Here is a 69,360-nt window from a genome sequence, read left to right as displayed (position 1 = left end):
CATTAGCATACAAATAATTCCAGCTGCATTCCAGAACTTTTACTGTAAGTAACCAAGTTCCTATGGACTGGTAGTTCGTCTGGGCTGGACAGTACAATTTCTGAATCGAGACGGAAAGATTTAACTCTTCAGTGAAAGACTGACACCAATACAAAGCCAGTTGGGGGAAAAAAGCAGTTTTGAAAAGAGGGAGAGTCCGGCAGATGGTTTAATGCATCAAACAAACAGATGTGAGAAGACACTAAACCAGTGAAAAAGTTCCCTTTATGTTAGGCTACAGCCTCAGTTTATACAGCTTCAAGTGGAACATGTCTGTGTATGCCTAGAATGAGAAAAAGGTGACATTGCCTTGGATTTCACTGAACAGCCCTTTTCCTTTCCTTTCTTCCCTGTTGCAGAGCTACCCTGAGAGATGGCAGAGAAGTGTGCCTGGAGCCCAGTGCTCCCTGGGTGAAGCTGATCATCAAAACAATTCTGGACAAGTGAGTCATTTCTCCTCAATAAGCAGTTTATTGAAAACCGGTATTTTAATTGAACTACCAAACACAGACAGGTGTGAAGCACTCCAAAATTCTGTCTCCTCGGGGAGTTATTACCTTTTGTGTTCACTAATTGTGACAAACACTGTGATTGCTTTGAGCCTTAATTATAGCATTAGCTACTGAAGCCTTACTGTGCCACGCATCTCTGGGAAGGTTACCTTACTCTCCCCTAAGGCACAAGCATTTTGAAAACTTGCAGCACAGCTGCTCAGAAAATCCAAGCATTAACTGGCTGGTTTTCTCATGCTTGCAGTGGCAGAAAGCAGCAATCAGTTTTTCAAACTACTGGCACATAGATAAGTGGGGGGAAAATCAGGCTCCATTTGTCAAGTGAAGCATCAAATGATAGAAATTCACTGCTGTTGAATCGTTTTGGGAATATTATGATGTACCAGTGTCCATTGGGTTCTGTCACAGCTTTTCAGGGTCTTGGGCACAGAAGCACGAAGTGGTGGATATCAGCTGACACCAGCAAGTCTTACCTGTTGAATGGATTTTTAATAGCTTCCTTTTCCATCTTCTTTCTTTCTAGGGCCAACACCAAACCTGAGACAGTGTCCTAAAACAAAGAAGAAAAATGTCCTAACTGCTCCAGCAAGGCAAAAATAGGGAAGACACTCACTGAGTTCCTGACAGGTCACCTCCTCCTGCCTCCTACATTCACAATGTCACAGCATTTAGAATATGCATTCCCTGGTGTGTAGTTAGTCGACAACAATACTTTTAGTCTTTTAAACTGGTCTCATTATATAGGAAAGAAACCACTACCACCTCAACAAGAAGGCAGGAAAAATGGCTTGTGAAGGAAGATGGAGATGATTGTGGAATAATTTTTGCTAAACACAGCTGGAACAGTGCAGTGCATGCCCAGTAGAGTTTTCACTAAATGACTCATTCCCTTTTTGCTAACAGTTTAGGAAAAGACCAGTAACAGCTTCTCCCCAACAAAGCATAGACAGGTAACTTCAACTGTATCTGGATCACTGCCACTCACAGTGGGCTACTGGCTGAAGAGGGGAGCTTCTAGAAAGAACACATCAAAATTCTGATACATCAGGTTTTGTGTCATCATTTTCAAGATATTATTTATTGTGAATGGGTGTTGTGAAGGTATAAACATATATTTTAACACCATCTTTTGGCTAGAAAAAAACCCACTTTATTTATTTATATAATAATATTTATTTATTTATTTATTTATTTATTTAAGATTTTTGTGTTTACCTACCTAATAAATGCTTGTTGAAATATTTTCACTTCAATATTATTTGTTATTAACTTCCTTGTTGGAACAGAGAACTGAAAAAAAAGAGGAAGCATTTTCTTTCAGGTTATATCACATAAGGGGTTCCAAGAAGGGCAAGGGGGGGGTGGGTCTGAGTTGTGGGGGCCAGCAAATTGAAACAGCATATTGCTGCCTCTGTAAAATGCAGATAATTAGAGGAATTATGAAAGTTAACCACTTTCTTCCTCTTTCATGTGAGAGACAGTGTTTTCAGAAGTCTGGATGATAAAATTCCCAGATAGTAATGAACAAATACTGGTTAGTCACAGAAATCACAAGGTAATAGCAGTTTGCTGCTCTGACAGCACAGCACCTGAGAACATGACAATGAACAAGGGTTTTCATCAGCTTAAAGAAACAGGGAAATCTGATAAACAGTAGGGAAGTCACTGAGCATCCTCCCTAATTCCAGTTAGGAGGAAGGACTATATCAGGGGAAATCCTAAGAAACAGAGCTCCAATTATATGGCCTTACATCTACCTGTAGTAGAGCAATTTACAGAGGAATGTTGAAATTCAAGCAGCTCACACTTGGGAAAGTTGAATAAATATTTTGCTATTTGTTTAGGTTTGATCTTTTCCAACAAGGAGCCACTCCATATTCTGCACAATCAGCTCATGTTTGGTCATGGTGCAAGACGTAAAGGGAGGTTTTGGCAGTGTTTGAGCAAGTTCTTGTGCAAGAGGACAACTATTCTGACCACACTTTCCTCCCTCTCCCCATATTTGCCTCTATCCCACTGCACAGCATTGTACAGCCTGCTAGACCTCAGAATGGGAAGGAGTCAAGGTTTCTCAAGAAGAGAGGTTTTGTTCAGACTTGTCTTACAAGTCTAAGTCTTCCTGTTAATAATCCTGAGGGATTTGTATAAGATATCTTCTTTCAGAGATGTAATTTGGAGATAAGGATGTCGCAAGTATCAGCCAAGAATGGGGAGAGGTTGGGAAAAACCATTTGATCTGCACAGCCATAAAAATCTGGGTGTATCTTAAAGGACTGGCATCAGTTTTAGTGTAATACAGGTACACATAACCTTTGCCACTAGCAATATCCCAGTCAAGTTACTGGGAGCTGAACCACAGCTGAGAAAGGGCTTTTCTCATCAGTTCTTCTGTCCAAAATGTCAGCAATGGCTGCACTTCTAAGACCCTGGGCGGGGCATCTGCACCTTCCTACATAGGCTCATTGGTGGGATGCAATTCCAAGGGTAGAAATGACAACATATCACATCTCTGTTCTGTGTGCAGTCACAGAATACCTTCCTTAGAAGCACAACAACCACTCTCATGCTTCCAAAAATGTGTTGTGGTGCTCTTGGAGACTGCTAAGTGAAGCATTGTGGCTCTTCTGACTTGGTGTCTACCTTCACCAGACTGGGCTGCTCTTCCTTGTAAGAAGAAGCCACTTATGACATGTGTTTATCTGCTGTCTTAAACACCTATGATTATTCTAAATGCAGGAGGTTAGAAAGACAAACAAGCAACTTCCTAAGTGTTTATTTTAACCAGGTATCATTAAAGCCCTTACTGCTAGATACTTTCTCCTTTCATATTTTGATCGGATGAAAGTTTCAGAAGAGCTTAAGTGACTTTGGTGACAATGCCTCAGTCATTTTAAGCTCATAATTTCCTGCTTAATGACTAGGGAGACTTCTCAGTACAGAATAAATCATCTAAATCCCTTTAGCCAAATCGAAAAAGACAAAATCCTTTCAGAGAACAAGAGAAACTAGTTGTGACTTGTCTTCATAAAACACTGACTAAATAACTTCATTGGATTCATACCAAAATATAGTGTGTAAGATTGAGATGAAAAATTCTTGTAATTATGCTGGGTGAATGTTTTTGCACAAGGCACTTAAGCATGATGCAAAGAGCTGAACAGAAGTTCTATATTCACAGAGGGGGAAAAAAGTCTCTTTATTTTGGCTTGGAGAGATGTCTGGTAATGTTGTATTGATTTCCAAGTGCAAGCTCAGTGTTGCTGGCTAAAGCAAATATCCCATGAAGAAGTGCAAACAGAAAGTGATGGATAACAATAACCATTTAAAGAATAATTGAAAATATACAGCAGCAAAAGCTAGGGAAGTTTGAAGTGCCACTGAATGGAAGTGCATAGAGGTTTGGGTTTCTTATGCAACACTCTCATGTGTTAGGAAACCTGCATGTGCAGAACCCACCTCTCAGCACTCAGGCTGCTGGGAGCACACCTTTCAGGTATAAAACCTGATGGGAAACACCGCCAGAGCAGTACCGCTGCCAAGAAGAAAACGTGCACAGCAATGGATGGCAAATCTGTTGCTGTCACTTTGGTTCTCTACTTGGTCTCAATGGCAGGGTCAGAAGGTAAGAAAATTGTTTCTTAAAAATCACGTAAGCAATTAATAAGTATGCGCATGCAAATGCAAGTGGGCTTACGCTATGTCCATGATGACTTTTTGCAAGGGAAGTGCATCCTCAGTAAAGTGTCATTCAAAAGTAAAAACAATCATTTGTACCTGTTAGGATGCTGTGGATGGTTCCAGGAGTAAAATATGCTTCTGTCTGCAAATGAATTTATTCCTATGCCACAATATATACTTGTCTCTAGATTTTAATTAGTGCTTGAATTAAAACAGGACCTTTTTCCCTAAATATGTCCATATAGATCTTCTTTTACAAATAATAATTTTATCTTTTTTTGTGATTTTATTCTTGGTAGGCAGGTTGATGACAGAGCAAGAATTATCCTGTTTGTAAGCACGAATAAGGAATATGAGCAGATGATCATAGCAGAAACATAGCAATCCAAGTTTAAATTCAAATGCACCTGCACGCCAACAGCTCTGAAAATGCAGCTGCTGTCTTGTCCAGATGCAGTTACTTTTATCTCAGCATCCAGCAAATCAGAGTGTCCGAGGAACACTAATGAGGTTACAGGAAGGAATACAGTTTGCTTCAGGGAGTGAATAAAGACACTGTTCATGTACCTAGAGATAACAGAATTTTGTTCCACAGGTAAGGCCCTGGAGAAGATAGATGAAAGAGGCTCCCAATGCCAGTGTATAAGCACTCATTCCAAGTTCATCCCTCCCAAGACTATTCAGGATGTTAGATTAAGCCGAAGAGGACCTCACTGCAAAAATGTGGAAATCATGTGAGCACATTTCCTAAATAGCACCTTGCTGCCTACAGGAGGAACCGACCCAGCATTTCTCATCCTATTTACCCATGTACTTTGAGTGGCAGGATGTTTCCCTAGCAAAGCCTCAGAGACATCAAGTATCAGGAATGAGGCCTTAGGTCCAAAGGAATAAGCTAATTCCTAGCTAGTGCTACAAGCAGCTTCCAGACAGTATTTTAAATCTCTTTCTGCTATTATCTTACTTAGGAACAACATCAGAGGGGAGAATCAGATTCCCACAACACAGAGCACAATTAATAACTTAGACATTGAAGAATCAATCAAAGATAGAAATTTGATCCTCCTGACATGAATTAAAACAATTTCCTCTGACTTTGCCTGCATGTGGCAAAGTTTGAAAGGCCCCAAGTTATTTCCTGCATCAGAATTTCACATGGAGCATTTCCCTGTTTGAGGAGTGGGGAATTTGGATTATAGTCCATATGGGTACGAAACAAAAGATCCAATAATCTTCATTTAAAACCACTCCTGGAACTAGTCACAGGAACCAGGGCAGTGCAGTCAGTAAACAGAAGGGCACTATCAGGCTTTTATTCTTTCACTATGGTTTCTTAAGCAAATAATGGTTTGTGCAGCACTGCATGGTATGCCATTCCACCTCACTAGGAATTGGTAATTTAAGCCAGGCTTGGTTAAAAAAACACTTTTCAAGATAATTAAGTTCCTGAAAGATCTGCTAAAATAAAGCCAGATAAAGAACTGAAACCAAATAGAAAATTCATTAGGCTTATTATAAGCATAAACACCTGTACTGAAATCATGCATAAAAACCCCATAACACATAAACCAAAACCAAACAGGTCCTTTATCTACTGGCTAAGAGAAATTTCCGGCCATTAGGAGAAGTGTGAGTGACACACCTGGCCTTAACTTCTCTGCTCCTTTCTCGGCAGAGCTACGCTGAGAGATGGCAGGGAAGTGTGCGTGGAGCCCACTGCGCCCTGGATCCAGCTGACTGTAAAGGCTCTGCTGGCCAGGTGAGCTGTTCTCTTTCCTAGAACACCTGCACTTAAAAGCTCATTTTAGAAGGCTACTTAAATTCTTGGCATGCAAATGTTCACCCTCTTCAGGCATAGATAATGCTTTCCATCAGCTCTCTCTAAAGCAATATTTCTACATGCCTGAGGAGTGAAATAGTTTCCTTTGATATCTTTCTGGTGTGTTAAACCACCCAAAAAACCTCTGCTGAGAGACAGCACATTTTGTGTGTTTGACATTTCCAAAACTCAAGGTCTCAAAAACTCACTTCCTCTTTATGGGTATAATTCAGACATGCAGCTGGCATTTCCAAGAGCTTTCACTGCTGTAGACAGGGACAATCAAATCCCTACTTTGCACACAGGCAGATGGAAGTTCTTTCTGTTGGACCAGTTCATGCAGGAACAGTTTTGGTTTAGTTTTTTTTTTCTTTGCACAAATGTCAATTGGTTGGTACAGTAAAAATAAGTAATTAATGATTGGTGAGCACTTACTGCTCTCCCTTAGCTTGTATTAATAGTAATTGTTTCTTTAATTTCTGAATTTACTTTATACTTAATCTAATTACAGGGCCAGGGACAATGTTGAGTCACCAGTCAAAGAAAAGTCAAGGAAGAATAAACCTTGGATTTCTGCAAGGATATGAAATAAGATAAAACATTGCTGCTGAGAATGCCATAATTTCTGATGAGAATGCCCCCCCTGCTATATTACTACCGTTGATTATTTTTCTTTCCCTGAGATGGTTGCTGATTCATCTTATTTTCTTTGCTGTCACTCTCTCTAAACTTCTGTCTGTGATAGATCAAGGAGTTCAAAGTTAATCAAAGTGTTTAAGTGTTGTAAGGATGAGAATAAACAAGATGAAATTAGTTACCCCTAAATGGCCTTACTTAAAGCAGAAACAGAATGGATACAATTAGCAAACACATGAATAAACATAATAAGGAAGCATCTGTGTAGCTTTGAAGGAAGTCATCTCTCATGCCCTTGTTGCAGCTGTTTGAAGGTGAAAACAAGACATGGATGTGGCAGGTCTCACAGGTAGAGTCAAACTGCCTTTCTGAAATCCTTTCACAGCCCTCGCTAAACATTGGAAATAATGAGGCTAAGAAACATGTCTTGGAAATGGATAAGCAACAGGTGAATACGCAGAGATGAAGGGCAGAATGAAAAGATCAATTTTCATTGATAAAGGGACATCACCCATGGATTCTTACACCACCTTGTGTGGGGTCCTGTCAGGTTTGGCTGTCCCACACGGGATCTGGGAAGGTCATTTGCCATGAGCTGAAGTACTCTGGTGATGCTAAATGATGATGTGAAAACAAGGCTCATCTACAAAGAACTGCAGAAGGACCTTGGGAGAGTCACTGATTAGGCAACAAGCTACCAGGTGAAATTCCCTGCAGGAAGTAGCCAAAGTGATTGACATAGGAAAAAAATTACAAAGCTCCTATAGAAGTAAAACATTCTAGGCTGACCATCAGCACACAGGAGAGAGATCTCGGGGTGATGCTGGGTGTATGATAAGAATATCAGATCAGGAATGAGGAGTGTTTATAAGTTCCCGTTTATAAGTTCCTCAGCTAAACGGGATTTGACTGGGTGTAAGGAAGGTGCAAGCAAGCACCGGCTGATACCTAAAATACCTCCTGTCTCATCAACAGTTCCAAGTCACTGTAAGCCTCAGGGTAAAGACTGGGCGCTCAGGGCTTTCAGAAGGGAGCAGCTAAAAATAGAGAGACTACATCACCCTTCTTACTTCTATTTGTTGTGCTGCAGTTTCCACTCACAGACAGGAAGATGCAGACAGAGAGACACATACACACATAGAAGAGAAGTTTAGAGTCATATTTCCAAAGAAAATAACACATTATTTATGTCAATATAACAGAAAATATTAGGTCAATTTTTTTCTCTCATGTTAGTTCACAGATTAGTCTGAGTTGGAAGGGATCCAGAAAGTCCAACTCTTAATGAAAGGCCAATATGGAGATTGAGCCTGTGACCTTGGCATTATGAACACCATGTTCTATCTGACACCCTAATAAACCACATCTTTGTTTAAATAAAAGGATTTTGCAGCTTACGTATTTATTACGTGTTGTTTTTCCAGGGTCATGCTTATATGGCTAAAAATTAATGTGTAAATCCCATTGATTTATTGTTAATTTCTTTCTATAGTCAAAAAGATGCTTTGTCTTAGTGATTTGCTTCACACTGTTTATGGCTGGCCATATAAATCTAATTTCTGAGGTAGAAGGCGCTGAAGTGCAGATTCTAGCAGCAGTCATCAGACTAGACACACATGGTGAGAGTGATGGGGGACTCAAAAATGCCATGAGTGCCCTGTGGGGTTCAGTCTTGTGAGCCCCAGGGTGGGAGATGGGGTTTGAAGCTGGACCCCCAGCAGCCCACTCACCAAAGCAGCTTTGGACTCAGACCTGAATCCATGAGCTGACTCAATATATCCAGTGTTCCTTCTTGCTGCTGCACCATCAGGTTTTGGTGAGCAGCAAGGTTTGACCTGTCCATCAGTTTGAGATCCACTGGATCATCAAATTTACATATTACAGCTGTTACACCAAACAGATCTCACTTATGAGAGTCAGAGATGAAGGTGGTCTGTATCTTATGGCCACTGACGACTTCTAATTTAATCAAAAGTTCCTGGCATAAACTTCTTAAACTTACCATGTGCTTCCTCCTGACACTTCCAGGTCTTACTTGCGTAGTCAGAAAATGCCTCTGGCCGAGCTGATGAGAGGAAAATGCAAGTAAGCAATAAATGTAGCATTATAGGGCAGATAAAGCCCAGGTGCTGGTGCCTAACAATTCTCTAGGTGGACTTAGTATCTCTTTTGTTCATACCAGGTAGATAAATTTTATTTGTAATATGTATTTTATTTGTTAATATTTTCTAGTATTTTATGCTAACACTACGGGTGATATTAATGCATCCATTTCTTATATTAATTTATACCTTATATTAATATTTTCAATACATTTTCATGCTGAGTTAGAGCAAATTAAACATTTCATTTAATCCACAACCATTTTTAAGTGGAAGTACAATACAGAATTGAGTCTTTTCAAGCAGAGCTGAAATACATATCTAAAATAAAGATGCAGTAACATACTACTGTTTTTATAAATACGTGTATTAAAAGGCAAATCAACCTAAAAACTGTACTGCTACTTGTGATTCCAGAGGGATTCAGGAAATTCCAGCATTTACTGTGATCTGACTAAGGCTATATAACCATCTATATTTAAACACTGAAGTTTGAAAAAACCCCACAAGCTGACTAAGCCTTTCTCCTTTCCTTGCTATCACTTCCTCCTATAGCAATTCTGATGTCTAGCAGATATTTTGCTTTTTACGTGTCTGTTCCCTAACCTTTGCCTAATTGCAGACTTCCACAAGTGTTTGCACAACATTGGGCACAGCTTCTGAGCAGCAGAAGCGATTATTTCCCAGCTTCTGTATTTGTTCCTTCAGTCTTCTGCAGCTCAAGTAGAATGGCAGCTGAATGCCAAGGCCCTTGTGAGGAAAAGGAGGTGGTTTCAGAAGGCAGAGTGAGATTTTCCCTGAGTACAAGAGTAGCTGGAACAGAGGACACACAGGAGGCAGGAGTTGACAGACAGGCTGAGCCCTCATTCCAGCAAAGGCTTTGCCTCCTGGGCCTCTGGGTCTTGTGTGCACAAGTTCTCAAGGGAGAGGATGGAATTTGTCTCAAACAAGACAGATTGTTAATTTTGTCAGAGTAACTTTATCAGCCCAGGAGCTGGAGCATTCCTCTGGACCTGGAACGACTCAAACCAGTAATGGACTGAAGCTCAGCCTCAGTACACCTGAATCCCCCTTAGTGTGTCCCTTATGCAGGGGCATCCTTTGCTACATGCAAAGATTAACGGATCCAAGTCAAGATCCTAAAAGATGCCCTTTTGACTTTTGTGCTTATTAGACAAGCTGATGAGTCATTACAAACCACTAGTTTCCATCCTGCAACATGGGGAGCACAAGCTATATCCTGCCTTAGAACACAGGCACGGGCGGTATTTGCTTCCTTTTCAGCAGTCTTTCTGTAGTCAGACTGTTGCGTAAGCGTTGTTTTGTTCACTGCCAGCGTGGTTTTTACAGGGTTTAGCATGGAAGGTCTCTGCTCGCGGCAGTATCAGCTCACTCAGTGATGCGATCCTTCCAAAGGAGCAGCAATTCCATTTGCACAAGTCATCTCTGATGGCTGGCAGGGAAACAAGCTGCCAGAATTCCATAATGGATTTGCAGTTCCCATGACAAAAGCCTGGACGAGATCCTGGGCACAGTGCTGAAGGGATGTAGGGAGAACTTGGGCAAAACATGGCACTCCCAGAAACACAGCTTAGGAGTGCCTGTCCTTTGGGCTTGATCTCATGCCTCGACATTTTCACGCCTCAATTTGTCTCTCTTACTCCCCCTTCACACAGTCCCAATGAAACTGTAAGTTTGGTGAAAAAGTGCAGGGGTTTATATTCCATTACAAACATCCTGCTCATTTGGACAGATACTCACTCTTAGTTCAGGTCAGGGCTCATCATAGGTTGAGCAGGCTCTTAGCTTCACTTCTGCCCTGGGGATTTCTGCAGATCCGTTACTGCCACACGCAGGAAATAGCTGAGCCTGGTGGTCACGAGCACAAGCATTCACTGATTTCACTTGGGGATTTGAAGGGGAATTCTCTTTTATTTCCTCTGATATTAATAACATTTCAGCACACACCAAAATGATATAATAAGGCTGCAAATATTAACTAAGAAAAGTGTGATCTCTAATCAAATGTTAATTTAACCTCTGTGTGTGTGCATGCATATGTGGAGACACAGAGAGAAATAAAAAAAAAAAAAAAACCCAGCAAAACCTTCCAAGTAAACTGGTTAAAACTCCAACATCTACAACCTGGCACCAGTGACACCACACATTAATATAACACAACATATACATCATAATAGAATATAAGCAATAAAACATAACTCTGAGTTCCTAGCAAAACACTCTCCTGGTTCACACCTTCAGAGAAGTAAATGCGTTTTTCATTAAAGTTCTCTAAGAGACACAGCTAAGGAGCAGCACCATCAGGAGTCAGAATCAGTATCTTTAGTCAGCTTAATACTAATGAAGAGGTAGGAGAGACAAAGCTGCTGGATCTTTTCCTGGGACAGCCTACACAGCGATAGGAAACAAATTAATTTTTATCACAAAGTTCCTTTTATCAAGTTAATGACAATAAAGTTTATCAAGTTAACTACAATAAATTATGGGCAAACTATTCCATTCTTACTGTAAATAAATTGCAATGCTTTACATGCTAAAGATGATCGAGTTTTTATTAAATCCCCAGATTTGGGGAGAAGTACCTCATTCAATCCACAGATCCCAAAACCACAAATCTTTGAGTTTGAAGATAACAAGCAGCAAAATTCATCATGTCAAAACTATGATGTTTTTACTGCACTGAAAAAGAAGGCTTTCTCCTAATCACACATATTCTATCTGGATTTGAAAATACAGATCTTAAATAAAGCAAAAGTTTAGCATTTGAGCCTGTCTTCCCTTGGAATTGTCTCCCTTGCAAGGTATTATCCACAGCCACAGCAAATGAAAGCTCAGCATTCATACAGCAAGGTTCTCTAACAGAAAAGTCTGTACACAGCCATAACTGTCACTCTTGTGTCCTTTTTCTAGGACCTAGGGTTGCTGTCACTGAAAAAGATTTCAGAAAATACTTATTAAAAATGTCTGGACTTACAGAGAAAACAAAATCAGTTGTGTTCAGCAGGTCATGCTGTTTAGTTTGCATATAAAGCTTCCTCTGTTTATCATTCATTAACATGTGTAACATGAAAAGTACAGGCATGATTTTCAAATCCATTCAGAATTCAGTACCTGCTTCCCGCAAAAAGCTTGCAGCCTCTATTCCTTGTTAGCCACAAAGAATTAGTGATGAATTTACTTTGTATCATTCCCCTTGAACAGAGGAAAAAAATAACTAAAATGAAAATATTTTACATCAAAATAATGCCGAGGTAAAATCCTGACCCAGTAAAGAGCTTCTCAGTAATTTCAGCACTGCCTGAATTCCACTCTGGTGGCTTGTATCGGGTAAGCAGAAGCTGTCACCGTAAGTGGGAATAAGAAATTCAGTATCTCAAGTATAGACCTGATACATCTACAAAGAACAGTTATAACCCTGAAGAAAATAATAATAAGTGACATCATAAATGTAACTGAAACCATTCTAAAGTTGTATTATTAAATAAGGATATGCTTTAGAAAAAGCACAAAATTTACAAATCTGCCAAAATAATTGGAATGTGTGACTATTATAGACATATTTTAATAAATTAATGCATTGTATCATTATCTGCAAAATAATTCCTCGTCATCTAGGAAGAAGTTTCACAACAGTCATGTGACTCATTTTTACTGCATCTGGGAAATTCCTCTAACGCAATCTCCATGCCAGCAGAGTACAGAGGCTGGGCACAAAACAGTATATAAGCAGGAGTCAACAATCCTCACACACAGCAGGAATCAACAATCCTTTGGGACTCCAGCTCGCAGAACTAGACCTAAACAAGCCAGCAAAAAACTCCTGTCCAACCATGAACGGCAAACTCGTAGCTATCCTGGCTCTTTTCCTGATCTCAGCAGCTGTGTCTCAAGGTAAGCAAAGCCTCCCTAAGTCCCCTTGGCTGCAGTTTTACCGAGGCATCAACTGAGATGCTTGTCCTTGCAGAGTAGCTTTCTATTTGTCTCACTGAATTAGTCTCTTTTGAGAGATTTTCAGCACCTCTCTTCAGTCATAAATCTACTATGTAGACCTTGGGCTGAAGAGTTACTGACATCTTGTGGGAAAGATTTTAAGGATGCAACTTGCATTTACTTTGTTTCTGTTTCTATTGAGGTGTATGTGTCTAGAGACAGATTTTTGTTCTGGGGTGTTTTAATGTTTCTCTCTCTTCCCACACAAATAACAGTTTATCATCTTGTATTTGTTGCTTAGTGGCCATGCCGCCTCAAGCAAGTAATACACAGTTGGAAAGGGAGAGCAAACAATTTGAACACAGAAACATGGGCAAACCTCCAATTAATGAACAAATCTAGAGCTCTGTCTTCTGCAGAGCAGCCAAGTTTTTTGATCCAGATATTAAAACAATGCAGTTAAACATACTGTGTAGTCAGTATGGTTACCAACCGCAAAATACGTGGTTCATTTTTAAAAGATTTATTAATTTGGTTTCCAACATACTTGGGCATCAGTTCCCCTGAAACCTAAGTAACCCTCCCTTATAACATGAGGATTTAGATAGCTTGGACAAATGCAATGTTTTAAATGAGAATGCTGTTACAATAGAGCAGCTGTGCTTTGTGTCTGGTACATGGCCCATAAGAGCACCTTTCAAACCACAATCTGCCTTTTCTGCTCACAGGTAGGACCCTGGCAAGGATGGGAACCGAGCTCCGGTGCCAGTGCATAGCCACTCATTCCAGGTTAATTCCCCCGAAGTCCATTCAAGATGTGAAGCTGACACAGAGCGGCCCCCACTGCAAGAATGTTGAAGTCATGTAAGTAGCTCTGCAAGAGGTTCCTTCCTCTTCCCCTGCACTGCTGACACTGCTGCTGGGCTTTTAGGCTTCACAAGTACCACAGTCAGCATGCTGACCTCATGCAGCCAGACTTGGCCTTTATTTTGAGAGGGATGGTTTTAAGTGAAACACCCTGGTTTTCACCGTCTCTATGACCTTACATATTCCTGAACTGACCATTGTTTCTCAGTCAGGGGACATATTAAATGTTTCTAGTAGTAGGACGTGAATTTCATGGACTTATCAGGTCTTAGTACACAAGGTAATGATGTAGTTTGAATCCTGCATTTATGAGGCAGGCAGACTCAAGGAGAAAAACTAAGTTCCAACAAACAGATTTAGGGAAACAATGAACCAACCTAACCTAGTCTGAACAGCACAAAGGCACTAAAACGTTAAAATCCTTATTCTGCTCAAACACCTTTTCACCACTGGAGATTTCAATCGTTGTGTAAGAAAGCTTTAGTAATATAAACATATCCAAAATAACTATTCATATATAGAGGGAAAGATTTTTGGGAATGTGTGACTGCTTTGAGAGCAGACACAGAGACTCACACAATTCTGGATGGTCTCCTCAGTTGTTCAACATATAAAGCAAAAGAGCCAAGTCTAACCTAGAGTAGCTGGGATGAATTTCTACTATCTGATCTCAAAGTGCAAGATTACATTCTGTGAGTAAAACAAATCCATGTAGTAGTTCCTGACTTTTCTTTATTCCCTGCTTTGCAGAGCTACTCTGAAGGATGGCAGAGAGGTGTGCTTGGAGCCCACTGCTCCCTGGGTACAGCTGATTGTAAAGGCAATTTTGGCCAGGTAAGTCCCATTCCCTGTCTGTCTGGGCAGCTGAGTGGCAAACCTCCCAGAAAAAGCCAGTTTGTAGGATTCCACAGTGATACTTCCCATTCTTTCTTAATCAGATTTAAAGAACAGGGAAGCTTCCTGCTTAACTATAGAATCAGTTTTTCTGGCTGTGCTTCAGGGTACTTGCTCAAGCTGGTATGTCAGTACTAAATCTCTGAGTACCAGCAACTCCGTCTGCAGGGAAGCACAGAAGTGTTTTTCTCCCTTTGAAAAATAAGGCTTTAAAAAAGTCATCTTCCCCTTACTTAGTTGCTAATTTTGAGCTAACAAGGCTCTTGCTGTGAGAAGCTTGTGCTGCAGAGGTTTCCCAGCTGGACACCAGGCATGCACACACCGGCATTTCAGCAGTTGCTTTCGAAACATCAACTTTATTCTCCCTGTGCTTCAAGATAACACAAAGAATTAGAAAGAGACCTCACATCCTAAATTGTTTGAGCAACGCTAAGCAGTGGTAACTTGAACCTCCTTTTAAATTATTCTCTTCCCTCACCTCTTAACAGGGCTCAACACAATTCTGATTCTCCTCTCTAAGAAACACTGGGACAGAAAAAATCTGGGAACTCCTTCTGCTCCTCTGTCAAGAGAAACGTTTGGGAAAAGCATCATTCAAGCAGTGCACCATCTTCCACATCCTGCATCAGTGTGATGATGTTAATTATGGGTGGTTTTATTTATTTATCTATTTATTTAACTGTGTGTATTTAAGGAAGTCTTTTGCTATGGTCAGTGTTGTCCACGGGACATGCTGCCCGTGACACTGAAGGAAAAGTGGTTTCCTGAAGGATATTGAGAACCTTTGGCAGCCACTTTAGCCAAACATACGCAGTGAGGTGCAATGCACCTGCAGCACAGCTTATTTACACTAAGCCTGATAATTTTGCTATTTCACCAGCAAACTGATGAATCCTCCTGCTCCCCTGGAGCGCGCCAGTATGTTGTGTCAACAACAGCTTCCTGAACCACAGTCAGCCTGTGGCCAGACTGTGAACTGTAATGTCTAACTTGAAAAACCTATCCTACAGAATGTGTAACGCTGTATTTGGTATTTATGTATTGTGATTTCCAGGGTATTTATAAATGTATTTATTGAGCAGTTGCTATGTAAGAAAGCAAACAATTATAATTTATTTAATTTCTACTGGATTTTTTCATTCCTGCTGTTCATTTCTGGAGAAATATTCGCAATCTCATTACTCTGTACTTGATTGTATGTCTAATTAGCTACTCCATCAGCTAATGGAAAAAAAATGTATTTTACATACTTAGAGTTTGATTATGAGAGTGTAATTATTCCTAAAAATGTACTATTAAAAGTTTTATATATAAAAAACCCATTTGTTATCTGTTTCATCTTTTAAATTCATTTTCTTTATTTGAAAATTCTGCTTTATTTTTGCCAGCCTGATTTCTGGAACTGAAATGAAAATTTTTAAGTCCATGGTGCCATAACTACCCCTCTTATGGTAACCTGGCACTCCTGACTACACTGACAGACTCTTTGGATGGGCTAAGTGGCTCACTATCCTCCCTTCAGGCTGTTCCCAATCCATGGGGACTGGTGGGCTCTAGGGCGAGGCCCCTTCTTTAATTCCCTTTAAATCCCTTTAATTCCAGATAAAAGGGTTTTACCCTCAGATGCCTAAACACCGCTAAGCGTCCACTTCAGCCTCGCAGTTGTAAATCTTTGCTACAGCAAAAGGCCACTGTCTGACCATCGAAATGGGAATTTGTGACCCTTACTTTGTGTACCCAAAGAGCAAGCACTTGTCCTGGTGTAACAACTGCTTCTTATTCTGATCCCTGAAATGCAGTTTGCTGAGCACATGATGCCTGCCTCTCTTAAAAACCTTCCAGAAGGAAACAGGAAAAGAGAGAAAGGGCATAAGTTTAAAGAGTATTGTTTTAAACTATAGTATGTATATAAACTACTAGACTATAACTGTTTACTTGAGGGATGCACACTCTTACTTCACTTTTATCTACAATCTAGATAGTAATAAAACAACAGAGGGATTTTTGCTGGGTAACTTCATGATCGTAAAATAAGACAGCTGTCTCTGGCTTGTTTTTTCTTGAAGACCCTTCTCAGTAAACTCGATGCCAGTCCCCTCCTTCACCATTGCTATTTTGGCATCAGCTGGAAGACTTCTGGCACTTTAAACAACGTGCCCTGTGGGTCTCCAGCTATCAGGCCATGCAGAAGCCACAGGGGAGAAGTGCACACTTTGGAAACATGCAGACCGTGCAGTCAGTGTCTGTGTGGGTACGCGTGCACCTCTGTGGAACACAGCAGGCAGCTGGCCAGCGGGTGATTAAGGGTCAGGACATCAGCACCACAGGGAAAGGATGGAACCTGAGATTTCACTGCAGCTAACTACGTGTTCTTGTCCATCTCCTCCTTTTCCCAATCTCAGGAAAGTTTCTGCTCCCCTCAATCACTTCATCTAGCATCTAAACTGTCTTTCTACAAGACTGTCAGAAGACCATTCCACTTTACAGGTGCCGTGTGCATTCATCACTTCCCTTTCATTTCAGTGCCTTTCATGTAATGAAATGCAGCAGAGGTGTATACATATCCTTTCTGTCCTTTGCTATTCTCTTGGCCCCTTACTTTACCTTCCCTTCAAACCACTTTTATTTCCTTCTTTCATTTGTGGGGCAAGAGAATTGGCAACTATCAATTGACCAAGCAATGACTTCCTCTCATTTCCCTATCCTCAAACTCCCCTTCCCATGCCTGGTTGCTGGAGTTCTGCTCTTGTATGGAGAACTGCAAGTTGTCCCCTCGAGTGTCTGTGGTTGCTGTCCTTGTAATAATGAAAGTATATTTCTCTCTGATGTATAAACACTGCAAACTATAGAGGAAGTCATGGGGAGAAATACTGGAAAGTCCCTGAAAAATACTTCTAACTCTTCCTTAAAAGTACAGGGAATGCAAGCATGAGTTTCTCGGCCTCGATTTCTGTCTGTGCTGAATATTGGCTAACATAAACATAATGTTGGCTAACATAAACATCCTGGTTTTGTCTTAGGTGACAAATGCATGATCTGTACTTTACTTGCTTTTGATTATGGACTGCTTCCCATTCTAAAATGATTGCTTTTCTTATACTCTTATCACATAACAAGGGAAAAATCCCATTTCCCCCAGGAAAATTACACATGGGACAGACTTTATATTGCAGATGTGTTTCAAGCATTTATTCTTGTTTATAACAAGATATCATAAGCAACTGTACAGGAAGTGGATCCTTTGGAAATGACACAAATTGCCATGGAAACTTTGGGGTCAGCAAACAGGCATTTTGTTTCTATGTGCACAAGTGAAACAAGAATTTTGCCACCTACAAAAATAAGCCTGAGATCTCTGCTGTTGAAAACTGTCATAAAAATTGACTTTCATATTACCTGCAGTTAAATTACTTCTAGTAACAACCATTGGTGCCAGTCAGTGCAAAGACTACTTCACAATTCCTGTGGAGTTCTGGAGAGGAAGATTCTGTGGAAGAATCTGGAAGGTTATAGGTATAACCAGGCTCACTGATACTGTTTCCTCTGCCCTTTCATGAAATAAACAGCAATGTGACATCTCTACAATCTTCTGTGGGCAGATTTCAACATAGCTATGCTGAATAACTTTTCATCACTAAAAAATATTGTTTTAACAAGCATCAACCTCTGATACACCCATCTGATACACTATCTTATTCCACGGAAGTTCAAATTAATGAGAAATGTGATCAATATTTTTTGAAAGAAATGGGTTGCACAAGCTTTCCCAGAACACCTCTCCACTGACTCAGGCAAGGACACTAGCAGAAGTGTGAAGTAAGACTGCACCACCCAAAGTGCACATTGGCAACTGCAGTATCAGTCTGTCAATTTCTCCCACTCCTTACTAGAGGACCGGTGAACTGGGGGAAATCTAATCTTTTTATCTTTTGCAGAAAACTTTTTCATACATAGACACCCTATAAAAATCTATGGAAATAAGAAGTCATTAGACAAGTGGCTTGAGAGCATATTTGGACCCAGTTATTCAACCTCCAAAGGAGCCTTCAGTTTTTGAGAAGGTGAATTAAACAGCATTTTCAACTCAGCTAAATACAAAAATAATTTTTAAGCTCTGAAGTAGCATTCTCACTGCACTCCTAAGATTCACAATTTCTAGCTTTTTCCTTGAAGTAATTTTCCAGAATGATGAAAGCTTCATAGCTCCAAAGAGAAGCAAATTAATAAGTCCACCCTCTTAGCCTGATTCTTTTATTAAAGACATGTATTACATGTTTACACTGAAATAAGGAGACTCCCAAGGCACTGACAATTCTTCTTTTCCTCTTTCTGTTTTCAAGGTCACACTTTTTACAAGTTTGCAAGCAGACGGGAGAATCAGAATTTGACTGTTGTGCTAAAGCCAAAATGTCAATAAAATTGCAAAAGCTTGAAATACCATTTCTGTGTGAAGTATATCTAAAGCATCAGTGGCAGATTTCATGAAGAGTGAGACATGACATGCGAATGAGAGCATGGACCACGTGGACTTCTTTTTTGCTTGATGCAGAACTTCTTGAAGGAATAAGAATGTGTGAGAATGCGTGTGGGGGGAAAGCACAGGCACAGATGAAGCAATTACAGTGCAATTAAAAGGCAAGGTTTCTAGCTGAAAGCCAGTAGGTATTCACAGATACTCAGAAAAGCACAGCCACCTGCCATAGCAGCAGATAATCATAAGCAACAGACGAGTGACTCCTGTTCTCCCTTTGGTCAGGCTTTTGCAAAAGTAGAAAGTAAAGGAGGAGCAAGATATACTAAGCCCAGAAAAGGACCAAAGAGCAGAACTTGAAACACCCCCTGCCATCCATTGCTCTTACTGGATAGTAAGAGTTTGTCCATGCAGGTGTCAGAACTTTATGTGAAAGGCACTTAGTCACTCAATACAAACAGTGAAGAGCAAGTGACTTGTCAAAAAGCCTGACTCTTTGAAAGGTTTGTGTTTGACTTATCAATAACCAATAAAGGAATGCACAGCCACCCAGCTGGTTCATTGCTGAGCCAGCCATTACCAGCAGAAGACTAATAATTAAGCAAATAAACCTAGGTTTGCTAACTTACTTCATCCCTGTAGTCAAAAATTCCATCATCTCCTCATTTTCTGCTTTCTTCTCTGTTTGGTACTTCACCTCTGACAGCAAAGCCCGTCATCCTGCGAAAGAGAAGCAATTGACGTAAGCACTGCTCACCGTGAGCACAGTCTCAACAAGAAAAGCCAAAGAAAACAGGCTTTGTTGTAGCTGGTTCATGTTCAACACTGCAGCTTCACCCATTCCTTGATACCACCGAGGAAAACCCAAGTGGTTTTTGCATACACAAATCTTTCACCGAAGCCAGCAGGAGACTCAGCTGAGGAAGAAACATGGGAAAGAGCTGTCAATCTACCTGACCTGTTGGCAGGCCAAATGCTGGAATCATTTCCATGCCAAAAAGTTCTCACAATACTATTCCTGCTTGGAGGAAAGGATGAGGGAGAGCATGCAATGTCTTCTGATACTAAAATGACTATTAAAAAAACAAGAAGGAAATGCGTGAAAAGTACCCTGTACACTTTGTTTCAAATGGTGTAACCAGGTACCAGGAATGCAAGCCAGAGCCGTCCAGATGGAAAGGCTGCTGGTGAACCAGTGCTTCCTAGAAAAAATGAGGATTTCAACAAACCAAAAAAACCTCATTAGAAAGCAATCATTTTGTCAAATTCAAGCTTGTATTTAAGCACTAAGGGCAAAGTTCATCTAAATTAAACTAATCTTAGCTCGCAACAAAACAGTATTTGGAGCTAAGTGAAATTATTCTTTTCAATCAATGTCCTGATCAATTTCATTTTCATTTTCATTTCACTGTTTAGAAGAAAACCAAAGTTAAAAATGCTGAATTTCTATTAAATCAAGTGGTGCTTTTTTTTCAGTAGCCTGTTTTCCATGGAATGCTCCTAGCTTGCTTACTCTCCTGCCACCTCAGTTTATTCCTGATAGCAGTACTCACTAGCAATTTCAATTTCTTAGTTCTTAAGAAAGAAAAAATGCTTTGCTCCTGTTTGCTGCCATAGCATTTAGCGCAATGTGTTGACATAGTCCTGTACCCTGTGTGTATTGAAGCAATTTGGAGTCACACTGACTGGAAATTTTTAAAAAAGGAAGGGAAAAAAGACAGAAATACAAGATAATAGGGAAGAAAACCATTGACAGTAAACTCAGTGGTGATCACATTTACCAAAAATGTTATCAGTGTGTTTCCTCCAAACACCTCCCTATAACAAGCTGAAAGGATACGTGTCCCTCTTGCTGCTTTGTAGGTTATTTTGGATAATTCAGTGACAAGTAGGCAAATTAATTGCTATTATTTTTCCTTCCTTCCAACAAATAGCAGCCATTTTTTGTTGCCAGGAACAATCCAATTCATTTTACTGCAGAGTACAAATACACTGGAGACTGAATCTGCACATGGCACTCAAAGGGCTGTAAGAAACTGCTCCCTGAGATGGCAGCTTCAGTGTCTCCTAGGCTGTAAGTCAAGTATGACTTCTTGGTTTTTCCTTCATTGCAACACAAGCAATGAAAGTAACAGACAGGATTGAAGTCTGAGTGTCATGATAGACTTCAAAGATATTGTGATTATTCCAAAGAGCATTCCCGTTTTCTTGTGGTCAGATGTCTCGTGTCACTGTTTTCCCAAGTGACGCCATCACTTTAACCAAAAGACCACAACTATCCAAAGCACACTCCCAGAAATTACTCAGCTCCACTGAGTCTGAAAACTGCAATTGCCTTAAGCCATGTTAGGGGGAATGCTGGTTTTGGGGCCTTGGATTGGGTTTTTTGGGGGTGAAGAGTTAATTTTTTAAGAGATTCATATTTTCTTTACTTCCAGCTCTCTGCAGATGGAACAAATTTTATTGTATTTATTTCCAAACGGATCATTTACAAGTTGACTAAAATCTTTGTTACAAAGAAGTTCACACAAAAGTTCGAACAAAAGCTTGCAGGCAACTCATAGGATAAAGAGCATTTTCTGCTGCTGCTAAGGCCAGGAGTAGCCCTTTCTGCCTTTCAGAAGCTGTGATGACCTCAAAGGCTTATCAAGTGAACTACTATGTGGGGCTGGAAGGAGTCACACAGTTGTAATCTTTGTCCAGGATCTGCAACTAAAACGCTGGGAGATTCTTCCCCCTCAGCAGAGGTAATTGTTTAAACAATTGCTTAAACAATTGGGTCCCAAACTCAAAATAAAGCCTCTCCTGTCTTCATATGTTAGGTGTAAAATACCAGAACCAGTGAGTCCACCACCAGCCACTCACTTTTTGGGAATTGTTGTGTATGCAGGAGTCCCACTTAGTAAGGTGACAGTGAAACCACAGTCTCCGCAGTTCCATCGATGATCTTAGAAAAGGTCAGTTGGCACCTGAAACTGAAAAACAGAGAAACAATGGCCAAACACACGGATTTCAGAGCCAACACGTTCTATTTGCCAAGATAATGCCTGAGCAATATAAACACATTCCTTTCAGCTATCAACGGTGTGTGTGTGTGTTCACGCTCTGATTCCCAGCAGTGGGCACGGGTGAAGAGACTCTAATGGGGAAGGGAAACAAAAAAACCTAAGGGCTCCTGAATGTTAAAGTTAGGTGAAGACGCAGGAAGGAGGGTGGGAAGATACTGGGCATCATTTGCTATAGATCATTACTTTAAATGTGAATTTTCACATCTCAAAAGGTATTACAGAAATGAACACACAACAATGTGTGACGTGTGCCACGATGGAGATGGCAAAACGGAGTTGGGATTCTCCATGACACAAGGTGAACAGCAGGACACTTCAATCTCTTACATATTCTGGTACTATTTTCAAGGGCATATGGACTGGAAACATTTCAAAACTTGAGAAACACACAAGAAAATTGAAGGAAATAAAATTACTGATAGATATAAAGCTTACTTTGCATGAAACTGTAGCTTGAAATTTGGTTTCTGCCTCCAGCAAATATGTTTGTACTTCATGACAGAGCTGGATCCACAGGAAGAATCATAGGTGCTAGGGAACAGCACCTCATCATAGCCAAGGAATACTATGAAGCATACTGGTATAGGTAAGAAAGGTAACATGATGAAGATGAGAGGATATCAGCAGTCCATACCCTCTGACTTTAGTCTGTACTGGGTAGCAGTGACTCGACATTTCACAGATCAGAACATAAATCATTCCTAATCAAAACCCTGGAGGAAATAAGACTCGTCCTTCAGACACTGCCCATGTTAAATGGTTTCTAGGCCATGATGAAAGTTCACCTTACACCAGTATATGGGACACATCCTCCAAAGTAATTCTCGTGCACGTAGGAGAAGTCTTCACTTGTTGAAGTGAGACATCTCTTGTTTAATTGTCCTGTAGCTCTCCTGGGTCTGCTGCCAGTGAATGGCTCCCACTACAGATGCCAAGCCAAATAAATAGCTGCTGTGGAAAGGCACGCAGCCGTCTGCAACAAAGCAGCCAAATCACATCCTGCATGTAATCAATTAAGGACTGGACAATGTGAAGGCAATTGAACCATGAGGTTTATTCTCTTTACATACCTATTCAGGGCCTGCCTGAGCTGGGACTGCTTTCTGTGTCCTGGTAACCCCAAGACCCATGCTAAGAACAGTGAGAAATTTCACGGAATCACTGAATCCTGGCGTATCTTCACACAGCAGCTTCTGCTAAAGAGTGGGTAATTTGAACAAGAACTTCAGTGAGGCAGATACAAACCTTGTGGTGAGTTCTGTCCCAGCTACACTGACACCACCACTCACAATAACTAATTTAAACTTAATTCAAGATGATCTTCAAGGTCCCCTTCCAATCCAAACCATTCCATGATTCTATCTGTACCACCTGCACTCAGTGCATGGCAAACTTATCTATAATGAAAGAGATAGGCATCAGGCAGGGAAAAACTCAGCTTTCTAAAGTGATGCTATCTGCTCCCTATCTTTTCCGTACTTGCTAAAGAAACTTTGCCAAAGGTGGTGAAGGGAGACAGGGCAAGGGTATAATTCAAGAGAGTTCGTCCACAGCTCATCCTTGTTGCTGCTGTCATCTGGACTGAAGAGACCTTACTCACAATCCCACAGAAGGGATCTAGAAGCAATCTGAAGTCTGCAGGTACAAAGCCTTGCTCAGGCAGATGGTCTTGCATGTTGAAATAGTCCCAGAAGACACCCATTTCCCTTTTTCCAGGCCTGTTTGTGCAAGCACTGACTCAGAGGACCAGGCTCTGTACCATCTGCTGCACTGCAGCATGTCCATGACCTGATTGCTGCTCCTCTTGGCACATGGCTCTGAGGGAGAGCTGGCTGCAGAGTTTCACACATTGCTGCTCCATATCTGAAAACAGCCTCACACTCCAGACCCCAGGAGACATCTGGAATTTCCTCAGTAATAACCACTGTGGAATGAGTCTCATGGGTCAGTTCTTGTGAGCAGTCATGCAAGCATAAAACCAAGTGCTGTCACGTAAACTGTCCTTACTCATGTGTACTGTCCAAGAACAATGTGTAATCTGACTGCGCACGAGTGACAATGAATGATCTGCCCCCCACATCTGCTCAGAGCTGGATCTGCCAACAATAGCTGCACTGACCTGAAGCAGATTGTCTGTGCACCATCCTACCTGCTCATTGCCTCAGTTTGCTACAGCTGGGCAAATCCTTCTTCCTGCAAAGAACATGGCTCTTCCTTGGGACAACCACATGGGGAACTCATAGTCCAAGGCTTGTGTGGCTATAACATGGAGGGAATGGTGATTCCATCTCCATCATCTCAAGGGATCTCAGTGAAGGTTTCTAATTAGTGGCTTCCCCTAAGCTGACCATGGAGCTTCCTTCTAAGACCAAGCTAAAAGCCAGATGCTTCCAAGGATATCATTACCAAGCTGCATCTGGAAAGGGGTCCAAATTAGTCATTAGATATTTCCTGATAACATGGGGCAATCAGTATTTGCTTGTGACATACAATATTCCCACAAGGCTGATCTCCTGAAGGACTCAGCCAGCAGCAGTATGAAGCAGCTGAACTGTAGATGATGGAGCCCAGGAATTAGAGTCTTTGTCCCATCAGCTTCCTATCTACTTAATCCCTTTTTTAGGACTGCTTTGCATGCTGTATCTTATCTGTTTTGGATCCTGACTCGGTTTTGTACTCTGTAGATTAGTACATCTAATCTAAGGCATTCAGGCAGATGGGGCAAGACACACGACAGCCTGACCCTGGAACAAATTGATTTGCTGAACCCCTACTCATGTTCACAAAAGTCTGTGGAAGAAAACATATGGGCTACAAAAAACAAACAAACAAACAAACAAACCCCAAAAAACCCACAACACTGATCTAAACCTATGCGTAAATAAAATTTTTAAAACCTGCATCTCATTTTCATTTTGCTTCTTTATAACTGAACTTAGCAAAATGCCTTGACAGGAATGAAGAAGAAGAGTGACCTGTGTGTGCAGAGGAGTGGAAGTGTAGGTATGTTTCAGTAGTGGAGTGTAGGTATGGAAACCTGAGGGTCTCCTAGTGGCAGGAAAAAAAGATTTCCGGTTTTCAAAAGCTAGGTAAATAAAGGGGTGCTCAGGGGAGCAATGCCCACTGAATAAGAGTGCGTGGTTGCACACGGTTCGCAGCAAGGCAAGCTCCAGAACCCAAATTCCCCTTTGGCTCAGCACCGTGCACCCTGAAAGCTAACGGAGAACCCCCGCAGAAAACCCGCCGCTCCTTTCGGAGAATGGGGTCCGAGCAGACGCTGGGCGATTCTCGGGACGATGCAGCGCCGCGCTTCCCTCTCTCCTAAACCTGAAGGAGCCGCTGTGCCGGCCGCTCTTCTCTCTCCGCCTCGCTCCTTTAGTGGTACACACCCACCGGTGGAAAGGAGCCAACGAGGCGCTGCCCCCCGGCTCCACTCCGGGAAATTCCCCGGCAGCTCCCTGCAGGGAATAAAAGCACGGGAGGGAAAGGGGGCCGCCTCGCCGGCTCCTGCACCCATTCCGCCGCCAGCACCAGCCATGAACTCGCACGTCCGCCTCCTCCTCCTCCTGGCCGTCGCCGCTCTATGCCAAGGTAAGCGGCTTGGCCAGGTCACCCATCCGTCCGCGGCCGGGCCTCGGCAGGGGATGCGCGGGGGGCCGGACCCGTCAGGGGGCCGGGGGGTTTCGGGAGACCGCGGAGCCGAGGCTCAGAAGGCTCCTCCCGCCTGCCAGGTGCGCCGCTGGCCGGGGAGCTGCGCTGCCGCTGCGTGCGGACCGTGTCCGACGTGATCCCGCCGCGGCGCCTGGCCCGCCTGGAGTTCCTCGCCGAGGGGCCGCACTGCGCCGTGCCCGAGGTCATGTAAGTGCCCGGCCCCGGCCCCATCCCGGGCCCGGCCCGCCGAACCGGCCCCGGCCTCACCCCCTCCCTGCCTCGCCCGCAGAGCCACGACGAAGCAGGGACAGATTATCTGCCTGGACCCCGCCGCACCCTGGGTCAAGCTCCTGGTCACCAGGATCCTCCGCAGGTACCTGCCGGGCCAGCTGTCGCCGGCACTTGGGGCCAAACTTATCTTTTGGAGGGGCTTTAACCCAAGAGTAATGAGCCACATTCTGATATTGATTCCTGTAGAGAAATCTGGTTAGTTACAGCAAAAAAGTGTCCAGAAAGGGCTTCTTTGTTGGGGAAGAGACAGCCCAGCAGGTTGTCAGGGAGAGTATTCATAACAAATGCCTGATTAATTGGAAATCTAGCCACAGTACATTCACCACCATCAGGCATCTTTTCCACACCTCCTATGGGATTTATTATCTGGTGTATGCAAGAAAACTTATGGAAAATTTTCCTGGCTGGCATTACAATTTGAATTCTGCCTATTGCAGTTCATCCAACAAGCTCTGAGTGAGGGAAGGAACACCTCGGAATGAAGTTACCTGTTTGCCACAAGATACCAGGAAACAGATGCTATGAGACCACAATAGCTCAGCTCTCTAGTTTTGATGGGTTTGTAGATCAGATGTTCTATTCTTTATTCCCTCTCCTCATATTTGTTATTGCCTAATCCTATGCATGGTTTTATTGACTGAGATAAAGTGATTGAATCCATTTGATAAGACAGTGGAAGCTTTGCTGGACACCTCTCAGCAACCTTCCCAGAACTTGCTCCGCCATTGTGCAAACTCCTTCTTGCCAAATACTGCTTCCCAATAGGTTCCTATAAAACAGCATTAATATCTGAAAAGAAGATGGGCCCATCGCGAGGATGATTTTGCAAATGTCCACAGAGAGTGTGACAGGAGAGGTTTGAATGGATTGTGCCAATAATCCATCAGGAATAACAAGAGTGCTGTCTGGCACTTAACATTTCAGTGCCTGTTCAGGATTACATGGGAATAAAATCTGGTTCGGGCAAGAATGTTTTGCTGAATCTCTTTTTCCTACTCCAACTCTCCAGCCTTTAATGCGGAATGCCTCAGACCTTTTTGCACAATGTACTGTCTAATGCAATCACAGATTTTCCCCCTGAGGTCTTTTTGCCCCTATTCAATACTTAGAAGAGTTTAATAATTTCTATGAAATTGTGGGGGTTTGTGCCATGACTGGTTTGGTTTTTAACCAGATAATGTTGAGTTTGGTTAGCTGGTTTGTTTTTAAATGAGTTTACATTACAATATTTAGTCTTTATGCACAAGATGTAAAGGAACAGTAAATGTTCCGGAGAGACTTAGACATTTTATGTCTACTTGTATGACATAATGTCATAACTCATAAAAAAAGAACTAATTTTCATTATTCTGCTGTGGAAAATTGTATGTAAAGAGGTGGATTTCTCATGATAATGTAATGAAATATACGATGCAATAAAAATGTTTTCCTGTTGAAAAATATCCTGGGTTTTTGTGAATTCCATGTTAAATGGAGCTGTGTACCTGTGTCAGTTGGGCTAGTGGGACTCAGGGAAGCAGTGACCTCTGTATACCCAGGGATTCCTGGACAGACCTGCAGATCAGTTCTCTCTGAAGTGTCAGGGGCACTTTGTGCCAAGCAAACGTGTTTCTATATTCAGAGGAACATTACTTAAACACTCTGATGTGAAGTTGATCTGAGCTGCTGATATGAAGAGAGATTAAGCCCAGGATGGATGTATGGAACTCAGGCACACACCTGCAATCTGCAGGAATTTATATTCTTTCTATTCTTCAGCCCACCTTGAAGTGGGCTGTGTTTAAAGTTAAACGCATTTTGCTAGGTGGGAAGGAGTAACAGTATTTGCTATGGTAAGAAACAGTAAAAGTTTGCAACACTAAATTTTTTTTCCAGAAGAAAAATAGTTCAGGCCCCAGCTGTAACTAGGATCTCTGGCACTTCTGAAAGCCAAGAATCCCCTTGTCTGGATTCCTGAGGGCACATTTCTAGGACAAACAATTTCTTCTGTCACTAGGTACATGGTACTTGTTTAGTGACAGACAAATCTACTGAAATGAAATGAAATCCACATGAAATCCAACAAAATCTCATCTGAAAGCACATCCACATCTTGGCCTTGCTGACATGGGGGAGTCATGAGTGTTCTCCTGTGACACCTGAGGAAAGCTGGCTCATCCCCAGAACATGGGACAGACAAATGAATGTAATATGGAAATCTGTCTCCTTTACACACCCAGGGGTAGAGAGCATGAAAAGTTCTTCCGTTTCCTTGTGAATTTCCTTGTAAATTCTTTTGCTTGTAAAAAAAAAAAGGTGATTTTTTTCCTTGCCATTTAAAGGTGACCTGAGACTGTTGCTCCCTCTTCAGAACCTTGAGAAAGTCCTGTCTGCACTAGCCACCTCTCAACAAACTCCAGTGTGTCTGCACACATAATGGCTTTCCCCCTGGGAATGATGTCTGTCTGAAATGACCACACTGTCCTGTTACACCATGTCTTTCTCAGGAACAGCCCAGAGAGGGCTACATCCAGCTTCACTTTACCAGAGCAGCAGATATTTGCAAAATCCCAAGGCAGATTTTTCACTTTCCCTGCCTAGTACACACCAAAGGCCGTGACTAAAACACCGACAATGACTGGCTTCTTTCAAAAGCTGAAAAGTATAACTTACCAACAGGAATAGATGCCTATTTTAATATGCCATTTTTGAAAACTGTGGCTCAGTAAAAACTTCTACAGTTCTTCCTTTTTGCTCTATGTCATATGTTTTTCTTCAAATGCAAGTTAATAGACTAAAACAGCAATGGAAATATCTTGTGCAACTCCGGATTTTTGCCTCCCACCCAGTTTTCAGCAGGAAAGTACATTGCCCAAGGAAAAAATTGCTAGTAAAACAGGACACATCAAAAGCCTCTCAGGTTTTTAAAGTCCTCATAGGGGGTCAGGAATTGTTATCATCTGTTCTTTGAAATTCTGAAGGTATTAAGCATGAAAAAGGTTAATCTTCACAGCACCCTAAGAGATTCACTTAAGTGCCTGTAGATAAGTCAAATGTACATAGTCACAGTAAGCCTATCACTGCAACTTAAAACTACATATAACAATTGAAATTGTTTAGGTTTTTCTTTTGTTTGTTTGGTTAGTTTTTTGTTGATTTTTGTTTGTTTGTGTTTGGTGTTGTTTTTTTTTGGTTTTTTGGGGGGTTTTTGGGGTTTTTCTTTGTTTTTTTTTTTTGTTTTTTTTTTTTTTTTTGGTTGGTTGGTTGGTTGGTTGGTTGGTTGGTTGGTTAGTTGGGTTTCTGTTTGGTTTTTTCCCCCTGGAATTCAAAAGAGCTGCTGGTTTCCGTGTAAAGTTCCAGCTTTGAGTAAATGGCATGTTTTGTGCTATATTGTAATGAACTTGATGAACTGAGAACGTTTATAAAATATTTGGAGGAATGACTGGGAAACTGCTTAGTTCTCCTTAGCTGCAGACCATGGAACCAAATGCTTTCATGGAGAAAATAAACATGCTTACTCTGCAAGAGTCCTCAAAAATTATGATTGTCACCATCTGAATAACACATCAGCCGTTTGTAAAGACCTGTCTAGGAAGGCAGGAAAAGTCCTTGAAAAATACATTCCATTTAACATCAAAAACAGGGGAACACCTGCTTCTGCAAAAACCCAGCCAAACACCTTGCTCCCTGGACCTGAGCTCACTATCCTCTTCCCCACAGAAAGAGTACACTGAAAAGCTCTCACCTGCCAAGACAGTAAGAATTATTATAGAGTCTGGGGATTTTCACCACCGCTATTTGATTAAAGTAGCTGAGCACACTGCAAGTGATGGCGCTACACCAAAAGGGGTTTCCACAGTCAGGATAAATAAAAAGCAGGTTCTTATGCCCTCTGCAGAAACGGCTTGGGGCAAAAAAGAAATGGCATACAGGTTTTCTTAAAGCTCCCCTACGGACTGCCGAGATTTACCTTAAGGATGAGCTTCTCCCGCCCTCAGCTCCGCCTGCCCCGCCGCGACCTGGATCTCGCTATCTGTCCCGGCTCTTCCCCTCGTCCCTTGCTTGCGACGCCCATTCCACCCTGTGCGGTCCGACCGACAAGGCTGCGGCCACCACAGGCTTCTTCTTCTCCTGCTCCGCGCCGCTGTTCCCGGGCTGGGCAACGCTGAGGCGCTGGCGAACCTTCCTTCTCCTTCCTCCCGGCGCCCCGGGCCGGCTGCAGCGCCAGCAGCGCCCTTCGCAGCGCCGCCAGGTACGCGGCGCCCGTCGGGGAGTTCTCCTCCTCGCTCCTTCCTCCTCACCCTCCTCACCCTCCTCGTCGCCCTCACGCTGCGGCGGGAAGCGCGCGGCGGGCGAAAAGGGCGCCAAACGCCTGAGGGGACGGCGAGGAACATTTTATCAGTGTTTGGTGGGAGCCCGAACGTGGCACAAAGGTTCTGGTATTACTTTTAGAAAACACACAAGTTCAGCAAGGGAAAGGTAGAGACTTTCGAATTTCGTACGCAAACTTTCTGCTGTTAAAAAAAAAAACCCAAAACAAAACCCAAAAAACCAAACATGTGAAGAGTCGGGAACTCTGAAGCTGTGGGACATTACTGCTACAGTGTGTCTAATTCCCCAGGAAGAATATGGTAACATTCCATAGTAACACCACATATGGTGAAGATATAGAAGGGAATAACAACTAGTACTGGCATAACTCTTTGGAGTCTATACAATTTTCAAGATGCTTTGGAACAATACACTTTCAATAAAGATAATGCCACGATCTTAGAGAGGCTTATATAGATAACATCAGCAATGCAATGTGACCATCACTGTTGTGAAATTGCACCAAGATGTCACATTTCCATTGATATGACTCCAATTGTGATGGCAATGCAACATCTGTGCTTAACTTTTAATGTGAAAAGCACATTGAAAATTGTGACCTGGCATAAATTTCTGAGGTTTTTTTTTAGTTATGTGACTGACACTGAGTGAAGTTAGTTTCTGGGACTATCTATAATTGAGTGTTATCCAAAATCTTTAAGTCATCTGGTGAGTAGATCTATCAAAACCAAAGTCAGCTGAGGAACGGTTTGGTAAGTGACAAGAGGAGGGACATAACGGGTATGAGGATTGCTGGGAAATGCAGTGTGAGTTTGATTTGTTTTAAATTCATAAAGACATCTTTTGTTGACTTCAGTAGCAGTGCTAATTTTATCTGCATACCCAAGTAAAAGTAGCATAAAATGCTGTGTTTATTTTGATGATTTGTTATCAGAAAAAAATTAATTTGTGATTTTCTTTTTTTCCCCCTTTAATAGAATAAGCTTTAATGTAAGATCCACAGGAAGATCTCCTTAACACGCAGAATTTGTGATGTGTGGTTAGACTACACACTACAATTCTTGACAACATCTGTAATTCTTAATGATTATTTTAGAATAACCCAAAAGACAAGTTAAACCAAATAAAGATATTCAATCCAGTTTAAGAGAAGCTGAAAATCCCTGTTCTCTTGCCTAATGATGAAAATCAGTGAAAAAGTCAAAATAGCATGCACTTCTGCAAGTATCTGACGGAATTTGAAGACTGTCACTATATAGAAAGAGTTGTAACTACTTCTAGTAGGAATAGTTATTATTGTCTATCACTTACTTTGTAATACAGAAACTGCTATTTCAGATAAATCACATCTAAATTATTTCCTTGTTTCTCCATGAAAACATGCATCTAAATGATCCAGTAATATTTGAGAATGGCATTATAAATGCTTATCACCGCTTTTACTGATACTTACTGCATTTCCTTTCTAAAAAAAGTAATACCAGAACCTTTGTGCCACGTTCGGTCTCCCACCAAACACTGATAAAATGTTCCTCGCCGTCCCCTCAGGCGTTTGGCGCCCTTTTCGCCCGCCGCGCGCTTCCCGCCGCAGCGTGAGGGCGACGAGGAGGGTGAGGAGGGTGAGGAGGAAGGAGCGAGGAGGAGAACTCCCCGACGGGCGCCGCGTACCTGGCGGCGCTGCGAAGGGCGCTGCTGGCGCTGCAGCCGGCCCGGGGCGCCGGGAGGAAGGAGAAGGAAGGTTCGCCAGCGCCTCAGCGTTGCCCAGCCCGGGAACAGCGGCGCGGAGCAGGAGAAGAAGAAGCCTGTGGTGGCCGCAGCCTTGTCGGTCGGACCGCACAGGGTGGAATGGGCGTCGCAAGCAAGCGACGAGGGGAAGAGCCGGGACAGATAGCGAGATCCAGGTCGCGGCGGGGCAGGCGGAGCTGAGGGGCGGGCGGTGCTGAGGGGCGGCCGGATAACGGGGTGTTTTTATCTAGGGTATAATTTGATAAGAATAATATTTTAGAAAGTGCAAGCCACTAAAACCCAGCATGCACGCTGTCCCTGGAAGCACCTGAGTCACATTCCTTTTGGAAACATTTAACTCGTCAGCATCCTTGCCAGGACCATAGCAGACCATAAAGCCTCACTAAATTGACGCATCTTTCCAAAGCTTTTCCCAGCTTTATAAAGGAATTTTCCCGCTGTCAGTAGGCTGGTGAGCGTGGTGTTGTTATTTTGGTATGCTTTTTATATGCTATTTCAGATCTTGGTTTGTTTTCTTCTTCCACTCTGCACAGGCGATTTTTTGCTATAAAATCTGCAATTGAACGTGACAGAAGTCACGAATATGCAAGTTGCCAGCGAATCCATGAGGCTTCCTCCTTAGAAAACGCGGGCGTGCAGGGAATAACTATGAGGGGCAGCGATGCTTGCCCGTGGAGCTCTGTGTCTGCCCACTCCAAACTGCGACGGCAACAGCAGCTCACGGGAGCCAAAGGGTGCAGCCGAAGCCCGTGTTTGGGGCACCGTTTGCGCGGCTCCTGCTGTACCCTGAAGCTCCGAGTCCCTGTCACGCCGACCGTGCCTCAGCATCTCCCCTCCCTCAGGTCCGCCCTTCCCTCAGCTCCACCCGTCCCTGAGCTCCGCCCGCTCTGGCCGCGATCCCGCCGCCGGCAGTGGCCCCGCCTGCCCGTCGCTTGGTTGCGGCGGCGCTTCCGTCCGTGGGGACCGACCGAAATGGCGGCGGCCACCACAGCCTTCTCCCTCTCCTCCGCCTCCTCCTCCTCTGCCGCGCTGCTGCGCCCGGGCTGGGCGCCCCTGAGGCGGTGGCGAACCCTCACTCGCAGCGCCAGCAGCTCCCCTCGCAGCGCCGCCAGGTACCTTGCGCCGATCGGATCTTTTTCCTCTTCATTCTGCTCCTCCCTCCTTCTCATCCTCCTCCTCATCCTCATACCCCTCCTGGCGCGGCGGGTCCAAAGGGCGCGAAACACCTGAGGGATCAGCGGGTTCGGGCCTCCCGCGATCCCCCTTCGGGGTGGATGCCCTCCGATCCCCGCTGAGTTCGCGGTTCTTCCCGGGGAAACGGGGAAGAACCAGCGGGAGAACGCGGGGCGAGCGGGCCGTGGCCCTGGCCTTGGTGATCCATCGGGGATTTAAGCGGTGCCCTTGAAATTGAAGAAGCCCTTGCAATGTGACCTTCCTGCCCCCTCCCTGAGGGGAATCTGCGAGTTTGCTTGCTCCTGGTACCTTAAAGGGCCTGTCAGGGGATTTATACAGAATTACTGTATATATTCATCCTTTGGTGGCAAACAGGGCATGCTTTGGTGCTGAGGGATGAGTGTCCTGACAATAATCACCCCCTGCCTTTAATTTATTGCGGTGTCTGCAAAGGGGTTCTGGTTTTGCAGCACTGCAGCTCTGAGCTCTTGCCTGGGTGTGCATGGGAGGGTCTCTCTGAGCTCCTGCTTGTGAACCTTTTCATTTATATGTAATTGTGTTAAGACCTGGCTGAAAGCTGACTAAAGAGATTCAGCACATCACAAGTGCCAATGCTGAGAGCACTATCTTTGTGATTTCAAGAATGAAAAGAGGAGTGAGCTGAACAGTCATTGAAATAAGCATCTGACCCCTTGGATGTTCTGTGTATTGAGAATTGGTTCTGTCAGTTTTGGGAGAAACAGCTGTATTTCTGGACCAGTGCACATCCTACTTCTGTTCTGTGCTGCTAGTAACTGTTCTTTTCCAGTTCTGCAAAACGCAGATGTTCCTGCACTAATAATTTACCTGAGGTTTTTATGGGGTGTGGGACATGTCCTGCTGTGATGCTGGATGTGATCTCAGGGTTTTTGAGTACAAATTGATCTAAAATAGCAGTGCAGATCTTAGTTTGTGTCGTGGCATGAAAGTCACTGGGTCCATAGACAAGAAGAATTTTTGTCAAATCAATTAAATTACGTCAAATCAATTTTTAAGGAAATTTGAGGAAGGGAGTTGGTAACTTTCCTTAAACCAGTAAAACCTAAGGGCATAAGAACATTCTCATGTTTCATTCCAAAATGCAGGAGCTCACGTACGTTTACGTGGCTGGCTGTGTGTGTTGGGAAGGTGAGTTGTGGCTCCTCTGGTGAGCTCCTCTTCCAAGTGCACTGATGGCACATCCACGCTTTTCAGATAAGAAAGTTGGTGTAGGCACACAGTTTGTGGAATTGGGAGTGGGGTTGCTGCCGAGCCTCATCCCCAGCGGGCTACAGCTGTGACAGGCAGGTGAGCAGCATTGCAGGTAACGAGACAGGGAGTGTCCAGGTGTGCTGCCCAGTCAACAAAGGGAACAGAGGGCACGCAGGTGTGATGTGTGAACCATGAGGGGTATGGAAGGTTGAGTAAGAAAGAGCACACACTTGCAGCTTTCTGAAGTGGTGTGGTGGTCCTCTGTCTGGGTAGGTGCTTGGAGTCTTCTGAAGAGGTATGGTGTTGCTCTGTATGGGTGAGTGCTGAAAGCATTCTGAAGTTGTATGGTGGCACTCTATGTGTTGTGGCTGTCTCAACTGTGACAAGTGGGAAAGCAAAAGCATTTTTTTCCCATGTAGATTTGTAGTGTGTTAATGTTTTTTGAATAATATTTGAAATTTGGTAGTGTTCAAAATGATTAAAAGATTACACACTTAAAGGTGTCTTCTTCCTGGTGAAACATTTTATGCCTAAATGTTGTGTGCCTTTTTATCATTACAGTGACGAAGCAACTGTTATCTCAGGGACGAAGCTTGCACACCAGATTTTGAGAGAAGTTCGAAGGGATGTGGAATCGTGGATATCTGCTGGGAACCAGAGGCCTCACCTCACTGTCATATTGGTAGGAGACAATCCAGCCAGTCACATCTATGTCAGGAACAAGATAAAAGCAGCTGCTGCTGTGGGTATGTCATATAAGTGTTCTGTTGGTAAGCACAAGATACTCTTGTTTAAAAGGAAAAAATAAAGCAGGAGGAGTCCCCTTAATTAAATTTTGCAGTTTCTTCCCCCTTTTCTTTGATGGACCTAAGGAATTGCATGGATGTATGAAGAAAGTAATTTTAATGTGTTTTGAATGGGAGCTGTAAGTTTCATTTTGCATCTTAAAGTAGTGTTTGGGAACAGTTCTTAAGAATCAGACAGATTCTTGGACTAAAAGACTAAGCTGATCCCTCTGTATCCTTATTCTGACGTGTCTTCTGTCTTTTGTTTTTATCAGGCATTTCTAGTGAGATCATACTGAGGCCTAAAGACATTTCACAGGAAGAACTCTTGGATATGACAGTAAAACTCAACAAGGATTCCAGAGTTAGTGGTTTATTAGTTCAGCTACCTCTCCCAGGTGTGTGATGTCTTTGTCCCACTCCTCATACCTAGTCCATGTAAGAGGAAAGTGTTTAATAGGTCTGGGCTGCAAGTGTCCCTTAGGGCTATAAAAAACTCTTGAAAGAGGACCTGCGTAATGAAGGGTTAGCTGAGGTGTTTGTTTTGTTTTTTTTTTTTGTTGAATATGCAGTTCATTTTCAAGAAGAAAACAAATTCTGCAAATAATTTCATATGTAAAACTTGCCTTTTTTAATGATAAGTTAGAGTGATGTTTCAAGGCATTTCACATAATTTATCCAGTTTAATTATTTTTTGAGTGTGTTGCACTGGTTTGCCTTGAGTTCCATGCTTTCATCCCCTATATCATGCAGAAATATGCTATGTAGCAGGTCATGCTATAGCCTTTGTTATAGTGATTCCAGGTTTTGCCTTGAACATTAAACATTTGTTTTCTTTGTTGGCCATGATGTTGCAGGTGAACTTTTTGGGAAGGTCCTAAAAGCTTTGACTAAATTTTGGGGTTTTTTTATTTACCTTCTCCTAATTTGTACTGAAATTTCACTGAAATATCACTGGGGAGTAGCTGGCAAAGTGGTATTTTTGGTGTGATAAAACTTGCAGAGAAATAAAGAACTAAACTGAAAATGTTTTTTATCTATAATCCAGCAAAACTGGGGGCAGGTGCTGAGAGTTGTGGAGGAAAAAATACTTTGGTGGTATTTCTAATAAACAGCGATGTTCCTGATGAGGAGGGTTTGCACTTGGTGTTACATGAAAGCTGCCCGAAATGGGGCATGTACTGAAATAAATTTGCCACAAGGTGGAAGTGTAACACAAGTAAAGAGCCACATCCTGGCCTTCAAGGTGTAGGAGCTGATGGAATGTGGTCAGTTTCCTTTGGAGGAACATCTCTCCCACTGACAGATATTCACAGCAGCAGGTGATGTAAATAATAATGTTTCATTGCAGTGATGAGAACTGCAAAAGATGGAGCATGGGCAGCCTGGGGATGGGAATCATCCTGTCTGAAGCCTGTAGCAAAGGAAGCAGGCTTGTACACTGGACTCCCAGTCCAGTGCTGTGCTCCCCAAAAGTGGGAAGTGTCACGTGTCTTGCTAGCGAGGGTACTCAGGGGAATGGTTAGGTATCACTTGTAGTAATGCATTTATGAGGAGGATATCAGGTCACTGCAGTCTACTTTCATCAGTGCACAGTTCAGAACTTCTTTTAGTCTCAAGATGTAGTGAATTTAAACCTGGTCAACGTGAGAAAAGAAAAAAAGCCTGATGATAATTCTAGCTGTGTCAGATGAAATGTTTGACGGTTTTGCACTGAAATGCTCAAGTCCTTAAATTAGGGTTGGTTCTAAACTTGGTTGAAAATTCCTCCCAAGAACTGTGATACACCTGTCATAATAACTACATGACTAATTAGCCTCCATCCAACCTATCAGACAGGCACAGCTGTTGCTTGTGCTAGGAAAAGCCTTAGAACATTTTAATCAATAACAGAACTTGGTCACTATTGTGATGTCTGCATAATAGAGTTAAATGTACAACTTGTCATGAACTGGAAATATTCAGTAAGCTCTTTCCGTGAGTTTTGTTGTTACTCCATAACAATGTAACTCAGATAACTGATTTTTTTTTTTCCTCAAATGAGCTTAATAAACCAAAGGGCCAAAAGCTAAGTTAGCTCGTTTTCCAAATTTTATTTGCCTTGTAATGGAATGAGACAAAGCCCAGGAGTTGTGAAAACTCTTATTAGTGGAGGCCCCTTATTCCAGAATTGAGGTTGTGGTATTGAGTTTGGAGCTTTTTTGCTGTAAACCACATAAAGTGTGGGTTTTGATCAACACTGGGTTAAAAGTGGAATCAGAAGTAGCTCTGTTCTGTTGCACTACTGTAAGCCAGGGCGACTTAATTTTGAGGATTGTCGTCTTTGCTTGAGGACAACTTTTTTTTTTCTGTGCCCCTTTTGAGTGCATTACTTGTGATAGTTTTCTGGAGATTTTTCTGTATCTTAGTTTGAATTGCCTGGGAGATGACCCTGAAATGTTAATCTATTTGAGAGAGAAGATGAAAATCCATACAGTATTTTTTTCAAATCTGTTTTTGCTATGATATTATTTTCATTAGTCTTCTCTTTTGAAACCAGTCTTTATTTTTCATGTGCCAGCACCAGAGGCAGTTATTGTGTAAATATGAGTCTCTCTGTGTGCGGATGCTTGGCCAGTGATGCCCAGTGTAGTCCCGCAAGTTTTGCCGGAAAGGGAGAGGAGGAATGGCTTGTAATGACAGCAAGGAAATTTGTTTGGGTATCAGCTCATGTTTTATGAGACTGACAGTAAGAGAATTAAGAAATTATTTTGTTCCTCTGGGAATAAAAAAGGCATGTGGAATCCTCTTCTCTGGCCCATAGCTCACTTGTCCCCAACTGTGCAGCTGCATTTCTTCCCAGTACTTTAAACCCTGTTCTGGAATTGTGCAAATCAGTTTTGAATATGGAAAATATCCATGTAAAGCGTGATTTTTTTTTTTCCCCTTTTACATAAGTGTGTCTATTATCTGTCTGGTTTTGGGAAGCTAAAGACAGTGTGGAGGAGGTGTTTTTCAGAGCAGTGTTCTGCTCATCCCAGGCACAAGGAAAAGCATGGCTGCCAAGTTTGTGTTGGAAGAACTGACTTGCCTAAGGGTAACAAGTTCTCTTTGGCAAAAGCCATTTAATAGGTTACTCCAAATTTCTTTCTTGGTTTTGTTTTCTTTTTTAATTCCCAAGTTGACATAAAAACAGGGTTATGGTTGCTTTCAGTCTCTGTGAGGCAAGTCTCAGTTCTAAGAGACTCTTTCATCAATGTACTTAATATCTTAATTTCCGCAGTCTTTTCTCATTAGGATTCAAAAGGAAACTTGCTCTCCTCAAAAAATGGAGAATTAAATTATAAATCATAGCAGCCTGGTTTAACTCTAGGGGGTTTTCTAATTGGAAATCTTAATAGGAGATTACCATGGTTTGAGTTCTACAACGTGCTTATCTTATTATCTAGCTCCTTTTAATGGAAAACCACAAAAACCTACTAAATTAAACCATCCTATTTATGTGTCTAAAATATTTTACTGGCAACATCTGAATTTCCTTATTGATGCTTATTTTCCTTTACTTGTTTTTTTTTTTTTTAAACCTCCTGTAGTACTCTCTGACTTGGACACTGGGACATCTTGCCACACAGTTGCAGGATTCTGTTCAGGCTGTGGGTAGAATGGGTGATGTAAGGGATGCAAAAAGCAATTGCTCTGAGATGGAAATTGTAAACCCCCAGCCTACTTGTTAGGGTTAGGGGAAGATCCTTTGATTCACTCTTACTGGTGCTTGGGAGGAGCACCCAAATTCCCTGGAGGTTCAATAACAAACTGGTCATTAAAGCCACAGAGGGTCAGTGGCTTTCTCCCCATCTACCTACTCTGGTGGTCAGCTTGACTTTCTCCCAGACAAAACCTTTCAACAGGTCTAGGTTACTGCAGGCTGTGGGTTGGTCAGTGCCGTTTTGGGTGAGGACATGGGTCAGTCAGTGCCACTTTGGGGCTCTCAACAGGCCTTGGGTCAGTCATTAAACACAGTTTGCTTTTTGGGTTAGCATGGGATTTTTGTGGAGCTGTTCCTCTGGGGTGTTATGTATTACAGGTTGAGGCTTGGGTTTGTAACTCTGCAGGGAGAGGTCTGGCAAACACCTTTTTTCATAATCAGCACTAATGTTTATGCAGTATAAGCTTTAAGCAGTTGCAGAACTGTCCTGTATCATTAGTGCATATGAAAAATATTCAGTATGAGTACATATGAATACAAAATTATGTGCTGGCAATGCCATTCAAGCCATATTCAGTGTTTTGAGATCACAACTATCAAACAGTTTTGTGTATTCTCACTTCTTTAACGAAGTAGGATATGTTTTGGTTCTACTGATTAACAGTTGACTAAAAATATAGTATCGTTGGAAAAGGAAAGCTAGACCTTCAAAGTTACTTCAGCTTGAGGTTTCCATGAATTTGTTTAAAAATGAGCTCATGTATCCTCTGTGTGCTTAGAAACCAGAGAAATGCATATAACTGTTCTGTGGTTTGTTGGGGTTTTTGAGCTCCTTCATGTTTAAAGAATTCTACATTGCAGAAGTGACTTCCGTAAACATTTCTTCTTATCTTCTTACTGTCCTCATTCTCAGCTGAGTACTGGGCTCTCATATTTTGACAGAATCTGTTGTATCAACACTGTGACAAATGCCTTAACCTAATCTTCAGTAAACTCTTTGAAAAGGTGAAATTGCCTTTAGGGGGAGTATAGTTCATTTGATCAAAAGCAGTAATTAATGACCCTGGCTAGATCCAGGCTTGTCTGTGTTATGATGTATTGAGGGCACCTGACAAGTGAAGGAGCTGTAGCTGAGGGCTGTGTGTCTCCTAGATCACATAGATGAACGGACAGTCTGTAACGCCATCGCCCCTGAAAAAGATGTGGATGGATTCCATATCATGAATGTTGGACGGCTGTGTCTCGATCAGCCTTCCATAATCCCTGCCACAGCTGCTGCCGTCTGGGAGATCATAAGACGGACAGGTAAGAGACTCACGTGTCCTGGAACTCTTCTTATCCTGGGAGATGAACAAGGCATGACCTCAGGTGTGAGGTAGAAGGTCAATGTTATCTAAATGCATTGGGCTGATTGAAGAACAAATGTTTAGGGTATTAATCTGAATAAGGAGCTGCCAAGTAGATGGGCTCTTGTGCCATTAGCACAACTGTTAAGTGTAGACAGTAGTATTTGCTGAAACACTTCAGTAATTTTCTGAATTTCATAGTTTTGCAGGAAATTTTCTGTGCTGTTGTTCTATTTGTCAAATAGAAGATTGGATGCATGAATTCTTGTCGAGAAGGGGGAAAAACAAGTAAGAAAAATGGGAGCACTTAACTGAGTACTGGAAGGGGAAAAAATGCCTATGTGTTGAATAGTTGTAATTTTTTATTTAGAATGTACATGTTCTTACTGGTAGACGTAAATGCTTCCCTTTGTGGCTGGAGCAAGGAAATTAAGTCCTTACTAAGAGTGATTCAGGTAACCTGAATGAGTTGCCAGTTCTCTTTCTCCAGGGTGAAAGGTGAAAGCTGTTTTGTGGGCTCATACCTCAAATTCAGCCTTGTGCATTTTCAAGTCGTGTTGATGTCAGCAGTCCACAACAACAAAATAATTGTTGTGGGGATTGAGAAGAAGGGTTTAGATGTATCAAAATAGTGGGGTATAATTTTTTAATCCTTTTTTTTTTTTTTTCCCTGCAAGGAATACAAACATTTGGAAAAAATGTTCTTGTAGCTGGAAGATCCAAAAATGTTGGAATGCCTATTTCAATGCTTTTACATACTGATGGAGAGCACGAAAGGCCTGGAGGTAAGTCCAGGAATGTTGTTCCAATGTTTCCATTTGTGAAGGCCTGAAAATAAAGCTGACTAGAGGACTCAGATTAAAGAGAAAGCTTTCCACTCTTGTCAGTACTTGCAACCAGACCAAGGAAATAAATTTCCTAACACGCTTCCTGACTTATTCTCAGGAGAGCAGTTTCTGGACTTGACTTCTTCTGCTGTTCAGTCATCACTTCCTCCTCTGTTTGAAACAGCTGCTATTTCAACTGGTCCTTGAGGGTAGTACTGGCAGTGAGGCCTTGAGCTGCAGAGGCTCCTGTGGTGTTTATACAATGTAGCTGTTTAAATGACTTGTCCTCCTGCTTGTTCAATATTGATTTCATTGGTCATACACAGATGAGCATGCAGGTACACGTATGTATACGTGTGCACACACACACGTTTATCTAGGAATAAACAAAAAGGTGTGTCATGACCCTTGTGTTGTGCTATGTCAGTGAGGTGTTGCTTATGAAAATACCCAAATGACCAACCGAGGAACTCTTCAGCATGAGTACCATGATTACTTTTTGGCCTGGGGGATATTTCTGCAGTGCAGTTTATATCCCCCTGGAGATTGAGTGCTGTGGTGGAAATATTTTAAAGTAATTCTAATTACAGAATCCTACATGTGCTGCTATAATTGTGCTGTAGAAATTAAAACAAATATAGTTTAGATAGAATGCTGCCCTTTTGTGACTCCATTTTGATGTTAGAAACTGCTGTGGTGGTGTGTACAAATGAGGTAAACATGGACATTTAATCCCAGGCCTATTTAATTGGAGCAGAGTGAAATCTGTTATTAATATAATAAAACACTAAAAGCTTTATACTAATCACAGAGTTGGTTTATCCATTCAGCCTGTGTGGGAAAGTTGCTATTTGGAGCTTCTCTCAGTGCCTGGATTGTAATTACCATTGGTGTATAGTTATGGTCTCATCCTCATTCCCATGAAAATTAGTAGCATTTTTGCCATTTGCTGCAAATACTGGATGACATTTGTTATTGGCAGTGCAGCTGATGTTTGAAGTAGGCTTGGTAGAGCACAAAGTCATGTTACAAACTACTTACATGTTTCCCACTTGGCAATGAGAAGACCTAGTGACCTGTGATGCTTTCAGCAGCTTGTTGCAAGACCCTCACCAGCTACTTGGGCAGTTTTTAGCTGTTATTAAATACTGTTTGCAGCTTCCAGCTTTTGAGTGGATTGGATCCATGGCTCAGTTTTTGTCTTGTATCCTGGGTTTCTAGTTTCTCTTTGACTGTCTGGTAGTGTGGGTTGTTTTGTGGGCCGGTCCATGAGATCTTTGTGGTGCTTCATGGTCTTCTGCCAATGTTTTGGTTCCTGCCATGTCAGAAGACTTCGCTTGCAACCCTGCTTGCTGGCATTGCCAGTGGTTCTAAGTATGTCACATATGTGGTGTAGGGACAGAAGAATGTTCAGATAGTCCCTTACTGACACTGGAGCCTAGATACAGAAAGAATTAATGCACTGGAGTTATCTTTGACTAATCTGAAGAACTGGATTTATTTCTCAGGTAGTTTTCTAGTTTTTCAGTCTGCTGAGTGTTGGCACACATATAAAGCAGCTGGCAATGAGAAAACAAGGGGACGTGTACTTCTCTGATAATGAGCTGCCATTGTGTGTATGCTGTGCACATGAGAAATACTTTTGTATTTGGGGTGATCTGGTGGAGTTTTCCTCCTTCATTCACAGATGGGGCTCTCCTTGAATATCAGGTTCATCTTCTGCACTTGGGTTTAATTTCTGCTTCTGCTGTAGGCAGCAAGAGATTGGCCTGGATGGTGTGTGGAAAGGAAGGGAGGCCAGGCCACGGTTTCAGCTTTCTTTTTTTTTTTTTTAACTTAAACTCAGGAGTATAGGGAGCAGAGAAAACCTACAATGGAATGCTGAAAAAGAACTTTCTCAGGTTATCAGTCAAGAAAGAGTTTTTTTCAGTGACTGGGTTGATTTGATTATTTCTTTTTTAATTGAAAATTGATGCAAGAGGTGGGTGTGTATGGTACTATCTTTGTTGTGCATTTTGGTTTATTTTCTTTCTAGATCATGATCAAAAATTCGAAGTTGGGGACTGTCTTAATTTGTGATGTTTCATATGTAGGTACACTCATGTCCTGCAGGTGGCAATATCTGATCAGATGGGAAAGCTATGTGAACCCCTTCCAAAATAAATAATGTTCTGTGTAGGCAGGTCAAGGGACTATCTCTGTTTTGTAAGCTAGGGAATTGACTTGGGAGTATCATGTGGAATCTTAATTGTTAAATATATTCCTCTTCTTTCAGCAGAAGTAGCAGTATAAAAATATTTGTTTATTTTCTGTTTGGGCATGATCACAAATAAATGGAAAACCTCCCCTGAGGTGTCTGTAAGCTTCTGGACTGCTGTTGTCAAGGTAGGGGCTTTTTTTTCCCCCCCTGTTCTCCTTTCCTTTTTGGTAGTGAAAGCAATTACTTGGTTTCAGGAGTTGATTGCAGACACATTCCTCACTAAAATCTTAGAGGCAAATTAGCACCAATTTTATTCCTCAGAGGTAACCTTGTAACTCTGGATTTTATCCATTGGTTTTTCTCAACCTTTCTGCTGAGTAATGATTGTGATTTTGGGCAAGACCTAGTTCTTTGGCTTACAGCAGGTATTGGTAGACTCCTCTATTTTTTTTTCAAGCCTGTACTTTTCTGTTTTTGTTATTTGCAAATGTTTTGATCTGCTTGTCTTGGGGAGATGATGTGCACTGCACAGCCTGAAGAAGAGGGATAAAAAGTGAGGGGAAAGAGCAGAGAAGCCAGAGCCCAGAAAGGTTGAAGATGAGATGCCTGAGAGAGTTAATAAGATGAGAGACACAGATTAGACCAGCCAGACACATTCCTTAGGAAGCAGTTGTGATGGTAATGTCTGAGAAGGCAAAAGGTTTTCATTTAACTGCAAGTAACATGGCCTAGGTGTCTGTGATGAGTGGAAGGCAGAGATGAGGGTATGTAACACCTGAACACTGTATAGTACAAATAATTGCAGTACATTGCAAATAATATAGTACAAATTGAGAGGGTTGGAAGGAATCTTCTTTGAGAGCCATTCTCTTTGCTGCTTGCTTGGGCAGTCTTTGAGGGAGTACCACTCCTGCTGTTGGATGCAGTAGGAGACTTTGGACCATCTCCCTGTGACTCTTCATGTTGTGGTCTCTTCTCAGTGTCTCCATCAAACAGCACAAGGCTTTTTCATGTCTAACCAGGGGAGTTTATTCTGCAGGAGCAGAAGAATGTGTGCTTCTTATGCTTCTACTGGTGGTCTTGTATTGAAGCTTTCGTGTGTGGCAGACAGCTGAGTCTTGTGGCACCCTCTACAAACTGGGCTTGATAAAACAGACACTGGATTCTGTGCTGGGTTTGCTTTGTGGAGTTCCACTGAACATAATGAAGTCGTGCAAGGGCTTACCTTCCTGTGGAAGGGAATTCAGTCCACAGTATATGAATGAATTTGTTCTGGGAGAATTTTTAAGAGAAGTGTTTTTTCATATGTGTGAGCAGCAAGTGTTGTGAGTGCTCTGCCTATGATTTAAAAATCATGTCCCAAGACAAATCTGATAATCTGTTCTGTTGTTAATGTACGAAAGTAAGTAATTTGTGCCTGAAGGTAAATGCTGTACTTTTTATAGCATTTCATATTTAACAATTAATTGTTTTTCTCTTCTGTTTCAGGTGATGCTACAGTGACCATTACTCACAGATACACCCCAAAAGAGCAGCTCAAGATCCATACGCAGCTTGCTGACATAGTAATAGTTGCTGCAGGTAATACTGGTTGGTTGGTGTCAATACTCCAATTGCAGCATTTCAAACCTAAAAAGAGGACTTTTGCAGTCTATGTCTGTGGCACTGACTCTTTCATGTTTCTCTGAATAATCAGTGCTCATGCTCACTGATGGTGTTGCACTGGGTAGGATTTCTCACTGTAGGAAGGGCAAGTGATTTGGCTCTTTGTTCTTGCCCTTCACGTTTGCAGACTCATAAACTGTTTCTCGTCACATGCGACACCTTTCCCTTAGGGAGACTTCAGAGTGAACTCAAGATTGGGAACCAGTCAGTGTATAGTTTATACAGGTATAATTATGTAAATTAAAACATTCTCTGTGCCATGGAAAAATCATGAGTCATTTAAATTTTGACAGGAGGGTTTCTTTAAATCAGCTGGAGCCTGCATTCATAAAACCCACGGTATTATTCCCCTGCTGTTAGAATTAAGGCCAACCTTGCCAAATTAACTGGATGTTTGGGTAACCTATGTTACTAATGGCTGGGGCTTTTTCTCTTTTACAATTACCCTGTCAAGAGAAAGACAATGGTAATTGCCTAGAGGAAGGGGACTGAAAGATCAGTGTCTGTACTCTTAAAGCAATGTGAACTGATACACTTAGAGTTGTCCCAAAGAAACAGGCGGAACTCTGCTTCTAAGCAGCCTTGGTTATTTGTTTACAGGTATTAGAGGTAGAACTACAAATTAATTTTTAAAAATTGAACGACCCAACTTAGTATAACCTTGGTAAAATTCTGGGTCCCTTTGCAGCTCAGGGATATCATCCTTCTCTTGTACCGTTTTGTAGGACTACAAGAGGATTGTGTCTTTGCTCTCTTCTGCTCCCTTTCCCCCCTCTTTCTCATCCTCAAGACCCGAGACTTCCTTATGTATTTTCTAGATGAACGCAGACAGGTAGCTGTCTAAAGTTTGTCACTTCCTAGTGAAGTGAGATGCCCTTTCCTTCAGGGTTTAACTTCACTGCCTCTTTCCTAAGGCAGGCCAGGAGTAAGAAACAGCTTATTTGTCCCCCATCTAATTGTTCAACTGTGGGCCTGACCAGAATTCACCACTATGAATAAAAGATAGCAATGGTGTGCTAACTGGAAATAAATCACTAACTTTTCATCCAAATTCACTGCTTCCAATTTAATCATTGCTTCAGATTTTTGTGCTGAACATGGTTTGTCATTGTTTATGCTTGGAGTTAAATGGTCCAGTAGCAATTCAGCCATGTTTACCTTTCACATTATTTCCCTGTGTCATTTGTAACAGGAGCATGATACAACACTTGTTACACAACTTGAGATATACTTGGAATGATGAAAAAACCTAGGGCTAGGTTATGCAAACAGCATGCAGCCCTGCCCTGGTGGGTGCTCTGGGGAAAGTTGTGCTTTAGAAAGGTGGAATCACTCCAAGCTTCCTTTTGTTACATGAGAACTGTGCACATTTTACTTCTGGGATCACACACTCCCCGGAAATGGGTGATCTATTCAGTGAGTGTTACCTTTCTTGCAACTTGTACCTTGCCAGGTTGGAACAGGTGATTTTACATGCCACTGCAGAAGATATGCAAATGGAAAAGAGCTTTTTTTGCATGTGCCTGCATGGAAGACCAAGGTTCCTTTTCCTGTGAAGTACTTTTACAGGAGCCATCTGCATCCTGACTCCTGTTTGGTGACTTGTCCCAGTGAGTCTCTTCTGATCTGGTGCTCCACCTCAAAGTGCTGTCCTGTTCACTTGCGTTCATGGTTTTGGTAATACTTCAAATCAGGTGCTTCTTTTCTCTGTTACTCCTGAATGTGAGAAGATTTGTTTCTGCTGGCTCTCATTTGCCCCTAGGCTTGGGGCACCAGTTTTCCTGCTTATTTGGATTGTAACTATCCACGCAGTTTATTCCTTCCTTTTTGTTCCTAGCCAACTCCTTGCATCTTAAGTTCCACCAACGCTGTTCTTGTCCAGCCTACCCCTCCCTAAAATCTCTTTCAATACCGCACAGTTTTTGGATTTCTATCCAAGGCATTGTGTTTCCTGTTAAGCACACCTGACCCGTTGTATCTCACCACAGGGGTTACCCATCTTGGCCTGCTATCCTTGCCTATACAGACATCCCATGGTGTCTGTTCTTTTTGCCATTAGCTCAGCCCCATGGCAGAAGTGTAAGTGCAGCTTCATCCAGCGGTGCTCCTAGGGCCACCTCAGGAAAGGTGAGGCAGTGATGGAAACAGCAGGACTCTTGAACCAGTGAGCTTGCTGCTCCTGCTCTCTGGGCTTTCCAGTCTGCTGAGAGAAACAGGGCTCATATGCCTGCTACGTCTGGGGAGGAGGTAAAGAGAAAAAGTAATGGCTGTGCCAAATGCCAGCTGATCTTCTGCTTGGACTACTTGTGCCATCCCTTGGGACATGATCTGTGATGGTCTTGTGTAGGAAGTGCTGGTTGATTAGACCCTTTATTCTGCTTAGCATTCTTAGAAATTGGCTGTTTAACAGTCCTTGCACCTAAACTCGGATTAGATAGGGCCTTGTTTTTCCTTTGTTTAAAATGTGATTCATAATTTTCTACAAAAATTACCCATAAATGCTTTTCCCATATTCTTCAGCCAGTGCATTTTAGGAAAAGGTGCTCTTATGTTTATCCTTTCCTACTTGGTATGTAAAGTAGGCTTAAGTAGGTACATACGCTCATTTGGTTTGGGGGTTAGTTCATTTGTTGCTATTAAGTATTTGGCTTATTATCAAACCATTTTACAAAGGGTGTAACTGTGCAGCTTCCATTAATATGCATCCAGCCCTATCACACACAGATCATTTACCCCCATAAGGCTGAGGCATTATCCAATTACCAGCCGGGTTGCCATGGATGACATCAGAGGGGGATGAAGGAGATGCAGTCAGATGTTATCAAATGGGGCTAGGAAAGAATGTGAGATCTTGGCTTGCTCAACATGAGAAGCAGAGTTTCAAGCGGATATCTTATGGGTGACTGAGAAATGGAGAGCCAAGAATGTTGTAGTATTGTCTGTATCCAAATGACTAAGTGCTCTAGCACTGCACATGGAGCCAGAGCCTTGTACACCAGTGTTTCCCTCCCAAAAAACTGCAGTTTCAAACTGTATGGATTTGGTTTCTTTTCCTTTTTGTCTTCTCCCCACCTGAGAGAAAGCTGCTTTCATGGGGAGAGGGGAGTTTAGACTCCCTTTTTGAAGGTACTCTAACGTTCCTCTCAAAACAAAAAACTGGTGGAAATGCTCAAGAAGCAAGGTGAATTGTAATGTTTAGTTTGGAAATTCCCATTACTGAAAGCTGGAGGTTGCATGGTAGGGAAGAAATTCCTGACTGGAGTCATACAGCTGTGGATACATTTCATTATCTAGACTTTGAAGTGACCTTTTAGGTTTTCTGGGTCCTGACTGAGGCACGTATTCGTGATGAATATCAAGATGCTTCACATTTAAATGTGCTGAAGGAATATGTTGCATATGAAAAAGCTGAGGTGGCTTGTTGTGGTTGTTTCAGCTGGAATTTCTTAATAGCAAAAAACTCCTACCCCAGGATGCCTCAGAAATGCAGCCCACAAGGTGTGCAGGAGCCCAGGCTGGGTCTCCCAGGTCAAGTACAGAGGTCACACAAATTGCTGTAAAGAGCAAGAAATGGTGTATTGTCCCTGTGGAAGATCAGTGTTGTCTGCTGGGGTTACTGTAACAGCTCAAATTGCCTCATGGTTGTATGTTTTTTGATCCAAAACCAATCCCATAGCACAATTTCTGGTGGGATGTTTTTTGTGGCTTTTTTCCCTCTTTCCTGTAGTAGTTACAAACTGTGTGCAGTTGAGGAATAGTTGTGTTCAGTGTGGCCTGTATGAAGAAATATTCAATGGAAAGAATTCTATTTTGTGCATGCATAGCTATGCATGCACACCCCTTGATATAATTCAAAACTGATAACCTCAGTCTACCTGGCCAGGCTAATTAAATGTGTTGATGATTCCAGGTATCCCAAAGTTGATTACAACTGATATGGTCAAAGAAGGTGCTGCTGTGATTGACGTAGGCATCAACCATATCCATGATCCTCTTACAGGAAAAACCAAGTTAGTTGGGGATGTGGACTTTGAAGGTCAGTGAAACTCTCTTTATACAAATCACTTGGATAAATATATTAAAGTTTGTAGAATTCACTCGTGGTAAATTTTTGGGCTAGGCAGTGTCTCAAATGAGACAATGTTTTCAGCAACTTTTTATAATTTATTTACTTAAATAAGAACACAAATCTATCTGCTATCAAGAAATTTTATGTTAGGATATAAAGTGTTGCTTTCAATTATAGGTACCAGCAACCCTTAGGAGATACAGATGAGCTCTTCTGGCAGTGGTGTAGAAGGTGCTTGTGTCCAGTTACTTTAATCCTTTGAGTTTAAGAAAAGTTTGGAAAATAATCACTGAAAACAGTTTCTGCTCTTTGTCAAGCTTAGGGTCTCCTGCTGTTCATAGCAATTATAATTAAACCACAGCTTCTCAAAGCCTCCTTTTGCACTCTTTCTCTACACTTGTCTTTGTACATGTTAACTTGGCTTTAGAAATACCCTTTATGCTAAAGTTTAATGTGGGTTCATCTAAAAGGGCTTAACATCTTGGTCCAGGCAAGCCTAACATAAAAATTGTTGCTACATATTGATCTTCTTATGTTTAACTTGTTGCAGAGCAAGTTCACAATGTAACTTGATTAAATGTCTCTGCTCTGGAGGAGCTCCAGACTGGAATAGCAGGATTGTTGCACTTATTGGCAGGGTTGAGTGTGGGAAGCTTAGACAGCATTTACCCACATTATTAATGGTTCTCAACAGTTCCTTATTTTGATAAGTATGAAAATCACCCACATGTTTTTTTCACAGTTATTAACATCTTGGCTGGCATAATGTTTCAAAGCTTAATTATATTCAGAATGGTTTTAGCCAGCTTGTGTGTATTTGTAATTACATCACTCACTTAGTTCCCTGCTGCTTTTACTCATCATGCATGTTACCTGTCTGTTAAAGTCTGTGAAATTACCTGAGTGAGTGTAGCTGAGCGACTGTCTTGGAATGTGTTTGGAAATGTGTAACTGGATGTGTGCAACAGAGCACCAGGAAAAGGAATCTTTGGAGGGCAGGTTGAAAAGTGGTTTTTGTTTTTTTTTTTTTTATTTTATCCTGCCTGGATTTGTGGTATCACAAATAAAAGGTTCTATTTTCTGTTTTCAGAGCTGAACTACAGTACAGAGCATTTTTGGGTGTTTAGTTAGCTTTAGCAGGTATGGGAATACAAAAGCTGTAACTTTGAGGAACGTGAACCTGCATCCTTCTTGTTTGTTTCTCTTCAAACACGGGACCTTATGCCTGCAATAAAGGTGTAGATTCAGTGGCAAGGCTGTGATTCAGAGTTTCAGCAATGTGCTGTATCTGTCTCATCATGTCTGCTGTGGGTTGTTCTCGAGATTTTACCTGGGGGGAGGGAAGATCCAAAAAAGAGGGAGGAACTTTAGCTTGGATTATGCCACTGCAGTTACAAGTAGCATTTCACTGTGCATTGCCAAAGGGAAGTTGTTGTTGGTTCATTGGTATCGGTGAAAGTTTCACTAAATCTTTAACAGCAACAAAAAACATCCCAGTGTATACAGTTCTGAACTCTAGCAAGTAAACCACCCTTGCCAAGTACTTGATCTGGCAGTTAGGAAATGGAAGAAGCCAGCATGTTTGTGTAGCAAATAATTTTATCCTTTTCCCCCATTTGATCACTTGGCTGAATCTGTATTTAAGCCTAAATCAAAATAGTTTTTGCAGATTGAGGCCGGGCACATAAATGGCTAGCATGACATGTGGTGCATGTGTAACATCACATAGCCCACCAGTATCTATTGTCTCTTCGTCCACTTCTTTAGGAGAAAAATTCAGCTGTGGGCAATCAGAGTTCAAAAGTCATTTACCAAAATAGATGGAAATGGCTTCCTTCACCAGGTCATCTGGCTGAAATGTTCCTGTAGTGGAAATTAATTTTATTAGGTGGGTGGAAGGTGTTTTGATTCAGTTGCTTATCTTGCCAGTACTTGGATCCCATCTTCTAATCTCTGCAAGGTAGGTGAGAGGGTGAAAGTTATTTTTATATCTTTAACAACAAAAGGATGCATTTCAGCTCTTCTTTTTCGTGTCTTTGTTAAATTCAGCATACACATTTGCAAAAATTATGGAATGCCTTTAAACAGCATTTGCCATTTCCTGTGTCTCTACATGTCCTCTTTATTTTGACGTTCCAAACTGTGTGCACGTCAAAAACCAATAGTGGTTTGGTCAGGAATAGTTGACTGCACAGTTCCAAGGTATCTAAAAGAGCAAGACAGGAGAACACTGTGCATGTGGAGGTCAGCTGCAAAGCACTGAGATACCCAGCCTGCAGCGATATATTCAACTGCACGTGCAGGTCTCCATGTAAAACCACCACAGCACATGGAGAGTACCTGTTTATGTTAAGAATTTGCCAAAATCTCTACTCCAGCTGTATTGGCTTCTGGGAGCCTCAGGAGGAAGAGTGAAGTGCCAGGAAGGAGGACAAGTGATGGCATCCGTATGTGATCCCCAGCACCATTTTAGCTGCTTTTGGGCAGCAAGTTTCAGTGACAGAAAGGGAGATCTGTTTCTGTGAGCCATGTAGTGCATGTGTGGGTGAGCTTGGCCCTGTTATATACGCTTTTGTTGCCGCAGCTGTAATGCCAAGGGAGGAGGAGGGCTGCAAGGACCAGGAACGTGGAATAAAGCAACAACTTACCCAGAACATTTAGCTGAAACAGCTCTTTTGGGTGGAGCATCGTTTCCAGGAGTAACTGGTAGAGCAGGGTAGTAACACACCACAGTAGTAGCTCACCTTTGCAAGTGGAACTGGAAATACCAATGAAACCAAAGTTGCTTGTATTTCTTTACAATTAATTCCTTATTTTTGATAAACAGCAATGCTGGTTGTTGAGTCTTCATTAGATGCCTATGTAGAAAAGAAATCCTTTGTGTAATATCTTGGTTTGGTGATACAATTGTGATATGAGTGGAGGGCTTTGCACAGGAGAACTCTTCTTTCTGACTTGGCAGTATGACAGAGATTCTGGAAAATTGGTGCCACCATGAGCAGGGAGGGATTTGCAGTGCTGAAGAGCAGAAGAGAGATCCCCAACAAGTAATTGATGTGGGTCCAAGGTGATGGGCCTATATTATGCATTTTCTCTGAATGAGATTGCCCACCACAATCTTCAAATCCAATTAATTGATGGAAGCAGTGTACCTTTGCAGCAGTATGCAGGAAGCCTGGGCTCTGTGACTGCCGCTGCAGCTGATGGTGTTTGCTGCCTCTCTGCGTTCGCTGTGGTACCTGGCTGGCTATAAGCTGCACCTTACTCATTGAATCCTTTCCAGATTAGCTTCCTGTGCAGTTTTCCCAAACAGTGGTCACGAAAACAGAATGTGGATGTTCCAGGTGCTTTTGCTATAACTTTAGTTACTTCCTTTCTCAGTTGATTTTGAAGATCTGGTATTTATTTTGTCATGAAGAAGAGCCCAGTCTGTGTGATCCCTTTTCCATATTGCTGCCCTGCTGACCTTAGAGGAGCTGTTGCCTGTAGTGCTCTATGACTGCAAGGAATCAATCAGAAGGTTGGTGTTAGGCTATGACAGAAGCCGGAAGGCTGCTGGCTAACTGGAGTCAGTGAGCGGCTGCATGGCCAGTCAAGGTTCTCCTGCACAGAAGAGGCTGTTGTACAGGGGTGTTACCGATACACACTGTTTGAATTACAGCACTGCGCCTTAATTCCTTGGTTTTCCTTTAGATTGCAGTTAAAATAGTTGCAATAAGAGAAACAAGGATAAGAAAAAGAAGGAATTCTGAGCAATGGGGTAAGTGCTTGCTGGTTGGTATCCTACAGTGTGCAGTGAGACGAATCCCAGAACGTGTGGAGCAGAACATGGGATATCTAGTGTGGCTGCTGAGCACGTGATTTCACACTTGGGCAGTGCTGCAGGGATCTGGTGTAGCTTTACAGGGACTCGTAAAGCTGTGTGGAAACTTAGGTAGTGCTTAGGCAGGAATTACTCTGCATCACTTAATGCAGATGCAGAAGACCCAGAACTGCCTTCAGGTTGAGACTTGCCGTTGGCTTGTGTGATTAACCCTATTAGGTGTCTGATGTCCTCAGCTTTAAAGGAACCTAGGAATGAAGGGCTGTTTCCCAAGCAGTGGATCCTGTTTTTCAAGGAAACAATCTACATTACATTTCTTCTGAAGAATCAAAGGAAGATTTCAAGGTTCTACAGAAGCTGCAAAATAGCAGCTCCTCCCCCATAGGCATCTAATTTGCATTTTCCAGACTGTCAGGGGAAGGCCTGGGAGACCAGCACCCATCTGGAGAAAGCAGGAGTGAAGCTGTGAACAAAGTTATTTCATTCCCGAGAAGCAGGACCTGATGGAACTGACAGCACAACCCCTCACCTGCCTACATGAGATCAGTCACACATTTACGTGGTGTCTGAGAACTGTGCTTTGGCCTATTTCACTTGATCAGGAAAGTCTATTGATGTTTTTGAGGCCAAGCTATCTTCCCCCTTTGGTTGCTGGCATTCATCTTGGAAAGTTGCACTTACCATATCTGTATTTACTCTTACCAATGGAAACATATCAGATGCTAATTTCCCCAGCACAGACACCTGTTGTGTGTTCAAAACTTGGGATCAGCTTTTGTGCATAAGCTGTCTGGGTGGTTTTATGCTAACTGATACAAAATTCGGCTTCTGCCATGCCTACCTGCAGGGATTTCCATAGTGGCAGAATATGGGCAGAGGAATTCACCAACAACTTGGGAAAACAGTGCTCTGTGTGTTTCCTGCTGGGTACAGTTACTAACACCACAGGCAATGCATGTTGTGCCTGACAGGCAATGGAAGGCTTTCTTGAGGAAAGGCACGGTCTGGTTGTGGGTTGTCCTCTTTGTAGGTAAGGTTGGAGTAGTTTGAATAACACCACAAAAAGAGGTAGGTAACATTGCCATGGAAACCAACATATTTCAGTTTAAAGTGCCTACAGTGTTTTCTGTGTTAATGGCTGTGTTTTCTTCAGATGTGGATACATTTCAATAATTATGACATTAATCCAAGAATTCATAGTAACTGTATTAACTGTAAGCACCATTCTAAAATGGGAGGTACTTCAAAATAGTATGACTATTAAAAAGGTTAATTGTTTGTGTTTGAGAATATTGAGAGTAACTGTCATATGACATCTTAATTAATTTGTTGAATTTTATATCTGAAAAACCACATTGTAACTCGACTTCCTTTGCATATATTTTAAGAGTGTATCTGGTGCTGCCAGTCAGCAGAGTAATTAAAAACCTCCTGGTTGAGTTTACCAGCTCTCCTCAATGAGGGTTGATCTTCTGTTCTTCAGTTTAGTGAGATATTTGCTGTTATCTTTGCAAATGCTCTTGTGAGTTCCCTGCCATGGGGGAGGTTCACACAGCATTTTATTAATTTCATTTACCTTCGGCTCCTTAAATCTAGTAAATATCATTTCCCAAAACCTCCAATGTCTAATTTTTCAAATTCTTTTGTAATAGTTCTTTTTGTGAGACCTTCTTATTCCTGCCAGTTAAGCACCACATAGATTCCAGAGATTCAAGATAAATATAATTCAAGCGGTAGCAAGTGATCTTGTTTGTTTCAAAGCCAGGTGCCTAGTTTTCCATTTCTTAATCTCTTCTCATAGCCAGGCAGAGTCTGCTCTGTAGGGATTTCAGTAGAATTGACTGTGTTTGTGTCATTTATGCTCGCTCAGTTGTCTCCTGTGTGTGCTTTTGAAAAAGCAAAGCTTCTGAAAGTGGGGAATGAGTTACCGAGAAGTTATTACTGAGCAAGACAAAAAAACCCCAAACTAACAAACAAAAAAGCTTCTCATGGTGGTGCCCTAAAAAAACCCTGACTGTCAGTACTAACAAGGTGAGTTCCTACAAAGTTGAGCAGAATTCCTTTGCAAACAGCCTGCAATTCCAGTCGATGGCATTTTGCACAGTAGATAACAAGATCCAGCCAGAATTTATTGCTGTGTTATATGAATTCCTCATAGAAACAGGTTAACTTAAATGCACTTATGGTGTACACTGGATTTGAGTGGTCTAACCTGGCTAATGGTTGGAACTAATTCATCAGTAAGATTTTCTGTTGTGATACTTCGCAAAAAACCTGCCCCTTGGCATCCTGGTTTAAAGTAGGCATTCTAGTAAAACTGATTTTGAAAAAAATAACAAGTCTTTTCTGGAGGAACTGTGTGTTTATGGCTGAAATTACACTGGGAAATTTGCCACTAGAAATGTATTTTTTCTTGAAGGAAACTTGTCTTTGTAGTGTGAAGCAGAAAAAGAAATCAAACAGAAAATTGTACTCTCTCCCTGTCCAGTTTTAAGTTTCTTTCTATGATCTCAGGGTGTCTCTTTAGGATGTGTTGTAGGAGAACAGATTATTGGACATACTGAATGGGGCTGTGGCTGAGCCTCATCCCTAACGGGGTGCAACTGTGTAAAACAGGTGACCATCATTAAAGGAAAAGGAGCAGGAATGCTGAGGTGCTTTGACCACTCACAAAAGAGTAAAAGACCACACAGGTGTCATGCATGTGAGAAGCAAGGTAGAAAAGGTTGTATTGGGGAATAAAAAAATGCTGATGCTTGAAACAGTTCGTGGTATCAGTTGTGTGTCCTCTGTCATGTGTGGGACAGGGACTGTCTAGGTGACTTGGCTACAGCTGGTGCTCTGCTGTTGATGGCAGTAGTTGCTCTGCATGCTGTTCTTCAGGAACACAGAGTTGCAGGGTGTCACCTCCTTACCTAGAGAATGACATCCTCAGCTTCCGTAGCTCTCCTGGATATTGCAGGTGCGGTGTCCCAGCTGACAGATGGGGGTGATGCACATCCGTGCTGCTCTCCTGGGCTCATCCTGACCTCATGTCACCCAGATGTTCCTGGGATAGCTGGTCACCCAGGTCACATGGGCAAAAATTGCCCCTTACCAAAAGAATTCCTTGGGATTAACCTTCCATCTGTCAGAGCACAGGCTGTGTGAGTGCCTGTGCTGCCATGGGGAAAGGGCAAGGTGCTGCAGGTAGATCAGCTGGAACAGGTTGTGCAGCCCTGGCCCAGAACTAGCCCTGGGTGATACATTCAGATTAGAAGTACCTCGCAGCCCCGGTCCTGGCCAAGTTCCATCCCTGCCGTGGCTGCAGTAACGCTTCTGCCTTGGCTGATCCCTGGCTGGTACTTCCCTGCAGTACCTGCCAGTCACAGCCCTTCATGCATATGTGGGAAAAAAGGTTTGGAAACATTCTTAGTCAATGCCTTTTTCTGTTTTCTCTTAGAAGTGAAGAAGAAGGCTGCCTTTATCACTCCAGTGCCGGGAGGGGTAGGACCTATGACTGTTGCAATGCTTCTGAAGAACACACTCCTGGTTGCTAAAAAGCTCATTTACTAGAGCAAATGCGTTACCTTGGAAGAAGAATCTGAGTTGTTCTATTTATTGATGCACAGAACACTTATTTTTTACTACAAATATATTTATTTCTACATTGTATTTATTTTTTTGTGTCAGGTATGTTAAATCTGATGGTTTATAAGATGTTCAAATACTTGGTCTTACCTCCTACTGACTTACTGTGAGCAAAATCAACTTGGAGAATGCAGCCTACGCAGGTATGTTGGTAATAGTGGCCAATTACATGTTTCAGAGCAAAGAGTGAAGAATGAAGCATGAATTACAACTGTACCTATGTACTGGGGCAGTTATCAAGGGCTTGTAAACACCTGGGACCTGTTCAAACAATATAAAGACTAAGACGTGCTAGATATCTTTCAAATACATGGTTGGAGTTCTGAGGTCACTAAGCACTCTGGATGTAGTTCAGAGACCTTAAATACTTTTTTTGAACAAGTAGAGCCAGCAGTGGCCAGGCAGTAATGTTGGCATGAATGCATATGTTCAGTAAATGTTTTAAAACAGTTAAATAAGCTTGAACATGGGTGAAATTCTGACTTGAAACATCTGCAAGAGGTAAATGTGAATAAGTAGCTAGAATTGAGGCTGGAGTCTGGGCAAATTGTTTTGGTGCATAGTACCCCCATCTCACAACAACTCCTCAAATCTGAGCAGTTGATTGGGCTGAATTTTATTGAAATTAAATGGGATAGAATGAACTTGATTGGGATTGATTATGACAAATGTAGTGCAGCAGGAGATGAAAAGAAGGAAAAACTTTATCCCTCAAGAAATATGTGTTGGAACTTTAAGCCATTTAATTATTCTCTTATTTTCCAAAACTGCATGAAGAGGGTTTTTTTTAGTCCATGTTGTAAGCCTTGGCTTCAATGGCCACAGTATTTTGCTGGTTAGAAAAGAGCATATGGGATAAGATCAGTATGCTTCTATTCCCAAAGTTCCTTCCTGGATGCATCTAGAACATTCCTATGCAGTGTAAAAGTTGTAGTGGAGTTACTGAGATGCCAGTTCAGCTGAGTGTGTGCACTGGTGACATTTCCACTGAAGGCAGTGGTAGATTGTTTGGGCTTCAACCTGTTTTTATCTGGGCAGGGATTACTGATTTATTTTAATTGAGAGCCTTAGGTGTTTGCTAGTGGGTTATGGCTAACGTGGAAGGGGAAGGAAAAAAGGCTGTGGCTAGGTTCTCTTGCTGTTAAAGGAAAAAATGCACTTACTGTGATAAAGAAGTCAAGGTGGAGCATTGTTTCTGTGCTGACTGTTCTTGTGATGGATTTTGAGAGTTTGCTTTAGCACAGTGTTTGCAGAAGTTTGACAGGATTATTACTAAATATACAGTGCCAATGGTGCAGACATTTGCTTGTCTTTTTAAATGTAGGTGGTAATATAAATTTATGTAGTGATTTAAGTGGTTGGAAGACAAAGGCACCTATGGAGACTGTACTTGGACTCATCAACCCATGATTGAAAGATGGAATAAAACCTGTTCACTGTTACCTTGGTCTTGCTGCAGGGTGTTGATGTGGTTTGGGGCATGGTTGTGTTCTTCCTTTGTTTATTGTGTGTTCAGTCATTGCTGTGCCCATCTGTTTTCTTTGGTTCAACTCTGATCATCTGTGTTTTTTGGCAGAGTAACCGCTTATGGCACTGTGCTTGTGTCCCTTGAGCAAGCCTGCCTGTGTCATGCCCTACAAGCAGGTCATTGTGCATCGCAAGCCTTTTCCCTTTATCCTGTGGTAGCTGGGTTAGCATTACAGCGCAGCCAGTGAGGCCTGGGCTTGCCTCCACTGCTTGCTGTCTGCAGAGCTGCTGGAGGCATCCGTGAGAGTGCTCTCTGCTGGGAGAACTTCCAGAAGGAGCATCCAGAGGGAAGGGCCCATTAGACAACCCAGAAAACACACTGGTGTGCCTGACCTGGTCAAGGTTTGTCCAAGGACAAATGCCCTGCGGCAGACAGAGCCCTGCCTTGCCCACTGCAGCCTTGTCCCAGGCCTACCACGCCCGTTGTGTTGCCTCATGACAAAGCCTGCTCTCAGATTCAGGCCAGATTAAACTGCCATTGTGCAGCTGAGTGTTGAAAGCCAGGCTCACGAACCTCATCCCTGCTTGGGACTGGTAGCAGAGGTTATCCAGGTAGGCATAAACGCTCCTGTCTGTCCAGGGAGTGTGCAAGTTGCACTCAGTGTGCAGGCATGCAGTAATTCAGGATAGCAAAGGAAGGGAAAAGCCTTCTGGAATGCAGTCCATGAGCAGGAAAAGGCATAATTAAAATACGCATAACTAGCTTGTGTTTTTCCCTTAACACAAGAAGTGGTTAGATGTAATCCTACAGATTACTGAGGAGAATGCAGTGGAGAGGGAGGATGTGAGCCGATCGGAGTTACCAGGGCACTTATTAAAAAACTTTGGGTTTTAAAATCTAAAAATTGTGAAATGTGTTTGTTGCTTGGAGCTCACAGCTGAGGAAGTGAGAGTTGTTGCTGAGATGAACTATGTACCTCTCCTTTGGTCAGTCAGGTTGTTGATGTCTTGATGTGTTACTGAACCAGGTTTCTCCAATTAACTGCTCTAGTCTAGGCACATCAGTAACCTTCAGAGAGACCAGTCCTACCTGTTTCAAGCTGCCTGTGACCAAGGAAGCTGGACAATGTTTGGAGCTATGGAGAGTGGTTTAGTACAAGAAGCATATTTGACAGGTCTTTTCTGGAGACCCTGCAAACACTATGTAAAAAGCATGAGTGTTCTCATTAAGCATAGTCACTTCTTGGAGAGGCAGAGATGGGCTTTTCTGGCAGAAACGAAGGGATCTTCTGCTAGAGGAGGCAACAGTTTACTTGCTCTTTCAGTCTGTTTCTTCAGTGCCTGTGCCTAGCCAGGTCTGGACTTGTGCCCCGCAGCTCTAGCCAGCAATCCCAGGCCTGGCACCGGCCAGTGGGCTGCCTTGCTTCCCGGGCTGTGCGCAGCCAGGCTGAGTGGAAAGTGATTAGCACAGCCCTCAGGCCTGCAGGGCCGAGGATCAAAGGCCTCCTGCTGGCAGTCACTGAGGAAGAGCACCGTCCATTATCTTCGTGCCTGATCGGTTCCTAATCTCGGCACTAGCTGTTCCCGCAGTTCCTCTTCTGGATGGCAGGGACTGAGGGACAGGGAGGACCGGGGAGGAACATTAGCAGAGCCGGGACTGGTCTCTGCACTTGACCTCCAGTGTAGCATCCTGAGGGTGAATATCCTCCTGGAAATAATATAAGACCTACATTGTGAAGAGAAGGAAACACCACATTTTCACATCGTGTTTTGTTTGGCAGTTTTTTTTTCTTCTTCTGCTCTGTCAGATTCTGGGTCTCGCTCTAAAACTGTACCTTTATGCCCACAGGTAATAGGAAACCAGAGTTTCAAAAGAAAACCTGATGCCATTGCTAGATAATAGCAGTTTCCTAAATAAATGTGTGGTTGCCCCGAGGGTTAGGTTGTTACCAGATGCACCTTTTCTTGATTGGTGAGAACAGGAGATGACGCTTCCTGGCGTATAAGTGCAAGAGAAAACACAGGAGCACAGATAAGCAGAGCAAGCAAGCCACCTGGAAAGAAGACCGGAGAAGGTGTTAAAGCAGCTGCCTGCCATGGCATTTGGAATGCTAATCTATATTTTACTGAAAGGTAGGTTTGGAAGAGGCTTTTCTGTGTTGTGAGGTGCCAGGCTTTGTTAAACAGAAAAAAAGCCTTCTTCTTAAATAGATGGTGGGGTGGGAGGCATGCAGAGACCTTGTGAAGCAGAGCTACTTCAGCCATTTGAAACCTGGATGAAATTGTAACTGAGAGGTATACTTGAGACTCTTTGAAAATAAGCTACTTAAACTGGTAAACAGGTGTAAGGTTGTGCTATGTTACATGTATCTGTGTTGTATATTGTGCAAGATAGTAGAATGGAAAACAGGATGGATTTGTATTTTGGGAAATTTGCAAGCCATCATTTGTTGTCCCACAATCCTAATTAGGCTGTGTCAAAAGGAAGTTTGAGGCAAGAGTGTTTTAAATGAATTGTTATTATATTGCTGCCTTCTCTGGGGTTTGTTTGAAGTGCATCTTGTATGGAGTGCTTTCTGGGTGAAATGAACCTTGAATGGATATACTGAGTTTTCTGTTCCAGTAAGCATCTATTTGCATTACACAGCAATGGGGGCGCTGAGTGAAGAGTCAACTATTACTGCTTCATCCCTCAGCACTGACTTACAGAATAATTGGACAAAAAACAACGCTGAAGGTACTGTTTTTTTGTTCTGTTTGTCTCTGTTAATCTGTCAATTATGAAAAAAACCCAACCAACAAACCAAAACCTCCACCAAAATCTGTCATGTTAGCTGCCGTGATGCTCCATCCCTTGGACACTGTTGGATTTGTGAGATGAGCCGATTTCTTCATGGAGCCTTTGAAGCCTCTCTGGAGTAAGGGCTGCCACCCAGCTGGGGTAGACTCAGCAATGAGCAGCTGAAGGATCATTTAACTCAAGTTCAGTCATGATTTGAAGGAGACTTTTTAAGGCTGGTGATTGGGGTTTCTGATGGCAATTTCTGTTACTTTCGCCTGGTGCTTGGTTTCTGTCTGTCCTTGGCATGCACCTTAATGCGCAGAAGTGAGAACGAACAGCGATGCCTGTCATGAGTTGTTACTCAGTAGTTTCTGTCTTTGTTGCAGTTTTGCTTTTGGCTGTCTGGGCTTTCACAGCCCTCTGTGTGCGGGCTCTCTCTTCTTCCTTTCTCTTTCCTGAATGAAATGTGAACCTCGGGCTCTTTCACCTGCCAACCTCTGAGAGCAGAGCTGTGTTTACCCTGCCAGCTGTGTTCTTGATGTTACTTGAGATGCTGGTGATGTCATTGCTTTCGGAGAGCTGTGCCATCTGGAATGAGGTTTTGGCAGGTCAGTACAGGAGGAGAGGAATCTAACTGCGATAATTTTTAGTGTCTCTGTACTTTGAAAGGCATATAAACAGGCATATAAATAATCCTCTGTTAATTTAAAGTTGCCACAGGACATCTTCCAAGCGTTTTTTAGTAGAGCCATAAGCTTTTTTTTATTTTCTCCTAACACATCCAGCTGTTTTATTTTCATTTCTGATCTCTCATAGTGGCAGAGTGTTATATATACATTCATCCATACACATACTGTATGTGTGGGTTCCTTATATATATACACACAAAATATGTATACACACTTTTATGCATGTGAAATTGGTAAGGTGTTGATTTTTGACCGCAGTACTTTGGTTTATCAGTGCAGCACTGTGGTCTGGTTTTGTCTGTGACACGATTGTTGCAGAAGTGCATAGAGCAAACAGGAGGATATGAAATGGAAATACCTTGTGGCTTGTGAAGTGCCCTGTTAGTGTTGTTTCTAGAAAGCAGGAGCAGTGGGTCATGTTTCAACAAAGAGGAGGCTTATTTATAGGGTCACAGCCATGTCTGCAGTAGTCAGTGACCCTTTGTGACAGCTGGAGCTGTGGTAGTAAACTGGACACCAGCACTTTCCTTTGAGAGAATTCCACTCAAAGGTAGAGTCAAATTCACAAAACATTCAAGCACACATTTACACAGGGAGTTAAAATTATATTTTGGTGGACTTCTTACAAAGCCAGTGAAAAGTTAATAAACAGCCTTTCCAGAAAGAAGATTGAAAAGAAATGCTTAAAAAGACACCAAAGAAACTCACTGAATCTCTCCAGTTTCCTGGTAGCTTCTATTCCTGTGCCCTGTAAGTTTGTGCTAAGATTTGCTGCCAGGGTTCAGTCATAACTGGGTTCTAAGGACATGAATTCCTGGTTCAGTATCACTGGAGAAACTGGCAGTTTCTTGTGGGATTCAAGTCCTTTGGCAACTGAGGTGCTGTTCGTGGAAAACATTAATTTCTGCTCAATTTCTTTGCCTGCTATTTACAAGATCTGGTCCTATTTCCTCCTTTTATGTCACATAGGCTTTACTTGTTGCCAGTGCTGAGGCCGGGGAATTTTAGGCTCAGTGATTAGCTGAGAGGTGGAAGGTCGTGGAGAGGAGCTGGCAAGCATGGGACGAAGAACTTGGGGTGATGTTGGGGCTGATGGACAGCCATTGTAGCAAAATAGGCAGCCAGGAGTAGGGAAGGTCTTGGTTGCCCTGGGAGAAAAATGGACTCTCTTGATTGCCATCAGCTGGTTCCAGACAGCCTGTAAAGGTGGCCCTGGACCTGGGACTGAGCCCGTCCCTGCCTCCTCTTTCCTACTGCCTTTCCTCCTCAGTGCACCATACTTGGGGACTGAGCTGTCATGGTCTTACTGGCTGACTCCTTTTGTTGCCAGTCTGTTAGTTTTGGCAAGCCCAGGCTTCCAAGTACCTGTAACCCCGATTTCATGTCAGATCTTGCCAGGTGTATCTATTTGAATGACTCAGTTGCAGGCAGCTGTCAAGTGCTTACACGGCATGTTTCTCTCTCCTCACGTGACATGAAAGGGCACATGGGCCTGTTTATTCAACAGCTTGTTTAGTATCTAGGCAGGCAGTATGATAGGAATTAACATAATGCTGTGGGGTAGGCTAGCAAATCATCCTTTTTGTTTTCGAGACTCATTCTTTCAGAGGTAATTTGTACTTTTGCAATGTTAAAATAATTAGTGCATGGAATTTTTGTGTGTAGACTTAATAGCTGATCTTGCCCACAATGGACCGAGCTGTTCCTCCTGATGGAGACGAAGGAATGTGTTGGTTTGTCTCAAGTGCTTTCTAGGCAGGCTGCTGCTCTGGGCTGACTTGGGTTTTTAATGACACCAGCACTCAGGGAAGAAGTTCCTGTGCCTGTGCAAAGCTAGGTTTCCTGCAGATGTGGTTTGGTGGAAGTCTGCCACCTTTCGGCAGCGCTGGCGTGGGTAAGGAGGGATTTTGGGATGTGGAAACCCATCTGGTTGAAGTTCGAGTAGAGGTGGCTGGGGATTTTGTGCCTCTCAGGTGTGAATGTACTTTCTTTCTTCCCCTCGTGGAAGAGATGGAAATGAAAAACTAAACCTGTGCAGTAGGCATCTTCTCAGGGCCTAGCAGGAGAGTGGTACTTTGGGAAGTGGGAAATGCTGGCTGAGGTCTCCCATTAAAGGGTGTTTTCAGTGATTTTTTTAGTGGACTTTGTGCTGAAATGGTGATTCAAAACAATTGGTGCCCGAGTGTCTGAGGAGGCTCCTGGGAAAAGTGTAGATGTGTCTGTTTTATGAAACTGTATCTGTAGACGTCTGTTTTATGAAACTCTTCCCTGCAGAGCTTAGGTAGCTGTTCTGCAGGTACTTTAGACCTAACCAGAGTGGGCTTTTGTGAGTCCCCAGCATCCTGGATGTCCTTGGCATGCCGAGCCCTGCAGCTCTGCTGATCACATGCTTTCCTCATCACAGAACAGCATACAGTTCTCCTATGCAACCAGTAGGGTCATCCATCTCTTGTCCCAAAATCAGTCTTTTCTTCATGAGAACTGGCCTTCTTAACTTCTTCCTGAAGTCTGTCCCTCTAAGGCCTGGTCCTTTGAGGACTGTGCTCCTAGCCAACAAGCCTGTCTCCAGAGGTTGCAAACAGCATTCCCAGAGCCAAAGCTGGATACTAGAGCTCCTACTTAGCCAGCACCAACTTCCTCCCTTGTGTTTCTAGGCCCTACAGTGTGAAGAGAAACTTGTGGGTAACTTTTTCTCCATGGAAGGATGGATAAGATATCCTTTTTTCAGCCACTAGAAGTTCATTTTAAAACAAGACATGCTTCTCCCACCTCTGTAGCTTTTCTGAGGAAGTGCAGTAAGCCAACATGTCATTTTTCAAGCAGACCTGAATCGTCACTTCTCCCTAAGCCTCTTCCTAAGCTGCAAGTCTGGTTACTCTGTCAGGTTTGAGAGACACTGTTCTCAAAGGAATTGTTTGATCTGAGTGTCAGTGATAGCATCATGCCTTTTGGGTGTCCAAACCACATCATTCACAGCTGAAGTGGAGAGCTGTTCTAGCAAGAGCAGCTGTTTGCCATTGCTTGTCACCTCTGATAAAGCTGCAGAGAGGACGAAGGAAAAAAAACCCGAAACTACTTAGAAGAGCACACAAAGGAGGTTCCTGCCATTAAATGGCTCAGACTGGAATTTGATTGGGAATTTAGGGGCTTGATGCTGTTAATTCTGGAAAGTGTGTGATGGGATCACAAGTTGCCCTGAAGGAGGCTTGAGGTTTGTGTCCGTGGCAATGGTTCTATGATTGTACTATCTCCAGACCTTGATTCAGCACTTAGTCAGAAAGGAAGGGTTCTGCTTGCTCTACCTTTGAGTCACCTTTGTTGAGCAGACCTTGTCACCTTGCTGCAAGATGTTATTTTTCTTGTGGTCATAACTGAAAGCTGCTGTTGACATGCACTCTGTTAGGAAATCACCTTCAGCTGTCCCTGAGGCAGTCCCCTGAAATAGCAAGTCATTGCTTGGACACCCCACCCCACCAGTGATTCCTGGAACTGGGTAGAGACCAGTTGGAACTGATGCCTGCAGTGATGGCAAAGCTTTGGAGCTTTCTCTTCACTGGCTGCACCTGTGTTCCTAGGACTTCTTTATTCCCATTTGAACCACTCTGAATAGGGGAATAAGGTAGCATTTTCTGTTCAAGAAGTGTGCTTGCTGACCTGGTTGTATAGAATTCAGCACCAGTTCAGAGCCTTGCTAGCCATGGACTGTGCTTTTCACAGCAAAAACCATCCACACAGTCTTGGCAGCTTAGAACTCTCATGGGACACTCAGCCAACATTGAAACATGGAGAAGGGTGGAAGGAGACCCACCATTCATCCTCACTCATGGCTGCAGAGCTGGCAGGCAGGAGCACTAGAAATGCAATAGTTTGTCTTGGGACAAGGAAAAGAAAACATTAACTATTAATTGAATTCAGACTGGGAAGGATACCGAGAATAATGCAGTGCTTGCCTTGTGTCCTAAACCCCTGCTATTGCTGGGATAGTTTTTCTGATTGGATTGCAGATTGGGTAGTGCTGATGTTACCCTGTGTGAATCTCCCATAGTAATTTCTGTACTTGTTCCTCAAGAGCAGGTGATCTATTTACAGTTTGTGTTTTCTCAAAGCTGTGCTGGACTGTCTGGGAAGCTTGCTCTGTTCAGTGCTGACAGAATCAGCTCATGAGACACTGCACAGTAAATTGATATACGGAGTGTTTGCTCCACAGTGTCTGTTCTGCTCCAGGTGTGAAAATAGGTTCAAATGATGTTTTGTCCTAAACATACCATGACTTTGTTCTTTCACAGTAGATTATACAGAGCAGCCAAAGCTCTTGAAGCTGATGCAGACCTGCCTTGAGGAACACCACAGCTATTGTATCAATGGGCTCTGTGCCTTCCACAGCGAACTGAGGAAGCCCATATGCAAGTAAGGAATGCTGCCTATTATACCCTTCTTCAAAAATGACACTGGCATTGATTCTTCACGTGCTGCGTGTGCAGCTTCACAGTGTCTGTCAGGTATTTGCAGGATTAAACTTTGGCACAGACCTGAGTGCCGTGGTGCCTCAAGACTGCAAACAAGGCTGTAGTGTTATGCTAGTATAAAACTAAGGAAGGGAGAGGGGGAATTCACAGCTTTGTAGGTCACTGCCACGGTGCCATCTCAAATCACAGCTGGTGCTGGAGTAAGTAGTAGAGGAATCGGTAGATGTTCACAGTGAGTACTAAGAAGGGAACAGCACCTTCCAACATACCAGCTCCGACTCCCTTATTCCACAACCGCATACCAGTCAGGACCATGGTGTCCTTACAATTCTCTAGGATGCATAGTGGGCAGCCTTGGCCTCTGGAGACATTACAACAGCTGAGGATCAGCAGAGCGCAGGTCCACACCCTGCACAACCAGGTGATGTTTAGACTGTGTGCTGCTGTGACTGCAGTACTCAAGCTAGCTTTAACCTAGATAAACTGGGATAACTGGTAGTCTTGGTGGAGGGAAGAGGTTCTGAGTGAGCCCCAGGTTCAGCCCTTCCTTGTTTAGACTTCTTGTGGTCTGTTCAAAACTGATGAAAACTAATGTGTGTTTGAAATAGAAAGCGAAACAAGCTCTGAATAATTTTTTGCATGATGTGTATTTATTTTGTAGGTGCCTTGCAGGTTATAATGGAGAGAGGTGTGAACATTTAACACTAAATTCATATGCACATAATTCTTACGAGCGCTACATTGCTGTGGGGATTGGTATAGGAATACTGACCAGTGGAATACTCGCCATCATCTACTGCTACGTAAGAAAGAGGTACGGGAAATCTGGAGCCTTCTGATCTTACATTGATCTGAATTTCAGTGGGCAGTGTTTTGAGGGCACTGGGTTTGTGTTTTTGCCTGCTACTCATCTCTGGTGTGATCTTAAAGGAACGAACACTCTATACCTCTGATTTCTGATCTACCGGTGTGGCCAGTGGTGCGGTTGTCTGAACGGTGGGGCTCCTCTGGGCTGCCTAAGTGAGTTAGGGGGTTAGATTTTGGTTCTGTGCAGTCTGCTGCAGTTTCAGATTTGGCCGATACAAATCACGTGATGGTGTCTGCTTTAGATGCAGGAAACTGAAATCCCCCTACAAGGTGTGCGTGGGTGAGACGGCGTTGTGAAGCCCTGGCGCTGGAACACTCACCAAGTTGCCTGCCGAGGAGGAAGGCCCCCTGCACCATCAGACAGGTACCCCGGCCTCACTGAGGAGATGAGCTCGAGGGAACGGCAGAGGAGCGCCAAGGGAACTCCCGCAGGACAGACAGGCTCTGTGTGTTGTTGAAGAGACTTGCTCTCTTGGGTGAGGGTGGATCGTGCTCAGGTCCAAGCAGCTGAGGACACTGGCAAGTCTCTGGGCACTGTCACTGTCCCCAGTGTTTGCCATGGGGAGGACTGGTTGGTTTTAGCTGTTTTCAGTCATTTCAAGCACTTGTACAGTGTTTTGTTTTGGTCTTTTGTGTGTTTTGTTTGTTTTTTTTTTTTTTTCTTTTTCTTCTCTGGAGGATAAGCACCATCTCCCTCACAGTGGAGCTGTATTCTGGACATCATGCACTGACCATTTGGGTTCTGATTTTGTCTGCTGGCTGTGTGTGTGGATAAACAGCCCTCTCCCAATCCAATGGTTACCTTTGGTGTGCTGGGCCAAGCATGGGCTTCTGGTTCCATAAAGGACAACAAATGCTTTGAACTGAGGAAAATGTCTGGTTCTCGAAACCATCCTTAAATGAGAATATAGAGAGTAGGCTATTCCTGGAAAATCAGACCATGACACCTCTGGGCATGGCATGTTCTTATTGTTTTCATAAGCAAAGCAACCAGACGCCTTTTTCAAAATGGATTATGGAGTGTGCTTGTGACAAGGAACTCTCCTCTTCCCAAACATCTTAAGGCAACTCCTCAGTTCCATGGAATTTTCTGCACAAGACTTCAATTGCTAGAGAAGCTGGAATTCCATTATGAAACTTCACTACAGTTTTTTTTCTCAGGAAACAGACTTTCTCTGTTCCATTTGCACATTATGGGGACAATGTGACCACTCAAATAAGAAAGAAATTATTTTAGGGATTCATTTCCACCGTGGACTAACAGATTGCATATCGGATGCTTGGTTCCATTCATCTTATCTACAAAGAATTGGGAAGGTACAAAGATCTGGTTCAAGGAAGAGGGAAGAAAATGGGTTCTGAAGATGGTGGCACTACCTGGGACTTCTCACTGACAGCTGGAGTGTTTGCTAGTGCTGATGTGACTAGAGATGGCTCTCAGAGATTTTCATTTCAGCTGTTGCACGTTGTAGACTCATCTGCTGTGTTCAGCCATCTACCAGAGAAAGGCAATTGGTACTTTGAGGACTTGTGGAGTAATATTGGCTTCTAAATTCAGGTGCCCTGCTGAAAGCTCAGTTTCTTTGTTTTGTGAGTTAATTTTCACAACAAGGATGCATGTTGTTCATTGAAAAAAAAAGTGTATTTGTGAGACTATGGTGACAATGCTGAAATGTGTATGAAAGGTGGGGTTTGAAAGGATACAGGGGCATGTAGCACTTGAATGGTCTGAAATTAAGGGGGCTTCTCATGTGGGCATCCTGATCAGTTGCTGAGCCATCTTGGCTCTGTGATACCAGTAAATAAAACAGCACATCACACACTGCTTGGAATCCCGTGTGACAGAGGGAGCAAGCAGCGTATGCACACACAAAAAGGATTGCTGGTGAGGAGTGGATGAACACCAGCCCTCTCTTCTGTATATTGACACCACTATTTTCCAACACTCAGCGTTTTTGTCTTCTTCATCTCCAGTCAAACCTTCAAAGCTTTGCACTGTTTGCTTTTTTCCATTCTTATGACCTTTTCTTAGGTTCCACTGCTGGGTAACTTGTGCTCTTCACAGTCTTCAAGTCAGCTTTTGGTAGTGGCCCTACCATTTTCTGTCATAAATGCGTGGTGAGAGGGCAATTAGGTATAAATTACAGTCTGCACATCCTCACAAATAAAAAACACCCTTCACCCATCTCACATGGAAATGGAAGATGTGCATGTTACTAGGAAAACACAGGTGAGACATCTTGCTCGTTGGTCTCAGGAGAAAATTGTAGAGCTGAATATCCCAAGGATGAAAAGCCTTAGGGTTTTTGTCACGTGAGTGTATCTTCTCCCCAGTGAGTTGTCTCTTCCTGTGCTCACACTGCCAGTGTTGGATTCTCTTCCCAAGGACCAGCCCTTCTCCATTGCAGAGGCTGTCTTGGAGCAGACACACACCCTACACAATTGGCTCAGGAAGTCCGTGCACTTGTCACGCAAGTTCTAAGGGCACGAGTTGGAACAACTGGACTTCACCTTGCCCAGAGAGAACTGTTGGAGAGAGATGTGTTTTGTTTGCATGTCCTCTTACTGATGTTACACCCTTTGTGTACCAGAGGCCAAACAGGTACTCTGCAGGATATGC

General features: G+C 42.7%; 5 protein-coding genes across 9 annotated transcripts in view; all 5 read left to right on the top strand.

The window, feature by feature from the left end:
- Positions 1–1,188, top strand: part of LOC128806634 (interleukin-8-like) — a 1,946-nt gene extending 758 nt beyond the window's left edge. The window contains exons 3-4 of the mRNA XM_053976353.1: positions 399–482; positions 1,075–1,188. Coding sequence (XP_053832328.1) covers positions 399–482; positions 1,075–1,105 — 115 coding nt within the window. The 3' untranslated portion in view covers positions 1,106–1,188. The remainder of the gene's footprint in view (positions 1–398; positions 483–1,074) is intronic.
- Positions 1,189–4,109: 2,921 nt separating this feature from the next.
- Positions 4,110–7,005, top strand: LOC128806633 (interleukin-8-like). The gene is made up of 4 exons (XM_053976352.1): positions 4,110–4,173; positions 4,825–4,963; positions 5,905–5,988; positions 6,560–7,005. Exons 1-4 carry the CDS (start codon positions 4,110–4,112, stop codon positions 6,633–6,635), a joined length of 363 nt encoding a protein of 120 aa, XP_053832327.1. The 3' UTR covers positions 6,636–7,005.
- Positions 7,006–12,581: 5,576 nt separating this feature from the next.
- On the top strand, positions 12,582–15,764 carry LOC128806635 (interleukin-8). Of its 2 annotated transcripts, XM_053976354.1 has the most exons (4): positions 12,582–12,698; positions 13,466–13,601; positions 14,355–14,438; positions 14,987–15,764. In XM_053976354.1, exons 1-4 carry the CDS (start codon positions 12,638–12,640, stop codon positions 15,015–15,017), a joined length of 312 nt encoding a protein of 103 aa, XP_053832329.1. In that variant the 5' UTR covers positions 12,582–12,637; the 3' UTR covers positions 15,018–15,764. The 2 variants fall into 2 exon arrangements, with proteins under 2 accessions (XP_053832329.1, XP_053832330.1); XM_053976355.1 differs by lacking the exon at positions 14,987–15,764 and having other exon boundaries at positions 14,355–14,442.
- A 9,791-nt stretch (positions 15,765–25,555) lies between these two features.
- On the top strand, positions 25,556–27,408 carry LOC128806636 (alveolar macrophage chemotactic factor-like). Its single transcript, XM_053976357.1, has 4 exons — positions 25,556–25,628; positions 25,769–25,895; positions 25,978–26,061; positions 26,417–27,408. The coding sequence occupies exons 1-4, from the start codon at positions 25,574–25,576 to the stop codon at positions 26,433–26,435; spliced, it is 285 nt and encodes a 94-aa protein (XP_053832332.1). The 5' UTR covers positions 25,556–25,573; the 3' UTR covers positions 26,436–27,408.
- A 4,528-nt stretch (positions 27,409–31,936) lies between these two features.
- LOC128806629 (bifunctional methylenetetrahydrofolate dehydrogenase/cyclohydrolase 2, mitochondrial-like) lies at positions 31,937–68,562 on the top strand. 4 transcript variants are annotated; one of them, XM_053976347.1, is made up of 11 exons: positions 32,891–33,148; positions 35,001–35,185; positions 35,500–35,622; positions 40,062–40,214; positions 40,933–41,040; positions 44,771–44,863; positions 48,858–48,983; positions 60,584–60,673; positions 65,694–65,814; positions 66,535–66,687; positions 66,983–68,562. In XM_053976347.1, the coding sequence occupies exons 1-11, from the start codon at positions 33,009–33,011 to the stop codon at positions 67,035–67,037; spliced, it is 1,347 nt and encodes a 448-aa protein (XP_053832322.1). In that variant the 5' UTR covers positions 32,891–33,008; the 3' UTR covers positions 67,038–68,562. The 4 variants fall into 4 exon arrangements, with proteins under 4 accessions (XP_053832320.1, XP_053832322.1, XP_053832321.1 ...); XM_053976345.1 differs by lacking the exons at positions 32,891–33,148; positions 60,584–60,673; positions 65,694–65,814; positions 66,535–66,687; positions 66,983–68,562 and adding exons at positions 31,937–32,191; positions 56,282–57,911; XM_053976344.1 differs by lacking the exons at positions 60,584–60,673; positions 65,694–65,814; positions 66,535–66,687; positions 66,983–68,562 and adding an exon at positions 56,282–57,911 and having other exon boundaries at positions 32,892–33,148.
- The last annotated feature ends 798 nt before the right edge of the window (positions 68,563–69,360 follow it).

Source organism: Vidua macroura, chromosome 4 (genome assembly GCF_024509145.1).
Source record: "Vidua macroura isolate BioBank_ID:100142 chromosome 4, ASM2450914v1, whole genome shotgun sequence".
NCBI classification, from domain to species: Eukaryota; Metazoa; Chordata; class Aves; order Passeriformes; family Viduidae; genus Vidua; species Vidua macroura.
Note: the sequence above shows the minus strand (reverse complement) of the source record. Positions and strands in the feature narration are given on the sequence as shown.

Coding starts and splice junctions, on each gene's coding strand:
- LOC128806636 (XM_053976357.1), top strand. CDS start 25,574: ATGAACTCGCACGTCCGCCTCCTCCTCCTCCTGGCCGTCGCCGCTCTA. Junction 25,629..25,768: donor CGTCGCCGCTCTATGCCAAG/GTAAGCGGCTTG, acceptor CCCGCCTGCCAG/GTGCGCCGCTGGCCGGGGAG. Junction 25,896..25,977: donor TGCGCCGTGCCCGAGGTCAT/GTAAGTGCCCGG, acceptor CCTCGCCCGCAG/AGCCACGACGAAGCAGGGAC.
- LOC128806635 (XM_053976354.1), top strand. CDS start 12,638: ATGAACGGCAAACTCGTAGCTATCCTGGCTCTTTTCCTGATCTCAGCA. Junction 13,602..14,354: donor TGCAAGAATGTTGAAGTCAT/GTAAGTAGCTCT, acceptor CCTGCTTTGCAG/AGCTACTCTGAAGGATGGCA. Junction 14,439..14,986: donor GTAAAGGCAATTTTGGCCAG/GTAAGTCCCATT, acceptor ACCTCTTAACAG/GGCTCAACACAATTCTGATT.
- LOC128806633 (XM_053976352.1), top strand. CDS start 4,110: ATGGATGGCAAATCTGTTGCTGTCACTTTGGTTCTCTACTTGGTCTCA. Junction 4,174..4,824: donor CTCAATGGCAGGGTCAGAAG/GTAAGAAAATTG, acceptor TTTGTTCCACAG/GTAAGGCCCTGGAGAAGATA. Junction 5,989..6,559: donor GTAAAGGCTCTGCTGGCCAG/GTGAGCTGTTCT, acceptor ATCTAATTACAG/GGCCAGGGACAATGTTGAGT.
- LOC128806629 (XM_053976347.1), top strand. CDS start 33,009: ATGGCGGCGGCCACCACAGCCTTCTCCCTCTCCTCCGCCTCCTCCTCC. Junction 41,041..44,770: donor AGAGCACGAAAGGCCTGGAG/GTAAGTCCAGGA, acceptor CTTCTGTTTCAG/GTGATGCTACAGTGACCATT. Junction 44,864..48,857: donor CATAGTAATAGTTGCTGCAG/GTAATACTGGTT, acceptor TGATGATTCCAG/GTATCCCAAAGTTGATTACA.